Here is a 61,190-nt window from a genome sequence, read left to right on the forward strand (position 1 = left end):
GAGCTTCTTGTCTCCATCTACCCTTTGACTAGGCCATTCCTGGACATGCCATTTCTTACTTTTCAGCCAATACTTGGTACTTTTAGGTTGCAGGGTCCAGTTCTAGTTCTTTATGCATTTTGTTTTTACACATCTGAAGAGTTCATGCTAGGAGCTGCTGCAGTAATGCGTCCTCAGACCATGACACTTCCCCCTCCGTGCTTCACAGTTAAAAATTAGGTTCTTTTCACGAGAATATTGTACTTTTAGATTTCTGTCCAAACACTGTTAGTCCTGACATCCTGCGGTCTTTGTTGATGTTTCCTTAAATTGAACTGAATTGAACGTCCCTCCCTGGTCGGCACCTTTCCATACAAGGAAATGGCTGCTTTCAAAATCTTCCAAGGCTAATTTAAATCACTCTTCTGATTTATACGTTGCTACTGTCTTCTTCCTGGAGGCCTTGGCAGGCTCTTTGTATCCCACCATGGTGTTCCCTCTCACTTCAACACTCAGAAGGCTTAAACTGATCAAACCTGCTTCAGAATGCTGAGTGTTTGTGATCTATTCATGTGCTCCTTATGTGAGACATCTGTGTTTATCTGTAGAGTAAAAGCAGCGTTCTAATTTATTCTTCAGAGCCACCAAAGCAGCAAAATGACACTTAGAAATGGAGAGAACTTTTATCCGACTCTGTATTTTTATCATCTGCCTGTGTTGTCGGAGCGGCTAGGTGTGCTGCTGTTTCTCCTGCAGGGCCTATTAATAGTCTCCATCTCCGCTGGGTTTGTCGTCGTGCCTTTGCCGTGACTCAGGGCTGTCGGCCCGATTCAGGAAGTCCGTTTGGAGAGTCGGAGCGTCGACACCTCGGACAGACAGACAGGCAGGAAGAGAGCAGCTGGTGAGACAGGTCCAGAGAGGAAAAGGTCCAGTCTGAGGAGGTCTGAGTCCAGGATGGAAACGGTTCCACGAGGAGACGCATTTAACACAAAATAAGGAATTAGTTTGTTTTGCAGGTGACAGAAGGACGCTTTGTTTTACACACGGCGGACAGCAGAGAAGACAACTTGGAGATTAAACGGGGGGAGTATCTGCCTTGGGAACATCTCGGACCTCAGGATTATGGTGGTGCGTGCTCCTACTGAGGATCTGAAGGACGATGAAAATGTTGAAATGTAAAGCTGGAAGTTTCTCCTGCTGCCTGGGGTTCACCTCGCTGCTGCTGCTGCTCCAGGTCAGTCTGCCCAATCCAAGCCGGCGTTCGCCACATTTCATCCACTTTTTTATGCTTATTTAGGCGAAAACATTATGTTTTTTTGTTTACAAGACAGTCTAACGTAGAACCGTTTTTCATGGTGAACAATTGTTGCCTGTAAGGTGTGAAATACATCAGTCATAATGTCTTCTGAGGCTCTTTAGGCTGCATTGAAAGTTAGAGAGAAAACCTTTTTCTCAGCTTTATTAAAGTTAAAAACATCATGAAGTGAAATAGTTACTGCTTGATGCCTCCTTTATATCTCAGCTGCAGAAACTCAATATTCAGAAAGTGAGAGAAATAATTTCTCTAGCTGTAAATTTCAGGACTAAAAACACAAAGAGAAAGAAGAACGCCATCAAACAGCTGGTTTGGAAACTTTGTTTGAAACGAGGTTGTTTTTGTTCTTTTCTTCCTAAATGTTTATTCTGGGTCATGAAAACTAAGTTATGCTCTAAAGGAGACCCTTTTTTATTAAAATGAGCAAATAAAGATCTGCAGGGAGAAGGTGCTAAACTTTAAATGCTCTTCAGACCATGGAAAATAAAAAAAGCTGAAATTAACTTTTAAACATTTTTAAAAAAATGTGTTAAATAATCCCGCAAAAACCTAAATCTGTGTTTGAGGTAAAAATAATTTTTTGGTTAATTCTTTTTTTGTTCCACATCTAAAGTAAAATGTAATTAATTTATAGATGGCAAAAAATGAGGAAGATAGGAAAAACGAAGCAGAAACAAAACCGCATGAAATCCTCAAAGTGTAGAAGAGAAACAGAAAATCAAGTTTTATTTGGATTGAAAGGATGAATCTATTGAAATGTTTGTCTGTCGGAGTCGGCTGCGTATTTAATAGAGCTGCCGGTTTATTTTGAAGACGCAAGCAGGTCATCATTTTCTTTTTAATTACATTTTTTATTAATTTAGGACCTGAAGATATTAGTAAAGATGCTAATCAAGATTCTTTGGAGGTTTCTGCAGCTCCATGCTGTTCTTTTCCTTCAGGTTTTTCCTCCTCGTGACGCTCTGAACGTTTTTAAATCAGCCAAATATGAATTGCAGACAGGCCTGTCAAGGACACCCTCTGCACCTGAGCTACTAACGAGGCTTAAAAAGCGACGTAGGCGTCCTGTGCATCATCAGCCCTGCAGACTGGGGGTCCTCTCATCCCATCACAGACACCAGGATTTCTCTCTGCTCTTCCTCTGAGCTTGTTTCCACGAAACCCGGTCATGTTCGTCTGGCCCTGTGGTTCTGAATTCTCGAGCTGCCTGTTGTAGGCAGGTGTTTACCTGCAGCAACACACCTGTCTTGATTGAATGGCTGATTAACAGGCGTATGCAGCCCTTTGTGGGACCCTGAGGAGGTTCATCAGGTGTGCTGGAGCAGAGAAACATCCTGAACACAAAGCCCAGGACTGAAAACCGCTGGTCTGGACCCGGCTTGGTTTGGAGAACCTGAGGTGGAACCGTTATGCACAAGGTCACAGATCAGAAGATCTCCGACTAGAACCTCCTCCTCTCATCTGGAACGTTGACGGTGTGAAGATTGGTCCTCCGACATGACAAAAACTCTAAAGACTGAAAACTAATCTTGTTAGGAGGATGGAGCCGACCAGCCTTCTGTCGACGGTGCTAAAGAATCCCCTTTTTTATCTCGTTTGACCTGCAGGTCCGTTAACTTTAGGCTAATTAAATGTTTTTGTTTGTGAGTTCCCCCTCGCTGCAGAAGAGATGAAACAAAAAAGTATTTACAACTTCTTTGCAGTTCCACAAACGGCTCAAACACAAAAATCTGCTCTTAAAAAAAACTTGATCGGGTTCTTCAAGACGGTGGTGACATGAATGTGATTTTTATGTAATTTAATCCTGGTCTGCACAGACAAGCGGTATATTTAGATGTATTTGTATTAATTGATGCTCTGATGGAAGCAGCAGTGTGAGAAAAATAGTAAAACAAACAATCCTGTCAATCATTAAGACGGTTAATTGGTGCTTAACGATAACGGGTCAGCGGGGCGGTGAATGAACGTTATGTCTCGGATTTAAAATCCTGTTTGGTTCACGACAAACACAGTTACTGCAAAGAAACTGTAACGGTGTAATTTTACTCTGCATAGAGGAGCTGAAATTAGTTGCTCTTGATTCTGCAGACTTAAAGCAGATTGTTGAGCTTCCCTCATCGTCCACCAGCAGTACGGCTAATATTTTGTTTTCCAGTTTGATTTTCCCCTGGATCGCTTCCTGCTCTTCCCGTCTCTGTCATCTCTGAACTCCCTGAACTTCATTTTCTGCTCCGCTTCCCGGTTTTCAGCTCAAAGCGGCCGCCACCGACGGCGTTACCGCACACACACCAAGAGGACCCGAAACGTGACGGCCGTCTTTAAATGGCGGCGGCTGATTATCTGTCACAGCAGCCGCCTGATGCTGCTGCTGTGTCTCTTTATAGAAAACTAGTCAGGAAACGTTTAATTTGTCCTAATTTACACATCAGCTTTGGCTTTTTATACTGAATGAAAAATATCAGCTGACATGTTTTCCCCCCCAATGTAAGTCAGAGATGTCACTTTGGACAAATATTCCTAAAGCTTCATGTTTTCCCTATTTCTGTGTGTCAGACTGAGCAGGAAATTCGACTAAAATTTCTCCTTTCAGAGGATTTACTCCTGATTTGGCGGCGGGAGGAGCGGCCGTCTCCTCACGGCTCGGTTTTCTCAGAGCCAGAACATCTGAGGTGTTGCAAAATGAGAAAACTTCACCAAAGTGTCACAGTGGTTGGTTGGATATTAAGAAGTGCAAAAAATTACGTCATGAAGTGAAACCGGAGCAGACGTTCTGATAGCAACTTCTGGATTGGGTTTTAAGCTCAGAAATTGTGATGATGTGTTCTAATGGTTACATATTTAAATAGTTTTTCCCTCTTTTATGCTTATAAAGATAAGGCATAACATTATGACCACCTGCCAAACAGTGGGTTGGACCTCCATGGGCTAAACTGATGCAGAGATGTTAGCAGCGGGTCTATAAAGTGCAGAGCATTTTGCATTCAGCTGAAAGTGTAACAGAAAAGTGCTTTACAGTAAAAAACTAAGTAAAAAAAAAAGAAAACACAAGAAAAAATATTATAAAGACTTAAAAACAGAAGTAAAGCCAGAGATATAGCTAAAAAGAAAAGATAATAAAAAGTGGAATTAGGAAATGCAAAGATTAAACATTTGTCATAAAACCCAGAAAAAGTCAAGTGCAATAAAAGCTAATTACCAGCTAAATTATCTGTTGACTAAAATACAAAACAAAAATCAGTAATGCATTATGGAATGGTAAAAAGAAAAGAAAAAAACAGTTAAGTAATTAAGATGTTTTTATAGATACTGACCTCTGGGGAAACTTAGCAGAACGCAGGTTTGAGGCTTTTAAAAGTTTAAGACGCCTGACTTAAGTTGCACTTAAGTCGCAAAAGTAAAATATTTCAGACTTTATTTAGACTGGAGGTCTAAATAAAGTCTTTTTATCAGTTTTTATCTCCTGTAATAAAGAGTGAAGGAAAGCCCGTCTGTGAGCTACAGGCTGCAGCTGCTCGTGTTTTACTGAGAAAGGATGAGCTTCACTGTTATCCAGCAACATTGGTGAATTATTATAGGATGTTAAGGACTCATAATAATCTGTTTTCATGTAGATTCATAAATAACTTTATCTTGATGCTACATTACACTTCCTGCTGAGAATATCAAAATAGAAGCACTTCTTGTTCCCTTTTTTTCACAAGCTGAGCTTATTTACTTCCTGCACTTTCTTGTTTGTCGTGTTTTAATTTATTTATACCTTTGGTCCTAATTCTTAACGGTAGAGAATTTCAGATCTAAGGTTTTAAATGAGGATTTTTTTTCTTCTAAAACTTCTGCAACTCAGAGCGAGGAGAAGAAAACTCTCCAAACCAGATTTAGTCTAATGAAGGACAATAGGACGATGGGGACAAACAGTTTTAAGTTAATTATTATAGAGATATAAAAGCAGAAATTCAACATTAAAACCTTAAAGGTGGTTTCTTTTATTTCTTAGAGCATAAATGTCTATTTGCAGTTCTAATTGTGTAAATTTTACCATTTATCCATTGTAAAATTATATAAATCATCCTCTTAGCAGATTTTTAGATGGAGAATTAAATTTAAATGATTAAAAGACAAGATTTTAATGCATACTAAGAGATTTAAAGAAAATTATTAGATGTTCATATAATAATTGAGGCCTGAGGACATAACAGTTGAGGTTTGGAGTCTAAGCCTACAGCGGCCCAGATGTTTGATTTGATGAGAAAATATTTGTTTTGTTCAATAGGAGACTTGATATTTGACTTAACATCTCTGGCTTGAGAACAAAATGTTAAATTAAAATTTCTTATGTGTCCCACCTACCATGAGTCGTCTTAACGAAGAGATGATTAGTGTTATTCACTTTCCCTGTGGTGGTCATAATATTCTGCCTCGTCATGAATCAGATATTTAGATGAGGTTAACGTCTGGTAAGAAAGAGGAAGAATGTGGCCTTCGGTTTAAGTTTTTATCGGCCTCCTAAACGTTTCTCAGAACAATAGCATCAAAGCTGCTCTCCAGCCTCGGACTTGTTTTCCAGACTTGGACACCTGTCCCCTGCAGACATGAAAGCCGGCTGTAAAAGTTTGCTTTTTCCTGCTTCTCAGACAGGTTCCTATAAGTTTCCTGCAGCTACATGTCTTTAGAAATTTCTCTGCTTTCTCTCTTTCTTTTCTCTCACCCCGTTAAATCCATCTTGTGTTTCGTGTTTACAAGTTTAAAAGCAAAAGCATTAAATTCATTTCAAATAAAACAGCTGCTGCTTGAAGAAAAACACTGTAATCTGAAGACTTTGAAGCTTTGCAGCTTTAGTTTCTAAATAGAAATGAGCAGAAACTGATGTTTGTTGATGACCTGGAGGAGCTTATTGTTACTCATCCACACTTTCCCCCTAAAGCTGGACACAAATTTAGGAACACCTGAACACCATTTTGTCATTTTAAGTGTTAAAAACTTGTAATAGGCCGAGATTTCTCGTACTGGGTCTTAAATTTGTTCGTTTGTCAATGTGTTATTTATCTATGCAGTAAAAACTAAACACTTGATGCACCACATGAAAAGACAACGGTTTTTTTTCTCAGTGTCTGACATTAAATTAGACTCAGTTTCATCTGGTTAAGGTAATTAAGGTTTGTCAAAATTGTGTTTATTTGCTTAATGACAGCTTTCTCCAACTTCAATCTTCAAACAGTGATGTCATGACTTCACTGCAAAAAGGGAACTAAAAGTAAGTAAAAGCTTCTTGAAATAAGTGCATTTTTCCTTGATTTGAGCAGGTAAATAACATTATCGGCCCAAGGAATGAATATTTTTACCCCTAAAATAAGATATTTAGATAAACTGCACTTGAAATACGATGATGGAGAGGAGTTGAGATCAAAAATCTTATTCCTTTGGTTGATCATTTAACCTTGACGGCTCATATCAAGGACAAATACACTCATTTCATGAAAATTTTACTTTACTTTTTAGTTCCCTTTTTGCAGTGTGCTGAAGCTCATAAGAAATGGTCAATAAGATCAACCGTGAAACAATTTCTTTAGTGACCGAACCTGAAAGGCCGCTCGGCGAGGAAGAAGCCATTACTTCAAAAGCAAAAGACAAATATGTTAATTTTTGGAGACATGTTCTGTGGGACAAGCGTTTGGTCAGGACCACCGTCGTTACAGCTGTAGAACAAAAATGTGAAAGTTGAAGACGGACGTCTATGAAAAGTAAAACGTCTGCGGACGTGTGAAGTTCACCCGAGGGTGGCAGCATCATCCTGTGGGGGTGTTCCGCTGGAGGAGCGACTTCATTAGCAAAAGAACTTGATGTAGAAAAACTGAAGCAGTTGGAGACACAACCAGGAAGTTATAGCTTGGGGACAAAAGGCTCTTCTAGTGGGATAATGTGAGAAGCTGGTGGAAGGAAACCTAAATCACACAGAAACGTGTGTAACATGTTAATAATGTTGATAATAATAGGACAACAATGCTATGTTCTGAATATATGGTCCTTAAACCGACTTTCTGGCTTAAAACTGTTTATTATATTAAGTTTTCTTTCAGGAATGTAATTGGTTTCCTAAATACGAAGCCTGACATATACAGTAAGAGGACACTGGAAGTCAGCCGACGGTGTTTAAAAGTCGTATTTACCTCTTGTTCATGTTAGATTTTATGTAGGTCTAAAATGCAAATCATATTTTTTTCCTGAAAATATCTTAGATGTGATCCTAAACTGAGCTTACCGACACTTTGATGAGGCTCTCTGTCTCTATCCTGCCGTCAGGTTGTGAGCAGTGCAGCTCCCCCAGAGGATCCCTGCAGCATCTCTGTGTCTGGATCAGAGTCCAGCCTGAGCTCCGTCTCTCTGACCGTGAGCACACCTGGACAGAACTGCTCCTTCTCCGTGACGTCGCCGGACGCCGGAGCCGACGCCTCCGACTGTCGAAGGACCCCAGAACGGGAACGGCGGAGGAATGAGACCGTAGGGGGACAGGAAGCGGACCGAGCGACAGAGCCACCGCGTGTCGAAGGCGAGGAGGGAGGAAACGGCAGCAGGTCGGAGGTTTTCACCTGCGTGTTGGATCACCTGGAAGCCGGAGCCGCCTATCAGCTGCAGGTTTGGTCGCAGACGGACGACGAGTCGGCAAACGTCACCGTGCACACCAGTAAGCTCTCTTCATGTTCCCATCAGATCTCTGAATAAATCAGAACCATGGCTGAGATCAGGGGTGTCAAACTGATTTTAGTTGAGGAGCCGCATTCAGCTTAGTCTGATCTCAAGAGGGCCACACGAGTAAACTCATTGCAAGATTAAATAGAACTAATAAATGTGGACTTGTTGTTGATTTTTATATTAAAAGCATTTCACTTTTACACAATATATTATGAATAACATCAGCGTTTTTAAGAAAAGTATGTGCAATTTCAACAATACTTTTACTCAGTTAAACATTTACTTGTGCATTATGCATAATAACTGATCACAGTGATTGTACAATGCTGAAAAACATTTATTCACATTTTATGGAACTTAAAAACACTGTCCTGCATGACAAAATACATCAAACAGATAAAAATTAAGAAATTATTTAAAATCTATTTTCCACATCTGAAGCTCAGTGCTACCATCTGCTGATTAAAACACAGCGCCCCTCGTGGACAATATAGGAACTGCAGATTTTCAATTGAACGAAGTACGTTTTTTTCAATAATTGTTTTATTATTCTCTTCCTTTTATCTCCTCTTTCTTTCACCTTTTTCTTTTTTTTCTTCTTGTTCTTCCTTTCCTCTCCTACTTTCCCATTGTAGTGTCCATATCATTTGAGATATTCCCCGCATGAATTATAATAAAACTATTCACATTCATAAATCAAGCGGAGCACTATGGCAAAAGCAGTACTGCTCCACTTGTGAAAGTCAAATCTGATGAGCTCTTTTTGGCATTAAGACAACAATTATTATTGCCACGTTACCAGACAGGACACTGGGAAAAGAAAAAAAACTAACCGGCCCGCGGGCCGTATGTTTGACACCCCTGGCTTAAATGAATCCTCAGTCTTCATGTCAACCTGAGAGATTTGGAGCTAATTGGAAATTTCTTTTTTTAAATATTTTCTGCCGATTATTTCATTCTTGTGGGTCTTTTAGTTTTTGGCTCCACCTTATCCTCTGAGACACAAAAAAGCTCTTTTAAACATATTTAGTCTTCTTTTTCTTGTGTTATGAATTCCTAAGTTGCAGTATATTAAAAATATATTTACCTAGACAAACGAACAATTAAATTTGAGGTTGTAGCAGGATTTTTAGCAGACAATTTAATTGGAAAATAAATAGTTGTACATTATTTAAAATAATATTTTGAATGAAATAAAATGGCACAAGAAGGCAGTTTTTTTTCTTAGTTTAAAAGCCATATAAAAAGCATAAAAATGTAAAATTAATGACAAAACACTTGTTCTGGACACATTTCTCTCCGTTTGCATCAACACGGTGAAATCTTGAGAAAATGTAACATTAAAAAAATGTCTGTGGAGGTTTAACCATCGTTGAGTTTGTTTGAAGCACGCCTCAAACTCCCACACTGCTAAAAGGGAACTAAAAGTAGGTAAAATGCTCTTGAATTCAGAGTATTTTTCATTGATTTGAGCAGGTAAATAAAACTATTTGCCAATGGAATAAGATTTTCGCACTTAAATAAGAAGAATTTATCTCCATCATCTTATTTCAAGTGCAGGATTTCTAATTATCTTATTTTAGGGGTAGACATTCTCTTTCCATTGGCAAATAATCTTATTTAGGTTTTCAAATCAAGGAAAAATAAACGAATTTCAAGAAAATTTCACTTACTTTTAGTTCCCTTTTTACAGTGCAGAACTCGTTTTGCTCTCGGTTATTCTGCTGTTTTCGACTTTATGTGAACACATCCCCGTCTACAGATGCTGTTTACTCTTCCGTTCCTCTGCGTATTTAAGCTGTTGACTTCCAGCAAAGACGCATTTCCTTCACTTTGACGTCATTCATAATGCTGACAGCCACTTAGGCTACCTGTCTGACTACATATCCGTTGTCAAAAGGTCGCTGTGTCCCCTTCGCACACTTCCATGATTTATACATTTAACTACTTCGGCTCCCAGAGGGAAAGACCCGATTTGGTCTGGATTGGGTCCAGTGAAGGGGCTGAAGATGATTGACGAGTGGCAGATCAATGAGCATCTGCTGGTCGGCAGACGTAAAATCTGCCTCGTAGAGCCATAAGACGGCATAATTAGCACTTTGAGTTTGATGAAGGTCACCTTAGAGGCTGGAGGGGTTGTGTCGGCCTATTGAAACAGAGCACGGCACCTTTGGTGGTTTGCAGAGAAGGCATGAGAGAAGGATGAAGGATGCAGCTACTATTATCCTGCTGAACCTGCGTTTAGAGCTCCTAGATGGTAGCTTGGCCAAAGCTAGGATTTAATTTTTTCATTTCACCAAAATTTCAGCGCCTCCAGCCTCACATTTTAACAGATTAACTGCAGTAAATTAAAAACACAGTTTTCAAAAAATAGAAAATGATTGCAGAACAATAATAAAAAGCTTTATTAATACAGGAAGATGTTCCTACTAAACGGTATGTCCATGCAGTTTCCTGTATCCCGACTCAGTAGCGGGTCCATGAATTCCTGCATCAATGCGGCGTGGCATGGAGACCAGCCTGTGGTTCTGCTGAGATGTTCTGGCTGCCTGGCCTCGTGAGACCATCCTGATCTCGCGAGCTTTCAAGGTTTCACTCGCAGATCAGTCTGGCTACTCTCCGTTAAAGAAAATTTGGAGCAGTTCACCAAACGAACGTCCAATCAGCGTTGGCTTTGAGGCGGGTTGAGGTGTGACGCAACAAGAAGCGCGACAGTTCAGTCTAAAGAACATGGCGGCTTCAGCCGATGAAACTAGCGTTAGCGTGGCTATCGAGGAAGTTTTATCGGAATTACAGAGTATTTCTTCACTGAAAGAAGAGCAAAACACTGCTCTGGAGATTTTTCTCAGAGGAAAAGATGTTTTTGCTCTTCTTCCGACTGGTTTCTCCAAGAGCTTGTGGTTGTGTTTTCGTCGTCGCTGTTAGTACGTCATATGCTTCGTTGATCTGATTGATTTATTTGGCCCGTCTATCACCAACATAGGCCAATCAGCTAACCAGTATTTTAGCCCCTTCCCAAAATTACTTCAACGGAAGGTTTCCAGATGGATATGCAGAGCAAATCCATCTGGCGGAGTCAGGTTACTGGCTGCCCAGATTGCTTTGACAGCTGCCTTCAGGTCATCTGCATCATTCTGGTGTCTCATCTTCCTCTAGACAATACTCCAAAGATCCTCTACGGCACATATGTCAAATTCAAGGTCTGCAGGCCGAATCCGGCCCGTCAAGGCAGTTTATCTGAGCCAAAAAAGGCATATCATGTCATAAAGTAGAGGCATATAACCTTTTAAAATTTATAAAGTGGTTAAAACTGTGCCTCCTGTTGCAAATGTTGATTATTTTTTTTTAACTGTGTAATAACATCGTCCTGCCACTAGATGTCAGTTTTTCCACAACACATTAAAACAACCCAGAAACGTCCAAAAAGAGAAAAGTGATGCACAATGATGAACTGATGACAAACTGTGTAAAGGTGCTACTTTTATGTTACTGCACATTTTTTTTATATTTCTATGTGAACTGGAATGAAATTATGAAATCATGGCCCTTTAATGGTCCGTTTTAGCTGCGGCTCTTTCTACCACATTTTTTCCTTCCACTCAACTTTCTGTCAACATGCTTGTATGCTGCACTCTATAAACAGCTAGCTTCTTTAGCAACGACTTAGCGGATCCTTTTTGGAGGGTGTCAGTGACCAGTCAGCTGTCTGTCCGATGATCTTGTGGGACATTTTATTTTGTCTTGTCTACCATATTTTTCGGACTATAAGGCGCACTTAAAATCCTTAAATTGTCTCAAAAATATGTTCAAATGTGTAAGTACGTCTTTAGTTAGCGATGAAGCCGCTCCGTTCAATGGATTTTAGGAGCATTACGGTAGGCTGCGTCACTACCTGATAGGACCCCTGGGCTGTCTACAAGACTGCCTGACTGTAATGTCTGTTCTAGAAGACCATTCATGTAAGGCAGCCTGGAGTACGCGCTAGCAACAATAAACCTAATAAGTTAATTCAATATAAAAGTTACGTTTATTTTGGCCTTATGTTAGAAACAGGGCAGTGTAGTCCAGCTACTCTGTCCTCCCTACAGAGACGGATAGAGAGCTGTGGACGTGGAGGAGTGATATTACACACTTGGGGAGAATATTTAATGCGTCTTATGGTCCGAAAAATACATTTAAAACACCATTTGGATGATAGCTATTACAGTCCAAGTTTTCTTTTCCTTCTTGCGCTGTACAGGGACCCATTTCATGACTTCTTAACCTCTATACATTGTTTTTAAATGTAAAGACTAATCATACTTCAGTTCAATTCAATTTTATTTATATAGCGCCAAATCATGAAACATGTCATCTCAAGGCGCTTTACAAAGTCATGTTCAATCATATTACACAGATTGGTCAAAAATGTCCTGTATAAGGAAACCAGTTGATTGCATCAAAGTTTCGACAAGCAGCATTCATTTCCTGTTGAATTAAAGAAATAAAGGGATTTTTTCCAAGATGTTTTTAAATAACTGGAACATAGAGTGAGCAAACCTTAATTATCAGCCTGTTTGGTGATGTTAGGCGGCTCTCCAACACCTTTACCTGTGTGCTCTCCCTCTCTGCTTGCATTGTCCTCCATCTCCTCTGACCTCTGGCTGTTTGAAGTGAACAAACATACCCCCCCCCCCCACACACACACCCCCTCTGTGTCTCAGAGTTAATGTCATGAAGCTTCCCCTCTCTGCCGCTCTGTGATTAGCTACAGGAACCGCAGCCCTGCTGAGGCGCAGCGATAGGGCCGCGGCGGTGCGCGTTAGAAATGCGTGTGTGCGTCGCGTCCCCACGCTGGCGGGCGTCCAGAACAGAAGTTGGACTCTCGGTGTGCATTTCCATGGTGGGCAGAGCTCTGGTTCGGCCATTTCCTGCCTCCATTGTTTCTTTGTTCTGTGGGAAAGGGTGTGAGGGTGCGTGTGTGCTGCGTTCCAAGGAAACGGGGCGTTGCTGCGCCGGGCCGAGTCCCGACGGTAACCTTCGCAGCCATTGCTGTCCAGTCGGAGCGTTCTTATCTCTGGAGGCTCCGCTGACCTTTACGCACTTTTGTTTAAGTTTTCTTAACTCTTGAAGCGGCAAAAAGTGGGCGCCGGGTTGAGCCGCGTGTTGACTGATGCTGCTGTTAGGAGATGTTCACCTCAGATACAGTGATGTGAAAATATTATGGACTCCCCTTTCACCTTTTCCATCAGAATGAATGTTTACTTAACGGTGTTTTAATTGCACTGAAAGACAAATAGTTAACCTTCTTTCTCTGAACAGAAAAAAAAAAAACGGTTCCTGTCACTCAGGGGTGTCAAACTGATTTTAGTTGAGGGGCCGCATTCAACTTAATCTGATCTCAAGAGGACCACACGAGTAAACTCATTGCAAGATTAAATAGAACTAATAAATGTGGACTTGTTGATGATTTTTATATTAAATTAATTTCACTTTTACAAAACATATTATGAATAACCTCAGTGTTTTTAAGAAAAGTATTTCAACAATACTTTTACTCAGTTAAACATTTACTTGTGCATTATGCATAAGAACTGATCACAGTGATCGTACAATGTTGAAAAACATTTATTCACATTTTTTGGAACTTAAAATCACTGTCCTGCATGACAAAATACATCAAACAGATAAAAATTAAGAAATTATTTAAAGTCAATTTTCCACATCTGAAGCTCAGTGCTACCATCTGCTGATTAAAACACGGCGCCCCTCGTGGACAATATATGAACTGCAGATTTTCAATTAAACGAAGTACATGTTTTTTTCAATAATTGTTTTATCATTCTTTTCCTTTTAGCTCCTCTTTCTTCCACCTTTTCTTTTTTTCTTCTTGTTCTTCCTTTCCTCTCCTACTAAATAAATAAGTAAATTATTAAATTAAAGTGCTGGGTATTGTGGTAAAATATGTTTACAATACAAATAAGTTGAGTGGAACTCAACTTTCTATAACTTTTTCACAATATTCTACTTTTCTGAGAGACAGCATTCTGGGTTTTTATCTGTAATCATCAAATGTACAAATATTTTACTAATGAAACTAGATAATGAGTTTCACTTTCTGAAATGAGTGACAAAAACTACAAGTCTGGCTCAGAAAAGGTGAATATTTGGATGAAGTTCAACATTCCTGAGAACCAACAGACGGCTTTGAAAGGTTTGTGGATAAACCTCCACAAAGGTTTATCCACAAAGGTTTTTGGACCCTGAACTAGTCATGGTAATTTTTTTCCTGCCACCTTATTAAATATTTCATGGAGTGTTTTATTTTTTAGGAAGTTTACAGCTTACTTACTGACATATTGTCTAGGTTTATAGATAATCTTTGCTTTTAATTCTTATAAGATTGAGCAAGAAACCTGGAAATTTGAGACTGGAAATTGGAACAGGGATTTCAAAACAACATTTTAAGAGATATTTCTCTGAAAATCTGCGAAAACGGCCAGAAACCCTTAAAACCTACTGATCAAGATAAGTAAGAGTGTGCAAAGATTTTGCTGTTACTAACTAATGTTGCTGTAAATCTGTCTCTCGTCATTTTATGCCAGACTTTCTCATGTTGTAGTCAGAAATATTTGTTTCTTGACCCTTAACATGTTTCTCTTGATGGTTGAAGTTCAGGATTATAAAGAGCCACATTGGTTTTATAGAACCTTTTCTAGAACAGGTCAGTTCTGTTGTTTTTGAATCCCAGGCTTCCCCTCGTGCTGATAAAGTGGACCACTGTGGGTCAAGGATGTTCTGAACCAGTTTTAGCACAAACACGTCGTAAAGAGACTTCCTTTTATATTATCTGTTTTGAACTGAAAGTCCAGGAAGATTTCTGCAGGAAGAGCATATTTCACCTCATAGTGTGAGCATGCTGGGACACTAATAATCTGCTCATGTCTTCGACCCGTTTTAGAGTCCCGCTCCGTTTTTCCCACCGGTTCTCTCTCTGAGGATTGACAGGCGTTTGTGTTATCGCTGCCACTTCAGACAGAGGACAAAGAATCTTATCAGGATGAAACATCTCTGCTTCAGGAGCTCAACAAGGACAAAAAAAAAACTAAAAAATGTCCTCCTGTGGTCCAGCAAGGACACTTTAAAGGGAGCAAAGGGAGAGTAGCAGTTCTAGTGTAGGTGACATTTCAAGTTTGAGGTCATTGTTAGGACTAAAAGCCAATAAAAGGTGATTTAGACTCAGACTTAGACAAACTTTATTGTCATTTTGTATGTACAGAGTGCATACAAACCAAATTTCATTGCATACAGCTTACGACAACGTAATGAGACTGCAATTGAAATAAAATAACATTACAATACAAAGTGCAGCAGAGATAAGTGTGCACAAGAATGTTCCACCATGTTTATAGTGCAAAAATAATGGTGCAAAAAAGGCATTCATTTGAAATGTTCAATGTTGGCAGTGCAAAATAATATTGGTGCAAAAATGTGTTTCTTGACAGTTTCGGTATATTTTCTGTTGCATCAGGGCCTTCAGCGGTGGTCGGCCTGGCGGTGACCTCCAGAACTAGCAGCAGCCTGGGCCTTTCCTGGCAGGCCGGCCCAGGCAGGACGCAGCGCTTCAGGCTGCAGCTGCGGGAACATGCAAAGGGTTCAAATCAGTCTGGTACGTAGGAGCGTCGCAAATGTGAGAGTTTATTATCCTTGAAGCTTGACTCGCAGAACCTTCTGGTAGCCACAAAATGTTTTGTGTTGGAGTTATGACAGCTTAAACTCGGCCTTTTATTCCAATTTCTAATGGAAAATTATTAAAATGGTTTGAATAAACTAGAAGTTTGGCGTTGCACAACCTGCACCATGTGGGATTTGATTGTAGAAAATAGAAATCAAAACTGACATGTGATGGTCAGGCATATAAGAAAACTGGAAATTGTGATTGGCTACGGAAAGTTTGATGGTGCATCTCTACCAGAATCTAATAATTTTTAAGAAACAAGATGCTTCAAGGGGTGAAACCTTTTTTTTTTATCTTTTCAAATCCAGTTCTGCTGAAGAACGAGACGTTGGGAAGCACGACGACGCAACACACAATCAGTGACCTGACGCCAGGGCGGCTGTACGACATTACGGTGGTGACGGAGGCCGGCGGGTTGCAGAACAGCAGGACGATCGAGGCTCGCACAGGTAGAGGCCAAGAGCAGAAGGAAAGGAAAGAATGAGGGATGAAGTGAGGGGAGGAGTGAAGAGCATGAAGGAAAAGCAAAAGATGCTAAAGAGGACAGATGGTAGGGTAGGAAAGGAGGGAAAAGGACAGGCAGAGAAGGAAATAAGGAGTAGAAACGGAGAAGGAAGAAGAACCTTGGAGGTAAAAAAAAAAAGAGTGACGTAAAAGCGACATGAAGATGAAAGAAGAGAAGGAGAAAAAGAAGGCAAAAATAAAGTTTTAACACTTTATTTCCTCCCTAGTGCCCCCTGCGGTCTCCAACATCACCTCGGAGAGCAACGCCACCAGCCTTCGTTTGTCATGGCAAAGGCCCGAAGGCGACGTGGACGCTGTCGTCGTCACCTTTTCCTGCAACGACACGTTCAACCCGCCGACGACTCAACCTGGAGACGTCACCGACGTCGCCGCCTACCAGCTCACCCCCGGCACGGCCTACCAGGTCGAAGTGATGTCCGTCAGTGGCACCCTGACGAACCAATCAAAAACCACCGTCTGGACAGGTGACACGACAAGACAAAACTCTTTTCTCTTCTCCCTTTTTCTTTTTCCTATCCTGTTTCTGTTCGGTTCGCAGCTCCGGCGCCAGCTTCGCGCCTCTACTTGTCTCCTTCTCCTTCCGGCGGGCTTCTACTTACTTGGGCGCCCCCCGCTGGTCACTGGGAGAGCTACAGGGTTTTCCTGTTTGACGGCTTGCAGCAGCTGGTCAGTACCGTCCTGGACCGTGATGCCGTGAACTTCAGCTTTCCGGGGACAGAACTGACACCTGGAAGACGGTACCGAGCCGTGCTGAGGGTTGAGAGCGGCGGACTGACGGCCAACAGCAGCTGTGACGGATTAACGGGTCAGAAAGCAAAGTTACAGGTTTTCACATACAGGAGAAATGCAAGACAGGTTAAAACAAAAATGTTAGAAAACATGTAAAATACATGCAAAGTTAATAAATTACCAAATAAATGAGTAATAAATGACTGAAATGTATTGAATCGCCTCTAAAATCCAAATTTGGATGAACTCATTCCAGATGTTTAGGATTTAAAAAAAACGCAAAACATCTTAATGTGCCTATTTTGGTTTATTATTTTTTTCCTGCGGTGGGAGGCGTCGTTGGACATCAGTTATTGTCACAGTGACCTCTGATGTTTTAAAACGTTAATGTGTGTTTGTGTAATTTGGCCAAGACGCCGTTGTAACTTAAATTTTTGAGTTTTCACTAGGTGTTTTGTGGCTAAATAAATAAACTTGACTCACACATTATTAATGCTCTAATTACAACAAATGTGGGTCAGGAGATAAAAAAATAAAACTCATCTGTGTAAAATATGTCTCTGAAGCTCCCGCTCCAGTGGTGGATCTTCACATTCGCCACTCTGAGGAGACCTTGCTCAGCGCCATGTGGAACCACGCCCCTACCGGGTCACGTGACGGCTACTTCCTCACCATTCGCCATGGTAACGCCAAATCCCAACCAGAAAGTGCATGAAAAATTTACAGCTTGGAAGTTCTTGTAATCCCCGCAGCTCCAGAGCTGCTTGTGGCTCATTACACCTTCAGCTTTGGCTCTTAAAAACTTAGACCAAAAATGCAGGAGGGTCTAAATGTAAAGGTCATTTAAAATTGCTAGCTTTAGGATGCATTTAGTTCTGCAATATATTCAATTCAATTCAATTTTATTTATATAGCGCCAATTCATGAAACATGTCATCTCAAGGCACTTTACAAAGTCAAGTTCAATCATATTATACAGATTGGTCAAAAATTTCCTTTATAAGGGAACCAGTTGATTGTATCAAAGTCCCGACAAGCAGCATTCACTCCTGGGGAAGCGTAGAGCCACAGGAAGAGTCATCTGCATTGTACATGGCTTTGCTGCAATCCCTCATACTGAGCAAGCATGAAGCAACAGTGGGAAGAACTCCCCATTAACAGGAAGGAAAACCTCCGGCAGAACCAGAACCAGTATGAACGGTCATCTGCCTCGACCGACTGGGGGTTACAGAAGACAGAGCAGAGACACAACAAGAGAGACAAAAAAGCACAGAAGCACACATTGATCCATATATGCATAACATTTCCAGAAAGAAAGAAACTAATGGTGTATAGAATATTTTACTATAGATAAATGAAGTATCTTTTTGTCAATAAGTTGCTTTTTCATCATTTTGATGCCATTTGCTATAAAAATCAAATGTCCAATTGAAGAAAATGCATTAAACATAAAAATACTGTTAGTTAAATAATAAAAATGGTTGATCTTAAATTAAAAATTGTAAACAATTTTCCTATAGAATACTATAAAAACAAGCTCTTGTTTCAGAGAGATGTGTAACTTTTGTGGCTCTAAGCCAAATTTGTTTAGCTGGACTGAGGGCAGAAATGGCTCTGTGGGTCGTAAAGGTTGCTGACTCCTGTCCTAGGTGACGCCACAGTGGACACACGAGAGGTGGAGCCGAACATGAGGGAGTGCACGTTTAATGTGCTCACACCTGGAAGACACTACATCATCACTGTGACAACAAGGAGTGGGAACCTGAACACATCTGTGTCTGTGGAGGGGAGGACAGGTGGGTCAACCAATCCTATCATAAAGTGCTTGCATTTTTTCCTTTATTGTTGAGATGATGATCTAATCATGGTTGGAGCTTTGCTAACATAAATGTTCTTGTGTTAATGGTGTTTCAGTTCCCATGGCACTGGATAGGATCAGCCTGAGTGAATCTGGAGTCAACGGCCTTCGGGCGACGTGGGAGAAACCGCCAGGAGACGTGGACTCATACAACCTGACTCTGCTGCAAAACAGGTGATTATAGGAAGATACGTGTGTCACATGACCACACAGACATTTATCTCTATAGTGCCTTACTAAAGCATTCAAACCCCTTCAGGTTTTTCACATTTTTCATGCTGCAACAACAAACTACTGCTTATTTTTATTGGGATATATTCTGAGAGACTAAAAACACACATAATTGTGAAGTGAAGGGGAGATTATGAATGGTTTTCAACACAGTTGTGGCATGCGTTTTTATTCTGCCCCTCTACACTGATGCCCCTAAATAAATCCAGTGTTGCTCCCAGAAGTGACCTAATCAGTGGACAGTCCACCTTTGCATGATTTAATCTGGGTAGGAAGGAAGTTCTGCCATTAGGACCATGGTTACTCTAGAGGAGCTACAGAGATCCACGGCTCAGGATGGAGACTCTGCTGAATGGGACAACAATTAGCCGTTCAATCCACAAACCCTTCTTCTATGAAAGAGTTGAATGCAAGCCTCAATTGCTCTGAAAACGCAATACTGGCAGCATCATGCTGAGGGGACGGGAAGATGGATGGATCTACATCCAGGACAGTCCTGGAAGAAAACTTGTTAGATATAGAAGATTTGAGGATGGAGGTTCACCTCCCAGCAAGACAACCACCCTAAATGTACAACCATAGAAACAATGGGAGGGTTTAGATTGAAGCATATTTATGCTTTGGCCTAGTCAAAGTCCAGGCCTAATTAAAATCAAGAATCTGTGGCAAGATTTGAAATGTGATGTCCACAAACACCGTATTTTAATCCTGTCTTGGTGTGCCTGATCTATTTTGCTAAGAAAATGCTTCAGTTTAAGGCTACATATGTCCAAACCTGGCAGAGACACAGCTATGATTAAATGTCTCTATAAATCGTTAGTAGGCTTAATACAACTTTAAACCAAACTTTTCTCATCTTTTTAAAAAATAATTGAAAACCATATTAGTATTTTAATCCAGTATTACCAGTATAAACCTTTATCTGTCGACCCCAAATAAAATACGTAGTTATATTGCTTAGAAGTTTCATAGGCTTCATAGGCTCTAGAAAGAAGACCAGTTGTTTTGCTCATTTGTGTTTTCCAGCAAACTTAACTCCTCTTGCTCTCCCCAGTGTTGTTGTTCAGAACCACAATGTACCAGTTGGTTCTACTTCTCTGGTTCTGACTGGTTTGACACCCGGCACGCTCTACAGGCTGCAGGCTGCCACCGTCAGTGGGGAGCTGCAGTCCAAATATACCATTCTGGAGCCTCGAACCGGTAAGGCCTCTCTTCGGTGGGTCTGAATTAAGAAAACTGAGGCTGTTTTTTGCAGTTTGCATGGGGAAACGTATTGTTCAGGAGAGCTAATGACAAACAAACACAAACTCGCTTATGTAACCGGGTTTGATTGCCGGTCAGTTGGGATCTTATTGTGTAGTAACAATATTCCCATCCAGCCTTTTCCCAACGAACACAATCAACGGTCAAAACAGGAAACCGCAGCGAGCTTTTCGACCAAACAATCAACAGATCAGGAATGTTCAAACTTTACATTTCGAAATGTCCCAATATGACCGAAGGCAACACTGTTAGAAAAAAAGAGTTACTCGTGGTCCACGAGTAACTCTTTTTTTTTTTTTTTTTACTTTAGTTTTGAATGTCTTCTGGACTATTTTTCTGACTTAAAACAGTTTTGTTGTAATGTTGAATGGTGTGTTGAATCACAATGTTAAAGACTTCAAATGTTGCCTTACCAAACCCATCTGTGGTATTTATAGCTGGAACTCCAACTCTGTGTTATCATCCAGATAATTTGTTAATTAAAATTACGCTTTCTTTAACGTAGTGATTAATCTTGTCCTTATCTTGGTAGAAACATTTTAAAAAGCTGTTAAAAGTACAGGATTGTGTTTTTAGTGGGTTTATTAATTTGACGTCAAGCATTTATGATTTGTGTGTTGGGTCACAGTTCGCACAAAGAATGTGATAACATCGTTCAAAACAATGTCCGACGTGCCGAAAAAAGAAAGCCTGGAATGTTCCACAAGAACAAAGACACTCCCAGGACTCAAAGCTTTCTAACACACACACACATTTTCTCATCTTGCTAGATGTAGTGAGGACCATGTGTTGACTCCCATTGATTTTTAGTTGTTTTAGTAATTTTGAACCCTTTCTATGCCCTAACCCTGACAATAACCCTAAACCTAACCATTACCAGTACATGCCTAACCGTAACCTTAACTTAACTCACCTTCGTTGTACACCTTACATACAAAGTGTGATCCAGCAAAATGTCCTCACTTTGGTAGTGAAATCGGAAAATGGTCCTCACTCTGATACCTAAACAGAAGCCTACACACACACACGCACACGCACGCACACACACGCACGCACACACACACACAACACACACACACGCACGCACGCACGCACGCACACACACACACACACACACACAATGTGTTGACAATATCCGGAACATTTTGTGGCTATATAATACACTTTCTGAGCAGGAAATTGGTGTGTGTGTGTGTACTTGTATACCTGCATTGTGAGGAGCCATGATTCTTCTAACTTCAATGAGGACATTTGTTAAACGTGGGGAAACATTGCAAAATAGTCTTTAACACATTCAGACTTGGTTGAGGGCTTGAGGTCAATGATCCTCGGTACATTGTATTTTATTTGAAGGTCTGAGTGCTCCATAAGTAAAGTTTGATTGATTGATTGATTCTGCTTAAATTAGTACTTGTATAAGTCAGGTTATGGTCTTCACAAAGGTATATGCACAAACAAATGTGCATGTGAGAAACCCTAACCTAAACCTAATTGACATCTTAGTGCAAAACCTAACCTCTAGCCCAGAAAAATGTGAGGACCAAATTAAGGTCCTCACTTTACATCAAAGTCCTCACTTTACCAATAAAATTAGCAAAACATGTTCTTGCTCTGTTGCAAGTAAAATAAATTACACACATGGAAAGAGAACAATTATACAGTATTTATCAGTGTGTTTCTCTTGACTGTTATGAATATAGTTATTATAAGTGGGGAAAAAAATCTTTCTAAAACCCTAAACTAGTTTTGCATCAACAATTCACTTTTGGTGGCTACTTTAAACAGTTAATTTTACTTTCATTTAAAATTTTATTCTTAAATTAATCTGATTTTACAGAGGAAATTGACAAAGATTATCATGACAAGCTTAGTTTTCCTAAGAAACATTCATGAATAGGAATTTATCAAAACCAAAAATCCTCAGTCTGCCATATTTCTACATATTATTTTATATTCCCAAACTTTAACATTGCTGTTAGGAGTAAGTCATTTTTTGGGACATTAGGACAGACTTAATAGGCTGGAAATCAGATCATTTTGCATCTTTGTTGCTTTTGCACTTATTATTCTTCATGCTTTAAAGTTTTAAAAAAAGTTTTGCTTCAGTAGTGGAATACCTAAATTTGAAATGATGCATTGCTACAATATTTAACATAGGGCTGGATAATATATAAAAAAAGCATATTGATAAAATAGAAATCATATTGATTGGTATCGATAATTATCAACAAATTCAAAACTTATATTTTAAGTGCAGCCCTGGTCATTTTATGTTGTTACTTAGCGACCTATTTTTATATACAGAACACACGAACACTAAATTCAAACTCAACCCTTTATTCAACCAACTTTTTACCAAAGCTGCAAGTTTTTAAAAAAGAAAAAAGAATGCGTGCTCTCTGAACTCTTTGAAGGGGAGGAAGCATTCCTGGGTCTGTTTGTGATTGGTTGGGAGGAAGTAATGACTGTAATATTAACCTACATGAATGCATACGGAAGGAAAACTGTTATTCTATTGAACTTTTTACTGACCCTTTTTTCTATCATCGATATACGTCTATTGATCTATATATATTGTTATTGAATTATCGTCCAGCCCTAATTTAACAGTAAAAAATTCCATAGGTTTATAGATTCCTTCAGTTTTTCTGCTTTTTTGTAATTATTTGGAGATTTTAATAAATATTTTCTATTCTTTTAATAAAGAAATATGTTATTTATATGATATTAAAAATTTTCTGTGAAATAAAGTTCTGGGTTTTGGATTGGTTGGACACAATATCATTTGAAGGACCAAAAGTCACACTCAAAATATGTTACTCCCTGTATAATATGTTTAAGTCTCAGTGTTTGAATGTAAGAACTAAAATAAGTGAAGCTTTTAATGATATTCTGATTTATTAAGTTACAAAGGGAATGGATCCATGGATTGTAAGACCCTACAGATGATTTTTTTTGTTTGTTTTTTGCAGCCCCAGCAGCTGTCTCTAAGGTGAGTGTCGTCAACGGCGGCAGGTCAGATGCTCTTTACGTCTCGTGGCTTCCTGCAGAGGGCGTGGTGGACAGCTACCTGGTCCACCTAGAGTACGGGAAGCAGACCGTCCACATGTTGGCAGTGTCCAGTTCCTCTCCGCCCGAGTGCTCCTTCAGTTCCCTGGAGGCTGGACGTCTGTATTCAGTCATCATTACAACAAGGACCAGCGGACAGGAGAGCTCCGCTGTGGTTCAGGCTCGAACCCGTAAGAGTTTTCCTGATGTCCTTGTTTGTGTATTTTTTTAATTTTTTTTGGTTCTTTTTATTGAACCAATCTGTTTCGGGTCTTCTTGTCTTACAGAGCCGGCAACAGTGGGAAACCCAAGCGCTGTTCACGCTGGAAGAGACGACTACCTCAAGGTGGGTAAAGAAAACCACTTGGAGTAATTTTCAAATAGTTATGCATAGATAGTTGACCTTAAAGTCCTTATGGTAAAGTAGGAGCGTCGGAATATCCGGTCTGTAGGGTAATAGATATTTTCTTCTCTTTTTACTCATCAGTTAGATTTTATGCTTTATTTGTATCTAGGTTGTGTATTAGTTTTTTTGAATGTTTTTTTTAATCGTCCTTTAGCAGCATCTCAAAATTAAAGCTATAGTTGGTAATCGTGTTCAGAAACACTTTTGTTAAATGGTCTTTTTTTAAATTGGAGGTTAAAGTATTAGACCCCTGACAAATCCTTGCCATTTGGACAGAATGACAGGTGTTTGGTCAGAGTTTTGGTCCTATTCTCACCCCCTTCTGTCCCTCGAGTTCTGGGGGTATCACTTTATCTATTGGTTGTCCAACATTTTTAAGAAAATAAGTTATGTTGTTCTGGACATACGGATGGATCCCTCTAAGCCAGGGGTGTCAAACTAATTTTGGTTTAGGGGCACATTCAGCTTAATCTGATCTCAAGAGGGCCACACGAGTAAACTCATTGCAAGATTAAATAGAACTAATAAAAGTGGACTTGTTGTTGATTTTTATATTAAATGAATTTCACTTTTACACAATATATTATGAATAACCTCAGCGTTTTTAAGAAAAGTATTTGCAATTTCAACAATACTTTTACCCAGTTAAACATTTACTTGTGCATTATGCATAGGAACTGATCACAGTGATTGTACAATGTTGAAAAACATTTATTCACATTTTTTTGGAACTTAAAAATAAAATACATCAAACGGATAAAAGTTAAGAAATGATTTAAAATCAATTTTCCACATCTGAAGCTCAGTGCTCCAATCTGCTGATTAAAACACAGCGCTACAATATAGGAACTGCAGATTTTCAATTAAACGAAGTACATGATTTTTTTCAATAATTGTTGTATCATTCTTTTTCTTTTTTTCTTGTTCTTCCTTTCCTCTCCTACTTTCCCATTGTAGTGTCCATATCATTTGAGATATTCCCAGCATGAATCATAATTAAACTATTCACATTCATAAATCAAGCGGAGCACTATGGCAAAAGCAGTACTGCTCCACTTGTGAAAGTCAAATCTGATGAGCTCTTTTTGGCATTAAGACAATTATTATTGCCACATTGCCAGACAGGACACTGGGGGGGAAAAAAAAAAAAAAATTTTTTTTTTTTTTTTTGTTGAATAATGCATTTAGCCACCGGGCCGGACTAAATTGCTGGGCAGGCCGGAACAGGCCCGTGGGCCGTATGTTTGACACCCCTGCTCTAAGCAGAACAGCCATGTTAACCCCTAAGGCGTGTCTTCAGGTGTACTGGCATCACGCAGCGGGGGATCTGGATCGCTACGTGGTTCTGATCAGTTACAACCACACCATCCTGCGGAACCAGAGTGTCCCCACCGGACTCAACGAGTGCGCCTTCTCGTCTCTGACGCCGGGGCGACTGTACACCGTCAACGTGGAAACCTGGAGCGGCAGCTACGTCAGCAGCGTCTCTACACACGGCCGAACCCGTGAGTCAAGATTAGAGTTAAGGAGCCTGTTGTTTTTATTTATTTATTTTTTTTGTGACGACGGTTCGTTTTCCAGTTCCTGCAGCTGTGAGGAATCTGTCGGTGAGGAACGCAGGAACATCTGACCTGAACGTTACCTGGAGCCCCGCCCTTGGAGACGTGGACCATTATGAGGTAAATTCAGTCTTTTAAACGTTAGAGTAGTGAATATGTTTTCCCAAATTTTCCCAACAATTTACTGTATTATTCGGACCATATGATGCACTCGATTATAAGGCGCACTAAATATTCTTCCCAAGTTTGTAATATCACTCCACCCCTTCATGTCCTCAACTCTCTGTTGGGAGGACAGAGTAGCTGGACTACACTGCCCTATTTCTAACATAAGGCCAAAATAAACTTCACTTTTATTTTGTATTGACTTACTAGGTTTAGGGTTGCTAGTGCATAGTCTGGGTGAGGGCTGACTTACATGAATGCACTTCTAGTTTAGACTAGGGCTAGACGATACAGTAAAAAAAGCATATCAATAAAATAGAAATCGATAATTATTAACAAATTCAAAACATATATTTTAAGTGCAGCCCTGACGATTTTATGCTGTTGCTTAGTGACTTATTTTTAGATACAGAACACACAAACACTGAATTTGAACTCAACCCTTTATTCAACCAACTTTTTACCACAACTGCAAGTTTTTAAAAAAAGAAAAAAGAACGCGTGCCCTCTGAACTCTTTCAAAGGGGGCGGAGCTAGGTTCCTTGGTCTGCATTGTGATTGGTTGGGAGGATGCAATGACTGTAATATGAACCTACATGGCTAGAATGCCAAAGAAGGAAAACTGTTATTTTATTAAACTTTTTATGAAATATATATATATATATATATATATATATATATATATATATATATAGTTTTGGAATTATCGTCCAGCCCTAGTTTAGACATTACAGTCAGGCAGTCTTGTAGACAGCTCAGGGGTCCTCAGGTAGTGACAGTGTACCGTAATGCTCCAAATATCCATTGATCAGAGCTACTTTGTTGCAAACCAAAGTCGTACTTACACATTTTAACAGATTTCTGAGCGCATTGTACCATATAAAGATCGGTCAGTAAGCACAGCTTGAATTGTATATAAACCGCACCTGATTATAAGGTGCACCGTCAAATTTTTAGAACATTTAAGGATTTTAAGTGTGTCGGAAAAATACGCTAACTTATTTATTCAGCGGCAATTCATCACAAAGATCCTCAGTTTTTTTTTTTCATTGTTGTTTAATGTGTTCGCTTTCAGGTCACTGTGCTCTTTAACGACACCCGGGTCTTCCCCCCCGTCGTGCTGGGCAGCGACGCGCGTCATCACCTGCTCACCTCTTTGACTCCCGGGCGCCTCTATAAGATAATGGTGTCAACATTCAGCGGGCCTCTTCAGATCGCTCAGGTGATGGAAGGACGGACAGGTAGGACAGCACTCTGGATTTCCTCTGATAAAATTACTCTAGAGTCCGGTATCGTAAAGGCAGATTCTGTTTTTCAGTTCCCAGTGCTGCAAGGAACTTGCGAATGATTCCCCAACCCGGCCGCACGGACTCTGTTGGCGGGCTGTTGCTGTCATGGATGCCTGGACAAGGAGACCTGGACTTTTACAAAGTGACCCTGTCGACCACGGTGAGACAGATTTACAGTTTTCTAGAAGTCTTCAACCCTAACAAATAAGCTGCATGGGTGCATCTCAATAAATCAGAGAAGAATTAAAAAGTAAATGTATTTGATTGAGTCAGTACAACACGCGTCACTAGTGGAGATTGTATTGATTCGCTTAACACGCTGAAATGTTTCCAGTTTTATTGTTTTGCTGATTTTGGTTACAACATATGGATAATGAAAACCAGGGAATCAGGTTTTTTTTTTTTTCAAAAACAGCAGGGATGTAAACACCGAGTTAGGAGCAGCGATGGTCATAAAGTCTAACAGTTGCTGGGAAGAAGGATCTGCGATAATGCTGCTTAGTGCATCCAGGATGCAGCACGCTGTCACTGCACTGCAAAAACGGATCTAAAAATAAGTAAAATGTTCTTAAAGTTAGTGCATATGTCCTTGATTTGAGCAGGCAAATAAGATTATCTGCCAATGGAATTAGTATTTTGACCCCTAGAATAAGATAATTAGATATCCTGGTTGTGGTCCGCTCCTGACTGCGACAGCTTGTTCTAGCTAAATTTAAATGTAATCTTAATAATATCATGTATATATCTGACATGTCAAATGTCCAGCAGACGCTCACTGACATTTTTGTTTCTACATTCTATCCCTACTTGCTTTTATTCCTATATTTTAATCATGTAAAGCACTTTGCATTGTCTCTGTACTGAATTGTGCTGTAGAAATAAATTTGCCTTGCCTTGCCTTGCCTAGAGGGTATGCCGCCAAATATTGTTGCTCAAGCTGCCTGTATCCATGCAAAACAATGCAAAGTTGAGTGGAAGGAAAATGTGGTTGAAAAAGGTGCAAAAGTATAATTGTAGCCTTTTGAAAATTGTGAATTTAAGCTCATTTAGGAGTTTTATTTGATTGATTGGATTCACAAGGCGTGGACTGCAGCAGGAGTGAATAGGGGTCATCCACTGCTGTTGATTAATGCACTTCTTCCACAGTAGTAAACGCATAAAATATATCACTGTGTGTAGTTCCTCTGTACAATATATGTTCGACTTGAAGTTTTAAAGTGAATTACCTTTTCAATTCTGTTCTTTTTTTTAGTCTTTTTCTACTTGTCCTGTCATAACCTTTAAGGTTTGACACGCTAACTGAGCGTGTGAGACTTGATGCTACAGATGAAAAATGCTAAAATGTTCCTCGCTTGTCTTTCAGGATGGAGTTTCTATCGATACTCGTCCCGTCCCCAAACACGTTTCTTCCCTCGACTATTTAGATTTGAATCCAGGCCAGGCGTACGCCGTCACCATCCAATCACACAGCGGCGCTCTGACCAATAGCAACGCAGCCTCCGGCAGAACGGGTAGGACTTGCGGCTGTTTGTAATGTCGTCGGTCAACCTCGGAGCCTTCTTCTCATCGGTTGTTTTCCTCCCGCAGCTCCAGCCTCAGTCACCGCCCTGCAGGCTGATAACGGACACACCACCCACAGCCTCACTGTCAGCTGGGAGCGTCCGGTCGGCGAGTTCGACGGTTACAGCCTGCAGTTACTGGACGAAGCTGGAAGCCTTTTGAGGAATCAGTCTGTGGTGGTGGGCAGCCAGAGCGAGCGGCTGGAGGGTCTGACCTCAGGGAAGTGGTACCGGGTGAAGGTGGTGACGCTGAGCGGCGGCGTACCATCGCTGGATGCAGCCACAGCAGCAGGGCAAACACGTAAGTCACCGCTAAAAAAAAATTTAATAGAGGAAATTTCCTTTCAGAGTACATTTAGGATCTTTATTTTCAGTCTCGTATGTTTTTCTGCTGTCCTTCAAAACTATGGTTCTCCAATCAGATTCCAAGTCCCTTATGCACAAATTTTCTCTCCCCCCCCATGTGCATACCGATTATGGCTGAGTATCGTCTAGGATGAGCCAATTTGATTCTCGATACATCGCTCACGATACGTTACGTTTCTTGATATAGCTCTGCTTGATTTGATTTGACTCCAATATCAATATTTATTACTTTCAAACTAATGCTCAATCATTTAATCAACAAAACTAGCCAAATATGATATTTATGTTCTATTTATTGAACACTGATATATTAACAGGAATATAAAGTGCATTTGGATCAATGCATTTATCACAGAAACCAAAAATGTGCCCAAACAACTGATTTTAGGGACAAAGGCGCTTCTAAAATCCTGTTGGCCGTTCCACAAACTCGTCTCACTTGCTCTTCCTCGCACTGAACAGTAATGGCGCGCTGTAACAACGCAAATAAACAAACAAATATTGATACTGAAAGTCAGAATATTAAATCGTTTTTAAAAACATCGATATTAACCGTTGTATAGATTTTTATGCATATTATGCCTAATACCGATTGTCAGCCATGGGTTGGAGACAGTGCCCTCTACAGGCAAGTGTGAAAAACTACAGCAATCAAGTAATTCATCTTTTATCTGTAAAGATGTGTTTTCAGATTTTTAAACAAAATATTAATACAAATACTAATTAAATAAATGCTAAAAAAAAAGACCTGAGTGAACAGGTTTAACCTGTGCAGGGAAAACGTTTGAGAACAAGAACGAGGAGAGAAAATTTGTGCAAGAGGAATTTAATTTAATTTGAGTGGAGAAACTTAGAAAAATAGTTTTGAGGAAGAGCAGAGCAAATTTGTCCGCATGCAGGACAGTTCTTAGCGGGAGCAGTCCGAAAGGTTACATTTCAAATAAGGAATCCTGCTCCTAATGTTTTAAAATGCGCTCCTAAAATGTCAAGGAATATAATTTATTAATATTTGATACTTAAAGGTGTTGGAGCAGGTGTTAAAGTGGACTTGTTCTTCCCTTCAGGTCCTGCTGCTGTTCAAAACCTGACAGTCGTCTCGGTGAACACCACTTCGCTGAGCTTCTCCTGGCGTCCCTCAGACGGCCATGTTGACAACTACAACCTGTCGCTCTACAGCGTCTCCGAGGCGATGACCAATCACAGAGCAGCGGGCGGCGAGAAGGAGCATCAGCAGGTGTGGTGATGTTTCAGGTGTGTAGAGCCGTTTCTGCTGATCGGAGCCTCATGTTGTTCTGTGTTCAGCCTGCAGGGGAGCTGGTGGACCAGCAGAAGGTCGGTCCAGCTGCGGACGGCTGCGTGTTCCCAGATCTGCGAGCAGGAAGTCTTTATCGCCTCCGGGTGGTGAGCTGGAGCCGGGACATGAGCAGTGACTCCTCTGTTCTCGCCAGAACTGGTCAGTCAGCTCAAACATCATGGATCTCCTCATTCTGTCTTTTATTTTCTGCCGTTTTGTAACACACCTCGTCTCTTGTCTCCTGCAGTCCCGTCTCCAGTGTCGTCTCTGCAGGTCCAGAGTTCAGGACGGACCAACAGACTGACGGTCAGCTGGCAGCCAGGAGAGGGAAGCTGGAACGGCTACCAGGTAAACAGATTTTTATTCTCAGTACAGTTTTAAAAAAACAAAACTAATTTAGATTAGCAGAACATTTTTATCCCTAAAAAGACTAATACAAAGGATTTTAAGACAAAAAGGTATGTCTGAGTACTGTTCAGTATGTGAACAGTTAATTAGTTTTAACATCGTAAAGCAGAAAAAACCCAGAATGAACTCAGGCATCTGTATTGAAAACATGTTTTTTCTCTTCTTGATATAAGAGCCCAGACCCGGTACTGAGATACCTGGTCTGGGCTCCTTTTGCATGAATTACTGCATCAGTGCGTCGTGGCATGGAGGTGATCGGCCTGAGGTTCTGCTGAGGCGTTCAGGAAGTCCATATGTTGCTTTAGTAGTGACCTTCAGGTCGTCTGCATTGTTGGTTATGGAGTCTCTCATCTTCCTTTGGATTATAATCCATAGATTATCTATTGGGTTTTTGTCAATCCGGATTACCAATAAAAAAGTGCCGACATGTTTTTTCCCCCTTACATTTTTTATAAATTTTTTTCCTTCCACCCAACTTTCCATTTCTGTTTCTCAAGAGCGAGCAGCCCTAAGATGTGTGTCAGAAAATTATATTTTATATCAGTTTAATCTGTTTTGGATGTCCTAATTTTCTTCCTGCTGTGTTAATTTGAGTCTAAAATGATTTTGAGTAAAACCGCCCTTTTTTGTACACATTTAACTCTTTTGGATGTTGTGTGGTTAAGAGAAGCTTGGATAATCATACTTTTTTACAAAAATCTTCATATTGTTGCTTCTGTTAAATAAAAGATGTATAAAATTAATGTAATTATTTATTTTAGCGTTGAAATATTTTCATCTTAGAGTTTTTTTGTTTGAAATCAGAATTAAAAATTTTAACTAGATTTAAGCATATACCACTAACATGTTTTTAAATTTAAGCAAATATTTTTGAATGCTTGTATTCTTTACTGTTTCAAAAAAAAAGAGATTTAATTTAATAAATTTATCAGATTAAAGTAACATCAGTGTAATCGAAGCAGATGGATACATTTTTGCACGTGAAGGGAACAAACTGCAGAAAATAAACATTTTTCCAAGTGGAAGCAGCAGATCTTATTGGTCGTTTTTGATTTTGATTTTAGCTGGTGCTGTACGACGTGTCGGGATCCACTCTGGCGACTGAAACCCTCGGGGCGGAGCATAGGAGCCACACGTTCCCGGGACTGACCCCTGGCCGGCTGTACCAGGCGAAGGTCATCACACACAGCGGGGATCTGACCAATAGCGTCGCAGAGTTCGGACGAACCTGTAAGTCAGATAAAGACTACAAGCATTATATAATTTGTAGTTTTAAAATAACTTCTGTTTCTCTTTCCTTTCAGCTCCAGAACCTCCCACCCATCTGTCGGTCAGAAAAGGCCCGACCAACACCTCCGTGGAGCTGCTGTGGTCTGGCCCCGCCTCCGGAGACTACGACAACTTCAGCCTGCGCTGGGCGCCCGACGACCCGCTGTCCGTCACGCAGACCCACCTGACCAGCCGCATCGTCAGCGGGATGTTTCCTGGGAGGAAGTACAACTTCACCGTGACGACCGTCAGTGGGGGCGGAGCCAAAGGCGATCCTACAGTCAGGAGCCAGCCAATCCAGACGAGCGTCAGGACAAGTAGGCGGAGCTAGGAATTATGACAAATGCAAAAATACAAGTTTATATAATTGATAATTGATGATAAATCATCATGAATGGAAAAAAAAATCTAATACTGAAAAAAGTATTTTTTAGCAAATTTTATCCATTGATACATTTGATTCAAAACATTTAAACAAATTACTATTTTATCATATTTGCCCTTTCAGTCTTTCTGATTAGATGGATAAACTGACTATAAAGTAAATTTATGCATTTAATTACAATGAGGGGGAAATTGTTGTCACAGTAATGCGTTTAAAAGTACAGAACTGTTTAAAACAGTCTGTGAATGGTAAAGACATTTCCAAATAAAAATACCATAATGAAATAGTTTTATTCTATAAAGCAATATTAAAACTAATAGGGATGTTACGGCCCGCTTTAGTCCAAATGTCATAAAATGGAAACAAACATCCTGTTGGCCACCAGGTGGCAGTAGAAGAGAAGCTGTTCTAGTTGATTTTTCTGTCGCATCCATTTTTAATCACATCCTGTGAAGTTTTGGCTGCAGAGATGAAGCTGGCCGCCACAAGGAATGAAAAATATTAATAATCCAGGACACATTTGTAGTATTTATAAATCTGACCCAGTTTTTTTCCCCCTGTTTACTTCAGTCGAGGTCGTGTTACAAAAGCAGATTTATGTCACGCTTCTGAACGTCAACATGTCGTGTGGAGCTGCTGAAAGAAAGTTTTTGTTCTTTTCTCTCTGGTCTGCTCCAAGCCTCAACAATACAAACAGATCCTCTCCCCCTGAGTTTTTAATCTGCAGCCAAACGTCCCGCTGCAGGCCCCGTTATAAGAACGAGTTTATTTCTCAGAACAAGGTCACAGAGGAGCTCAGACTGACTCGGCATCATCCCTCCTGCAGGTCCGGCTCCTCTCAGGTCCATCCACTGCTTCCCTCTGTCCTCCTCCTCCCTCTCCTGCTCCTGGACGCCGCCGCGCGCTGACTTCGACTCGTATAAGGTCGAGTGCCGTCGCCACGAAGACGGGGAGCTGACTTCGGCCACGGAGCTGGCTGGGGGCGTCACCGCGGTTACGCTGGACCACCTGGACGCGTTCAGGAAGTACTCCGTGACGATCAGAGTGTCGTCGGCCGGACAGACGAGTCCGCCGGCGACTCAGACCGTCATCACCATGATTGACCGTGAGTTTTTATAACCGGGTTTTAACCTGAACCCTCCCAGTCTGGAGGCCCCAAACACAGTCTGTCTGTTTTTTAATTAAGAGCTGAATGGAAATGGGTCTGCTCACCTGGGAGACGGGCTGGGCACAGACGGCAGAGCCAGATTAATCTCCACACGGCTGTGGCGTATCATAGAGTTTGAGACTGCAGCAGAGAAACAGTCTGAACTTGATCTACAATAAGCTTCGCCTGATCCACCAAATTCTGTCCTTTAAACTGATCTTCTGGACTCTTGCTGCTTATTTTCCTAACTTGGCTCAACTTTGGTCCTTGTACAAGACCCTTAAAGGGGATATATAATCTACATTTTGTTGTGAACCTGGAGTCTCTTGGAGTGTAGAACAGATTAATGTACTCTCTCCAGGAGCTGCATAGATATATTTATATTCTTTTTGGGTTGCAGTATTTGCTGCGGAGCTGCTAAACAACGTCACGGAGGTCCGGCTTACCAGTCTTGTGAATCTTATTTTTCTGAGTTATTTTTGTAGACCAAGCTGATGGGTCTAAATGTTCGGTTTCTCATCAGCATCGTACAAAAACGGCAGAAAAAATTGCTCTGTGACCTGGAGGTGGGCAGGGCATGAACGGGCTCCTTTAGATTTAAAGGGACGGCATCAAAATGAGTTGCTATCAGGGTAAAAAGGAGTTAAATGAACAAGGATTTCAGACAAAATCATTGCAGCCCCTTTATATAGACCACAACTGGATAATTTTAATGTGAAAATGAGGAACTGAGAAGCATATGTCCCCTTTTAAAGGTTAGACGCACCAGTTATTCAGCTACAGATCGAAGTCGCCATCAGTCGAGATCAGCATGTCCGTTTTTGTTTGATTTTAACATTCATGCATCAAAACTAAGGTCTCCAGCATAATAATAATTTGGACACCAAACAGAGGCTCATCACTGATGCTGAACGGATTCCTCATTTTCTGAAGCTTTTTAGCTCCCAGCAGTATTCCAGGCACTACTTCCTGTTCAGTTATCACGCAATTGGTTAATTACCTGGTAGCAAAGGTTTTGGACGTTTCTCTGGAGGTTGTTAAATAACTGCGTTGTGCTGAGCTCTTAATCTCCGATGAGTCACTTTATTTCTTCTCTTTGACCTTTCGGAGATGAAGTCACTGTGACCCAAAACGGAGTCTCTCCTCTTTTACAACCTTTTCTTCCTTCTTTGTTCTTCTTCTCTCCGCGCGCGTTTCATCATAAATCATCCTGACACGAGGACACCGGGAAGAAAAAGACGTCGGTGGAAAGAAGAGATGATGGCGGAAGTTTGCAACCTTCAGAGCCTCTGTGGAAAGATTAGTTTTTTTAAATTAGTTTGGCTCTGTGTTTGATGAGAAGTTCGGATAACGGGAAAGTAATTTTTTTGGATCCATCCAGTGAATCCTGACTTTCCTCTCAGGTCCTCCGGTCCCGCCTCCCAGCGTTCACGTCAGCGAGAAGTCGTCCAAAATGACGTCTTCCTCCATTTTGTTCCGCTTCAACTGTTCCTGGTTCAGCGACGCCAACGGAGCCATCAGATACTTCGCTGTGATCGTGGCCGAGTCGGACGGTAGGAAAAGCCCCAACGGCACACTGTTTTAATGCTTTGAACCGCACAGTTAAATCTTTATTAGGGATAAAAAAAAAAAAAACGGTTTAAAGTACTTCTTGATTCTGAGATCATACAAGTTGCTAAGTGTTAGAAAGTTCACGTATTATTATGACCTGAGGAAATTAATGCTGAAATTAATGCTGTGGTTTGTGCTAAATGTACACCTTTTTTTTTATGTGCTGTTTTGGCGGATTTCAGACGTCATAAACCGCGATTATGAGCACCGATTCCAATTATACATTAGCAAACCATTCCGTTTATTCTCCTAAAATGTTTTTCTCAGACTTACCCGAGTCGTAACAGACGCTTGCGCTGTCTTTCGTGTTAAAATCATCACTTTGTGAATCGCCATCTGAACTTCTCGTGGTGTACTTCATTGAACTCTCTGTAGCGTAGCCTGGGCAACGCCCACAAACCACGTCATCGACCCATATTGTGGATTTTAAGTACTTAAAAAACTTTTAACGACGCAATCACGATCTTAATGCTACATTTTTTTGATAATATGGTCACTAATGCATGTATTTCCGAGTTGGTCGATCTCAGAATCAAGAAGGAAACAGGAAAAAAGTCAATTTAACAGAGATAAAATCATCCTTTATCTCAACAGCCAGTGAAATTCTGCAGCCAGAACAGCGCCACCCGCTGCCCTCGTACCGCGATTACATCAACAACTCCTCCGTCAGAGCGTACCAAACGGCGTACTTCCAGAGTCGATGTCCTCAGGACACGGACGGCTCCTCTGGACAGGTAACAGCTAATCCATCATGAATTCACGGCGCCGCCATCAGGAGAACTGGGACGTACCGAACAGGGAAAATTAGCCAGTTTGTAATAATTATTGTTTAACGACCGATCAGGTGGTGGAGGTGAACCTGGGAGCAGGTGGGGACCGGCTGGGCGGAGCCTGTGATCACTACCATGACGATGACCTGTACAACGGTTACGGCAGCTTCTGCGACGGACCGCTGAAACCTAGAACATCCTACAGGTGAGCAGAACTGGAGACGGGTAAAGCCCAAGCAGCAGGAAACCACCTGTGGGATAACCAGGTGTGTGTGTGTGTTTGCAGGCTGAGCGTGCGAGCCTTCACCAAGCTGTTTGATGAAAACCGCAGAGAGGTCGCTGAGCCGCTCTTCTCAGACTCTTACCTGTCCTCGCCGCTCAGGACGCACGCAGGTGAGAAACGTTGCAAATCAAGACCACTTGAATACTTCAAAATAAAACAAAAATGTCTCGAGTCCAACCTGGAAGTGTTCACCTGTCGCTGTTCACGCCGTTTCCGTCAGAGCCTCTAGGTGGCGTGGTGGAGGGCCTGAGCGCAGGAATGTTCCTCATTGGGATGATGGTGGCCGTCGTTTCCCTGCTGGCCTACAGGCAGAGGCTGCGCAAAGTGTGAGTAGAAAACAGGTCAACACATGAAAAACACTGCTGTTTATGGAGAAACAAGCATCTGTAGACCAAAACAAGATGTATGACAAGCCGCGCCTCTGATTTGGCCGCTTCCTTTCTCTCGAGTCGCCTTCTGTGAGCATCACCTGTCAGAGGACCATTTCAAGCGAAGAACTCATAACTTTATAATGTTAGCAAGAGAACATTTTGTTCTGCTGGTGTCTTCTCCACCATGTTGCCATGATGGAGGTATTTTAGGGCAGGGAGGGGCTGAGCCCTGAGTAGCAGCTGTTCACGTACACGTACGGTCCGGCTATGTAAACGAGAGACTGGAGAATAACGCAGAGAGAAGCAGTGTGACGTCACACCTAGAGTCCATCTGAAATATTACCTTTAGCTCTATGCATCATTTTTTTTTTTAGTTCTTCCATCTAAAGTATTTAAATTTTGCTCCTTTTTAAAGGACGTTTTCACACCTTATAGTTTGTTTCCTGGACTGTTTCCAGTGGTTCGGTTTCTTTACACACAGAGAAAACTTCAAATTCACAAAACTGACACTTTTTTTTTTTACTTTGTAATCTGCTGCTTATATTTATACCCAACAACCATTCTTGAAACTTGCATGGAAGTTTAGTCTTTAAGCAAAAAGACACACACAGCTATTGTTTAGTTTTTATCCTACTGCATACCACAATGCAATGCAAAGCTGGGAAGGCAGTTTGGCTGGAGTTAGTTTGGACCAACCAAACACCTCAGGTGTGAAAACACCCTAAGAGACGGGAGAACTTCAGGGATGGTTGGATTTTTTTTCTATTCTCCTGATTCTCACTTGCACCGGTGCTGCTTAAAATTATTCAGTGAAGTTCTGATGGTTCTGTGTCTGCAGGGCCGTGCAGGAGAACCCGGTGGTGAGGATGAGCATGTGGAAAGAAGTTCCAGCTTCAGGACTGTATATGGGAGTGAGGAGGTGAGTTTGCAACTATAAATATTCTGCAGCAGAGCGAGAGAGACACACATTAGTTTCCAGTGTCTCCCACGTCCAATATGTGAGGGTGTGAAGCATTAGTTTCCAATAAAGAGCCCGATGAGCTCATCAGTCACCAACAGAACCTCGGACTCCGTATAATCGCCCCGAGTTTAATAAGAAACAAAACGTTTCCAGCCAACAGGAAAACGTAATGACAATGATTTATTTTCAGCAGTTCCATGATTTCACTAGGATATAATGGGAAAGGTAAAAATGGAAGATTTGTTCCTGTCAGCTTTTTAAAAAATTAACCTGAAATTGTGAACTGTTAACATAATTTAAAATGTTCAGGTCTAATGGTATATAGAATAAAAACACAAGTCATTTATCTTGTTTTCTAAGTATTAAACCTTTTCTATGGCTCATTAGACTCTTGCATCTGATTGGCTGACCGACCAATAGCCTTGTCTAAAAATTAGGCTGAGAAATTAAATAAATTCATTATGCTCTGCAACCCAGGATACTGAAATAACATGCATAGAAGCCCATAAAATGGAGGATTACAAAGTATTTTAAAAGTAAAACATTCCAAGTATTGCAAGTTACCAGAGAGAAAAAACTGTTGAAACTACTATATCTTCGTAAAAAGGAGCATTAACCAATCAGTTGTTTGTTTCCCTGCAGTAATCGTCGGGTCGCCAGGTGAGTTTGGCTCCTCTGAAACTGTAAATCTCAGACCGAACCAGCGGATGAAGGACGGCTTGTTCATAAGTTTTTTTTCTCCTTCCTGAACAGTCCTGTGAAAGCGTGCCACTTTGAGTCCCATCTGAGCAAACTGCAGGCCGACTCCAACTACCTGCTGTCCGAGGAATTCGAGGTAATTTCATGTGAATTAAATCACTCACCTGTCAAACGTTTTCCAGCCGTCGTCCTCCGCTTCCTGTTAACCTCTGTCCCTTATAGTGCCACACCTACGGAAATCAGAGTACCATTTAAAAAGTCAGTTTATTTCATTAGTTTGTCATTTCCATTATAAAAAAAACACTTTCAGTGGGGAGAAAACTCTAAATATTTCCACACCCACCCCATCACAGCGACTATGACCAGGATGTTTTCTACTAACATATTTTATACCACGGTCTGTGTGAATGGTTGATTCTGATTGGCTGCAGGGTGTCCGACAAACAATTTAGCTGGTAACGGCCAGACATTTGATGGTGGTTACACATTAAATAATTTCCCCAGCCGCTTCTTGTAAAAAAACAGTATTAATAATTGATTTAATATTTATGTCCTTCATAAGTGACAAAGGTTTAAATGTGATAATGCCCAACGAGGAGTCCCTCATAATTAGCTTTGCGGATGGTTCACACCTGAATGTTGTCCAATAATTCCACAGAACGTTGCTTTGAGAGTGAATCTTGTGTTTCTGCAGGATCTAAAGGATGTGGGCCGCAATCAGACGATGGACGTCGCCAGACTGCCGGAGAACCGAGGGAAGAACCGCTACAACAACATCCTGCCATGTAGGCATCCTTTAATACTGAATATCTGCTGCTGCACTGCCTTAGAGATCCATGTAGAAACACTAAACGATGATCTGGAGATTATTGTTCAGTCTTATTTCATGTTATCTATATAGTATTTATTACAAATCAGCTCATTTAAAAATACATCGCCCTGAAATTATGTAATTTAAATGAAATAATTATTTTTCCACTTGTTTACTTGGAGCTATGGGAAGATTATGGTTAGGTTGGGTTTTATTTAGTCACGTGTTGAAGCTTACAGCACCACTTAATTGATACATTGACCCTGTAACAGAGGTACAACATGTATCTACTGCAAATGGGGCTTTAGAAATAGATTTAATTTTATTAGAGCTAAACATTGTCCCCTGCAGGCCACCAACATCAACAAATAAAATATATTTTTTATTAGCTTTCTGATGCCAAACGCAGTTCATACATCAGATAACGGGATTTTTTTTTTGAACAGTTCATTGGGGAAGTGTGTGAATTGTTGCAGGAATTTCACAATAACTATGTTTACATGGACAAAAGTAATCGGAATAAACAGCCGATCAGAATAAAAAAAGTGTCATGTAAACACGGCAATCGGAATATGATGATCGGATTAAGATCAATCGGAATGAAATTATAATCCGATCAACGTTCACAAACGCTTGTCAAGTTATTCCAAATGCGCCCAACGTGACGTATTTCCGCAATGGTGGGTGGCGGAAATACGTCAAGAAGTAAAACTGTCGGGGCTCCTGCTACAACCTATTAAAAAAAGAGCTGAAAATTGTGTAGTAACATTTAAACCGTAACTAGAACATGGTGCAAGTCCAGCCTGGGTGCGTCTTTGTGGTTTAGCAAAGTTCTTCTTCTTCTGTGGTTCTATTCTGAATAAAGCCAGGTACATATAAATGCACATTATTATTGGATTAATTGATTGTGTGACCATATAAATGGTGCAATCCGATTATTTAATCTGATTGTGAAAGTTTGTGCATCTAAACGTAGCTACTTGCTGCATTGCTTTGGCGTGGAGAGCTTTCTGTAACTTAACACCACGCGATTAAAAATACAGGCACTGAGTAAACTCTGTTAGGAGATTAATCTAGAATAGGGCTGAATGATTTTGGAAAATAATCTAATTGCAATTTTTTTCAGTCTAATTTATCATGTCTTTTTAAAAATATACAAACAACAAATCAATTTGTTTCCTCGCTGTGCAGATTAGTTGCTAAAAGACCCACAGCATCTAAACTCAGAGCAGAAATGATTGCGGTCTGCCTACAATATATTTCAACCAAAATTGCAATTTTGACTTTTCTCTGCATTAACCACAAGCAACAAAAATGGCCTCTAAATAAATATGTTTGTAAACAAGGACTATTTAAAACAAGAACTTTTAATGTTTCTATTAATCAGAATATTGTTCAAGAGAACAGCTTTTAATTGATTTGGACATCAATCATTGTTGAACATAAAGTGCAACCAACAAGCAAGTCTATGTATTAAACTGATTGACCTGTACTTAATGCTATGTATGATTATATAAACTCTAAACAACGTAATAAAGTTAGATTATCTCACTGCTGCAACTGTCTTCCCTTCCATGTGAAGGCAAACCCACTTTAAACATTTTACAGACATCTAAATGTCTGATTCTCTAATTGTCACATAGCCAAAAATTGCAGATTTCTGTGATTTGGAAATTGTTTTTTTTTATTGCGATTATATTGAAAATGCGATAAATTGTGAAGCCCTAATCTAGACTAGAAGAAAAACCAAAATACTTATGACTGCAGCCCATCATCAGCATCTATGGAAACACAAACTATTTGAATTTTTCCATAGGACCAGGAAGCGAGAAGTGGATTCGTCTAACGTTTGTTTTTTGTTTCCAGACGACTCGACCAGGGTGAAGCTGTCCTACCTGGAGGACGACCCCTGCTCCGACTACATCAACGCCAGCTACATACCTGTACGAACACACGCCTCACACACGCAGACCCACACGCCCTCACCCCCCCTCCCTCCACAGGGGAACAACTACCGCAGGGAGTACATCGCCACCCAGGGCCCGCTGCCGGGCACAAAAGACGACTTCTGGAGGATGGTGTGGGAGCACGGCGTGCACAACGTCGTCATGGTGACACAGTGTGTGGAGAAGGGACGGGTAAGAACAGGCCGTCTATTATTAACCAGCCGGCACATTAAAGCGTTTCTGTCAGTAAAGACCGACTTATCCACAATCTGATGTAACCAGAACGTCTGAGACTAGTTAGCTTCATCACGTCTTTGGCCTCACAAAGTGGATTAAAAGGTTTATTTCAGTAATGCATCTCAGATGGTTTTATATTTTAGTAGAAGTACAATCAGTTCTATAAATGGGTTTTAGTATGCATCGGTGCAATAAGCCTTTGGTTCTTCTGAGGTGTTTATATAAGCTGCTTTAATAGCAGCTTTACACTGCAAAAACTGATCTAAAAATAAGTAAAATGTTCTTAAAGTTAGTGTATTTGTCCTTGATTTGAGCAGGTAAATAAGATTATTTGCCAATGGAATGAGTATTTTGACCCCTAAAATAAGATAATTAGACATCCTGCACTTGAAATAAGACGATGGAGATGAGTTGTTCCATTGGCAAATCATCTTATTTACCTGCTTAAATCAAGGACAAATACACAAATTTTAAGAACATTTTACTTATTTTAAGTTCCGTTTTTGCAGTGTAGGCTGGTCTGTATTGTTGTTCCTGTGTCTCTCCTCCTGACAAGACTCCATAGTTTGCTGATCAGTTTTTCAGTTTCAAGCTTTTTACTTCCACTCAACTTTCTATTAATGTGCTTGAGTACAGCCCTCTGTATACAAGTACATTATGCCTTATATTCTTCATATGGGGGCTAAAGCACTGAAGCTAACGGATAAATAATCTGGCTGTTAGCAGAGGGCTGTATTCAATAGATTAATGAAATGTTTGGTGGAAAAATGAGAGACACCCCAAAGCCACCATCAAAGAAACCTGGGCTGGACACTTTAGAAGAACTGCAGGACCTAAAACAAAAGGAACCCCAACATAGTACTGTGTGTAGAGACTGTTCTAGAGTTATAGGACTGACTGGGTCTATAATTTTCATTAGCTGTAAGCCATAAATGTCTCACTATCTAATGAACCTGTTTACTGCTGTATTAATCTGGAACAAACGGTTAAAAAAATGCTGTTTGTCCATCTCTATTTTTCATTAACCTACTGAAATTAACTTTTTTTTAAAGCTTTTCTTTGATGTTTTCATCATGCACTGCAAAAACAGAACTAAAAGTAAGTGAAATCTTCTTGAAATCATTGTATTTTTCCTTGATTAGAGCAGGTAAATAAGACTATTTGCAAATAGTCTTAAGATTTTTGCACTTAAAATAGGAACAATTCATCTCCATCGTCTTATTTCAAGTGCATTGTGTCTAATTATGTTATTTTAGAGATGAATTGTTCCTGTTTTAAGTACAAAAATCTCATTCTATTGGCAAATAGTCTTATCTACCTGCTCAAATCAAGGAAAAATACTTTTTACTTATTTTTAGTTCCATTTTTGCAGTGTGTAAAGCAGCTTAAATGGTCCGTCACAAATAAACTTGCCTTGGATGAATGTTTGCAGGTGAAGTGTGATCAATACTGGCCTGCAGACAAGGAGCCGCTGTACTACGGTGACCTGGTCATTCAGATGATGTCTGAGTCCGTCCTGCCAGAGTGGACCATCAGGGAGTTCAAGATCACCTCGGTACCCGCTCCTCAGCAGCTTTCCTGCACTTCAAATGTTTAAAGTCACAATTAATCACAGCCTAAAGCAGAAACAATAACTTCCTTTCTGGTTTTGAAGGAGAACAGATGCAGTTATCCCCGTATGCTGCGTCACTTCCACTACACCGTGTGGCCCGACCACGGCGTTCCCGAGAGCACCCAGTCCCTGATCCAGTTCGTCCGGACGGTCCGGGACTACGTCGACCGATCCCCGAGTACCGGCGCCACCGTGGTGCACTGCAGGTGGGACGCTGCTCAGACCTGCAGGCTGTCAGACAGTCGGCGGCTCCGTTTTCCTGGATCGTTAACTGGATTCTGTTGTTTGTGTCAGTGCTGGAGTTGGGCGCACAGGGACCTTCATCGCCTTGGACCGGGTTCTGCAGCAGCTGGACTCCAAAGGAACCATCGACCTGTACGGCTGCGTGTTCGACCTGCGGCTGCACCGACAGCACATGGTCCAGACTGAGGTAGGGAATGTTGTGGAAAATATAGTAAGTTGTTATATTAATCATGCATTTGTATGGAGAATAATAAAAGGTACTCCTGGCCTCTAAACTGTGTCTCCCCTCTGAGGCAGAAAGCTCACAGGATGTTTTGAGAGCTATTTTATGGTTTGTCGAGGTGATTTGGCTTGACCCCTTATAGGACATTTTGGGTACTAAATCAGTTTTACTGGATGAAGACCTTGAGGAGAAGAGCCTCTTTGTTTTGAGAACAGATAGAACCTGGAGACACAGTGTCTGGGCCCACAACCTAATCAGGAGGGGTTAGTGTGATAAAAGGATGTCTTTGTGAACCTTTGATTAGACAAAAAAAAAAAAAACGTACAAGCTTAGTTTGTTCACTGCAAAAAGATACATTTTCTTGAAATTAATGTATTTGCCCTTGGTTTAAGCAGGTAAATAAGATTATTTGCCAATGGAATGAGTATTTTTACCCCTAAAATAAGATAATTAGATATACTGCACTTGAAATAAGATGATGGAGATGAATTGTTCCTATTTGAAGTGCAAAAACCTTATTCCATTGGCAAATAATCTTATTTACCTGCTCAAATATAGGAAAAATACTCTAATTTTTAGTTATATTTTTGCAGTTTTTTTGTCTCTTGGAATTCCAAATGAATTAAACATGCATATTTTAAAAGTTTGCCTCTGATAATTGTTTCTCCTTTGCTGCCAAATCTTAAACCGGGGTAAGAGGGGCCTTCAGAGATGAGCAGGAGCAGGCCCTTATTAATCTCAACAGGAACCTACTCCAGTCAACGCTGAGCGAACAGCATTATGATCCGACGTGTGTCTTTCAGTGTCAGTACGCCTTCCTGCATCAGTGTGTGAGGGACGTCCTGAGAGCCAGAAAGCATCGCAGCGAACAGGAGAATCCTCTGTACCCCATCTATGAAAACTTCAACCCAGAATACTGCCGTGGTGAGTCCGCATCTCCTTTGTAAGCCCTGCAGGGAAAACATCATCAGCCCTCGACTCTTTGCTGTACACCCCCGTTTGATTTTTTTACAAACTTTAGTGACACAATAAAACTTAAAATCAAACAAAAAAACCTACCTGTATTTTTTTATTCATTGTCAAACCCACAAATATGTTAAATTAGTGAAATGTAGATTTAGCAAACAGCACACCCATCCCTTCTCTATGCGTTCACCGAGAGAAAGTATACAGCCACTACGCTGGTATCTGCAGCTCAGCGCTTAATCTGACGGACCAATGCTCCTCTATCCTGTGGGATGCCACAGGGTTCCACTCTTGGTTCCCTCCATTTTTTGGCTACCACTTATCTCTGCATCGCCTGTTTTCCAACTGATTTGCAGGCGACACCCTGAGAATCTCCCCTCAATCAATAGTTCTGTTTAAATCCAAACTTAACACCTATTATTCAGGAAGGCGTTTACTACTCATCAATGTGCTGTTTTATTTGTTTTGAAAGATTTTTTTTTTTATTGTTTTTTACTTTTTTGGATCACTTTGGATGTTGCTGGTGAAGATTCTCAGTCATCCAGGTCATGGTCATTCCAAAAATAGGTAAAAAACAAAGCAACTGGACTTATTTTCCGTAGTTGAAGACGTTTCGCTTCCTCTCCAGGAAGCTTTCTCAATTCAAAAAGTCTGGAGTAATGTGGAGTAACAAGCTTTATACCATTGCCACACAAAGGCCTTGTAATGGCTTAGATAACATGCAAATTCAGAATACAGAAACAGGTCCACCACCCCCACCTGTTTCGGTTGAATCTGCATGTTATCTAAGCCATTACAAGGCCTTTGTGTGGCAATGGTATAAAGCTTGTTACTCCACATTACTCCAGACTTAAATGAATCAAGAAAGACCCCAGGATTCAAACCTTCTTGGTGCAAGGCAGCCAAACACTTATTTACATTAAAATGGAGTTGACTTCAATTCTATTTATATAGTGCCAATTCAATCATTTTATACAGATTGGTCAAAAATGTCCTATACAAGGGAACCAGTTGATTGCATCAAAGTCCCGACAAGCAGCATTCACTTCTGGAGAAGCGTAGAGCCACAGGGAGAGTCGTCTGCATTGTTGATGGCTTTGCAGCAATCCCTCATACTGAGCATGCATGAGGCGACAGTGGAGAGGAAAACTCCCCATTAACGGGGGGGAAAACCGCCAGCAGAGCCAAAACCAGGCTCAGCTCATCTGCCTCGACCCACTGAACCTCCCATTCATTTATTTCTACAACACAACACTAATTATTTGTAACATTTCGGCAGAGACGGCCCTGAAACAGCCATAGTGTGTCATACTGGTTTTGTCCACTAGGAGACAGCGTTCAAACTTTTGCATTTCAACCTGCCTTTGGTGGCTTTTAGTTACGGTATTTATTTTTTTTACAGTTTCTTAATAATTCAAGTACAATAATATTCTGGAAAAAATAATTGTGTGAATGATTTATCATAACTCTGTATCTAGAGATTCCATGTCCGGCTGGGTTTTATAGATGTCTTTGGTATTTAAGGGATTGATCCGATTTGAATGTCAGTTTGGTGTTTTGATCCCTCGGCTCACTGCAGTCGATGGAAAAAATTAAGTATTAATGTTTGAGGCTTTCAAATAATGGAAAATGTGAAAACAGCGCTGGGCAGCAATTTATTTAAAAAATTACTTTTTCGACGCATGAAGAGTATTTTCTCAAAATTTCAGGCAGTCATAGGTTGTTTCCTCTGTAATGTTTAATTGAGGACCATATATGCACTAGAAAAACTAACTTAAGGAAGAAAAAAAAAGTAGGAGGCGTTTATTTTGTTATAGAACATGTAACAACAGGATGTCATAATTATGTCTCCTCAGATTTTATCTACAACGGACGTTAAGGAGACGATGACGCTCATCCAATCAGCAGAGAGGAAACACATCTGTACACCATGGAGACGAGCGTGTTTAGCTAGATGTCTTATCTACCCCGACTCACACTGAGCAACACGACGTTAGCAGCGGAAATAAAATCTGTTCCTAACTAATTTCTGTTCATTAAAGCCTAAATATACATGCCTGACAGGTCAAGATCAACATTTAGAGAGTTTTTTTGAGCATCAAAAAGTTTTGTTTTTTTGATAAATCACCATGGAAACTGAGCACATTATCTGCTCTAAAAATTAATTCTGGGTTTCAGGTTAGATATGCTGTAAAAAGCTCCATCCAGTCATTTATGTTTAAAAAGTTCACAGGGTAGATTTGTTCTTTAAACTTCTACAGACCAACACCCAGGAAACTAAAGGGTCAGATTTTATTTAACTACAGCTGGCTACCTGAGCAGAAAGCCTGACTAATTATTAATCTAATATCAGAGCAGAAAGCATAACAAACTGCTACGAATGTCATCGGGTGTTTAGCCTACATTTCTGCTCAATGTACTGGGATAAAAAATGTTAGCTATTAATTTAAAGCAATACGATCCTCGAAATCTCTGTGGTAAAACTCTGAGACGGTGGTATTTTTACTCAAATAGAACAGCTTAGATCTGCAGATAAGCATTTGGAGAGTATATACCTAATGTTTAATGAAAGATATCAGTAATTTTTAATTAATTTGTACCGATATCAGGCATTAGTGGTCATTACTATCCAGGAAACAACCAGTGAGCTGCTGGAGCTTCTTACATATGTTTTAATCTGAACAGGAACCAACCCAGAAAAGAGGGCGGAGCCTGCAGCATGACATCATAGCTAACCTAGCGGTTAGCGCTCTCTGGTTCCTTAATGCAGACTTGATTTATACTAGTTGTTAGAGAATCAGCCTGAGTGTTTGACATGTTAAAAGGCCCATCTTTGCAGAACCGTCCCATGAGAACGTTTTGTAACCATGCTGATCTAACCGGGTCAAAAAGAAAGCCGCCTTTGCACCAAAACAAAGTCGTCATCTCAACACAGCTGGGATAAGATGGCGACCTCGCAGGACGTCCAACACCATGAACACCAATAAAGCAAAAGTGTTTCACGTCTGCAGCATCTGAACCTCAATCCGTTCCGTTCTGACCCGTAAACTCATCGCACACCCAAAACTGAACCCTAAAATGGTCAATGGCCAGTACCGATCTATTCTTTGAAGCCCAAAACAACCTCAGATTTTCACAAATTAACCAAAGAAACTGGATTTTTTTAATGAAAACGTTTCATTACAAATTGTTCTGAAGTTGTTGGAGGAAATAAATGACCTATTTTTCTACCTTCTGTATGTTCTCACTGCTCCGTATAAGCTGTTTATTTAAAGAAAACCTCACACACAATGCTGTATGTAAATATTGATGTAATACTGGTTTTCCATTTCGTGTTTTCATGCTGTGTAACGTTTAAATTTCTGCTTCGGACTTTAACGTTCTGCCTTTTTTTGCGGTTTCACCTAGAAATAATTGCTTTTAAATATAGCTGCAGTATTTTAAACTGAACTGCTGAAAACAGACAGGCCAAATGTTTAATTTAAAATAAATCAGGGTATGGGTGAAATGTTTGTATTATAAAAAAAAAAAAATCATGTTGCTGTTTTTAACTGACTGTTCAACAGTAAAGTTATAAAAACTCCAGTTTAATGTAGGTTTAATTAATCTCTAAGCATAAAAAAAAATCTATTTTTATTTAATTTTGTAAACAGGATTTCAGGCATCTATTTTTAATATAAAAAATTGCAACTGATCCCTCAGCCACGACAGAATGTACTTTACTGTTTTCTAACCTGCTGCCAGATTCATGTAAACCTGATCATAAAATGCTTATTAAAATTAGCGACCACCCAATGTTTCTGTCTTTATTGTCCGGTCAGCCGGCGTTTCTAGCGATCCGCTACGATGGTCCTGATTGACGGTTCTCCAGTTTTTCTGAACATCTTTGCTCGACGTTTTACTCCATTTCAGTCCAAATTTCCGACCTTTTCCCAGACAAATGTCTCAACTCTGGCCTTCGCATCACTTGGCACCAAGAGGCTTCTGAACTCAACAGATGACAATCGTTGAGGTTCATCAACAAATATGCAGACGACTGACTAATTGTCAGCCTCTTGCAGGACGAGTTCCAGTTTTAGACAAATTTATTTGATGCCGCAACAACTTGTCTAAATACTTCAAAAAACAAAAGTGATGCTGATTGATTTTTGAACAAACCCACTTACGATTGCCCCAACCCTCATTGTTGGCACGATTCTGGACAATCTACTAACTTAAACCAACACTGATGCCGTCTAGAGGCTGTCTTTAATGGGTTTTTTTTTTCATTTTAGTGATTCTGGTTAAACTTTTGTATGGTGTGCTGGTTTTGTTAACCTCAGCATGGCAAATAAAAAGGAGTTGGTGAGCTTGGTCAAGGTCTACAATGATCACTGGCAGAGATTTGGTCTTCAAAATAAGAGTCACTAAGAGGGCAACATTGATCCTTAAAAAGGAGCAATAAGCAACATTTCAATATTTTAGATAGAACTAAAATATAGTACGTGCAACAGCTGTCACTCAAGGTTCAGGCCCTCCCTGCCCTAAAATACCACAGTCAGAGCAGCGCTGCGTTGGAGCAACATGGCGGAGAACAACCCAGCAGATCAAAATGTTCTCTTGCTACCAGCATTATAAAGTTATGAGTTACCGTATTTTTCAGACTATAAGGCACACTTTTTTTCATTTTGGCTGATCCTGCGGCTTATATTAAGGTGCAACTTATGCATTAGTTTTAAATGGTAAATCATACTGACCAACATGAACCAAGTACTAAACATCGCCCTCTATAGCCACAAGAGGGCTCGCTAGGCCTGTGAAAACTACATCCTGCTCCTGTACTACTTAAAAATGTATTTAAACATTAACTATTTAACAACAAAGACTGAACACACTTTTTATGTTCCTTCAGTCTGAATTTACACAGGGGGCGTTGCGTGGTGCAGCTGTGAGAACCTAGACTGAGACAGAACCCTGTTATTGGGCTGTCCATGAAGCTAATTATGGCTAGCGCTAGCTTAGAGGTCTGTTGTCCGGGAGTTTAACAACTTCGCTGATGCACGTGAGTTTTATGTTGCTCTGAAACATCCGTGTTGTACTGTTAGCTTAGTATGTAGCACTGTTACGCTCACCGTCTAATTTAGGTGTAATTTTGACAACTTTCAGCGTAACGGGCCGGTGCGCTAAAGTGCGTTGAGAACTTTCCGAGTTCTAACTGCTAAATAAACGTAACTTATAGTCAGAATAATACAGTACTTCTTCACTAGAAATCTTTCTCCGAAAGGTGATGCTGTTTTTCCTGTTTTTGTCCTTTAAAAATAGAAGCCATAGAAGGCGACGTGTGACAAGAGAAAGGAGGGGCTGGGTTTTGTTAGGGTCCACAGACAATGCTCAAGCACCACCTAGTGGTGAAATATCGCTTATTGGTCCTTTAAAGACTCTCGGCATCCTCAGTTCACTGAGTTCAGGCTTCTACCAACAGAAATGGTAAATGGCTTGTACTTGTATAGCGCTTTAACTAGTCTTGACAACCTCCAAAGCGCTTCACACTACAGTTCAGTCATTCACACATTCACACCCTGACGGTGGTGAGCTATGTTAGTAGCTACAGCTGCCCTGGGGCAGACTGACAGAGGTAAGGCTGCCATGCACCGGCCCTCTGATCTCCACCAGTAGGCAATGCGGGTGAAGTGTCTTGCACAAGGACACAACGACAGAGACAGTCAGTGCCGGGATCGAACCGGCAACCCGCCAATTGCACGAACTCCCATGTGCCATGTCGCCCCCCCACAGAAAGGAGGCCCCACTTAGGGCCAAAGGGTAAGATCGACCTGAGGTCTTTATTTCCTTTAGCTGTTGGGTTTTTAGATTAATCTGGATGAATTGTGCTGCCTGGAGTCCTGTTTTTTTTCTCTGTATTTTGGGTGGTTTTGTCAGTGTTTATTGTTGTGTATAGACTTTATAAAGTATTTCACTTAAAAAATGTCAGGAAATAGGGCCACACCACACAGATTTGCTCATTTTGTTTTAGCACTGGTTACTGTGCAGTTTGCGTCAAACCAACTTAGCATGCAGGAAACTGCAGAGGTTTGAGGGGATCAGCTGCAAAGGAGAGGGTCCAGCGAGCTTTAGAACCTTCTCTGCTGTCTACAGAACAATGTTGCCGCCAGTGCAGAGCTTGCTCAACACTGGCAGCAGGTGTGTGAGAACGTCTGCTGGAGCAGAACGGCAGCAAAGAAGCTGATTTTGTCCAAAACTACCATCAAAGATAGACAGCAGAAGACTGGTATAAGGTTCTTCTGACCTCTTGGGACCTCTGGACAGAAGATGTTAAGAGCCACAAAGAGGGATGTTTGGGGTTGCTTCTTATCCAAGGGAGTAGGTGCCTCTCCAATCCAGATAATCTGTGGATTTTCTAGATTTATGGAGCACCAAGACACAAAGCTAAAGTGACTCAAGAAAGATCTAAACCCAACATGTTAATTTCTCAAAAAGCCGGTGGAGAAAAACAAAATGAGCAACGACAGGAAGACAAGAACGAGTCGGCGTGATACATGTCAGAGAGCCATGGAGCAGAACATCTGTGTCACTAATAAAACATTGAACCCAAATGGTCCAAAACCACAAGAACCTCCTCTAAAGACCACTTCTCTCAAGAGATGATCTGAGAAAGGAAATGTTACAACAATCTCGGTTTCATCATCACAAAGATTTTCTCAGCTGGTTTATGTAATAACGATGAAAACATAACAAATTACACTTTACTGGTATTTCGGTTTACATGAGAAACACTTGAATAAATGTTAATTATTAAGTTTAGCTTATTACAAAATGATAAAAAGGATATCAAAATATTCCGTACAATTTGTAAAGAACAAATTTTGCAATTGGGACACCCTTGAAGCAGTCCATAGCTTATGAATGAGGCCCGGTAACATTTTAAATATAGCATACATATAATTACAAATTCAAACCTACTGTTACCTACCATATCCAACCTAGCCTGTTTCTATTCCTACATGAGACTAAAAGACAGTGTTTACATTTCTTAGATAATTAGTAAGAAATATAAAGACATCAATATGATTAGATGCAGACTTACATGGGCGTTTCAATAGACATAAATAGGCCATCAGCTGGACTCCAATTTTAATTTCTTCTTAAAAATGGGCAAGGATAGGGACTTTTTAATGTATTCGGTAAGTTCATTCCTAATTTGTGGACCCTTGCATGACACCCTAAAACTAGTGCACTTTTACTTCCCATTTTTTCCCATTTAATTTAATGAGTTTCAGAAGCCGATACTCAGTTGGACAGTTATACTTGGCCCAAGAAATGGCTTTTATAGCTTTCTTTTGTAGAATTTGTTATTTTAGAAGGTAACTTGGGCAGGTATTAAACCAATTAATCTTACAATAGTTTAGATTCGGTTCAAATAAGGACCTATAAAAGGTCAGAAGAGCCTCAAGTGGGAGGATTTGCCTCACCTCGAAGAATAGGTCGACATATTTGGATAGTTCCTTTATCAGGTAAATAATATCTTTGCTAAAATGAAAAAAATCATCAATATGGATACGAAGAAATTTGATTGCTTTGACTTGATCAATCACAATATTGTTTTTACTGATCGGAACATTCTCCAGACTTTTGGAAAAGTGGAAAAATGATCAATTTAATTTTGTTAGTATTTAGTGACAATTTATTACAATTGAACCAGGTTTCAACTGTTGGCCACTACTTATTCAAGTAGTCGCAAAATCTTTTATGTACAATCTTTTCCAAAACCTTAGAAAACGTTGGCAGAAGGGAGATGGGACAATAATTTTGTAGATAATTTTTGTCTCTGGATGTAAATATTGGTATGATTTTAGTAATTTTTGGTACCACTCCATTCAGAAATGATAGATTTATGCAATATACTAACTAATGGATCTACGATGTCATTTATTAGGAATTTTAGGATTTTACTGCATATGCCATCCACTCCTGCTGTGTGGCAGCTTTTCATTCTCTCAGTAACTTTGACTACTACTGTAGGATGAAAGAGTTAAGATAATTCCCATTTAAGTACTGTTAGGTGGTGCCACCTTGTGATTTTAAACATCTGATTAAAATAGCCTTTTTTTTTAAATCAGATGCTTAAAATAAATAATTTTTTGAAACTTTTTGTAGCAACTACAGATACAGTTTAAAAAGAGAAAATTGAGAAAAGGTCAATATTTTGTCACTTATTTAGATTCATTACATAAAGGCTTGAAATATTTCACTCCGTTGTAATCTTGACAAGAATGAAAGCTCAAGATTCAGTGTTTGAGGAAAATAGAATATTGTGGAAAAGTTAAATACTTGAAACTGCGTCGGCCTAATCGGTTAAACAATGTCAGGGGTGTCAAACTCATTTTGGTTTAGGGGCCGCATTCAGCTTAATCTGATCTCAAGAGGGCCACATGAGTAAACTCATTGCAAGATTAAATAGAACTAATAAAAGTGGACTTATTGTTGATTTTTATATTAAATTAATTTCACTTTTACACAATATATCATGAATAACCTCAGCGTCTTTAAGAAAAGTATGTGCAATTTCAACAATACTTTTTCTCAGTTAAACATTTACTTGTGCATTATGCATAAGAACTGATCAGTGATTGTACAATGTTGAAAAACATTTATTCACATTTTTTGGAACTTAAAAACACTGTCCTACATGACAAAATACATCAAACAGATAAAAATTAAGAAATGATTTAAAATCATTTTTCCACATCTGAAGCTCAGTGCTACCATCTGCTGATTAAAACACAGCGCCCCTCGTGGACAATATAGGAACTGCAGATTTTCAATTAAACAAAGTACATGTTTTTTTCAATAATTGTTTTATCATTCTCTTCCTTTTATGGCAAAAGCAGTACTGCTCCACTGATGAGCTCTTTTTGGCATTAAGACAAATTCTTAATTTTTATTGCCACATTGCCAGACAGGACATGGGGGGGGGAAATAATTTTTTTTTGTTTTTCTTAATAATGATAATGCATTTAACCACCGGGCCAGACTAAATTATTCGGCGGGCCAGAACCGGCCCGCGGGCCGTATGTTTGACACCCCTGCTCTAAATGATCTCAGTCTGGGTCAGCAGGCGACGCAATCATGGGGAAGATGGCTCACCGGACAGATGTCCACAAGACGGTCATCAACAAGGGGGGGGGAAGACGTTAAAAGTCTTTGCTAAAAAAGCTGGTGGCTCAGAGGGCTGCATCAGAGAAATTTAAGTGGAAGGAAAAAGTGTAACAGATAATACACGAGGAGTGGACCAAGGCTGGAGTCAGGACATGAAGTTGACTCCTACACATGGAGTGTAAGGGTCTTAACTCGGCTGAGGAGGAAAAGAACTGGACGATTGCTCAGAGGTCCAAAGTTCTCTGTCAGATGAAAGAAAATTCTGCATTTCATTTGGAAATGAAGCTCCCGGAGTCTGGAAGAAGGGTAGAGAGGCCCAGCATCTATGTTCCCCCAAGTCCAGTGTGAAGTTTCTACAGTGCTGTGATCTGGGGCACCATCCCATCTGCCGGTTCTGGTTCACTGGGTTTCCTAAAGTTCACAGTCAACACAGCTGTTTACCAGGACTCTTTTAAGCCAAAGCTGGCCCAATGACCATGATGGTACTGTGCTTGACTGGAAAGCAAACTGGCCAGACCAGAACACCGTGGAGAACCAGAACCAACAATGTAGATGACCTGAAGGCCACTATCAAAGCAACCTGGGCTTCCAGAACCTCAGCAGAACCTCAGGCTGATCGGCTCCATGCCACGCCGCACTGATGCAGGAATTCATGCTAAAGGAGCCCAGACCCGGTAAAGAGAGCAGAGAAATGGACGTGGTTTTCCAAAGCCTGAGAGTTCTGTTTAAAATATCACTTTTTTTAATTGATCTGACATTATATTCTAATTTGAGAGATTGAACTTTGGTTAAAAAAAATCACCTGTAAACCAGAACCAGCAACATTACAATAAATAAAGGCTTGAAATATTTCACTATGTGTAATAAAGCAGAATCGGCAGGTTTATGAACGACAACAAATGTACAGATTGTTGTGTTCACAGACTGAAAAAAAGTGGGAGTTTCCAGTTGTGATGCATTGAATAAACAGGAAATACCCAAACTTAGCTGTAGAGACCAAAACTAAGAGTCTGTGATCCTTTAGTTGCTGATTAAAGCTTCGGTCATCACATGCCGACAAGACCAGGCCAAGTTCTCCGCCCCCTCCCCGAACTTCAGCATTACGGTTTAAAAGCTGCAGAATCCAAATGGACACGTCCTACATTTTGTTTTCCACTGAAGTAGAAAACTTTGTCAAAGACCAAAACCGAACAACACAGTTGCAGCAGTTTGCATCAGCGAAGATGAATCCTAAAACTTGTGATTTCCATATCGATCTGGGCCACTCTGAGGCCGGAGCAGAACTGGGTGACCCAGTTAGAGAGCCTGACGGCGGCTCACAGAGAGGCGAGGAGCCCTGAATCCAGAGGGGCTTTCCCTCACAGCCAAAATATCCAACAACATGCGGCTCCTTTTATAAACTCAACAATGACAACTGAAGATATTCTACATTTCTGATCTTTGACAGCCGATAAATGAAGATCTGCTGGAAAACATCAGCAGATGCTTTTTGTTGATAGAGAAATCTTCAGACGTTACTGATTAGCCCTCAAAAAATCTCATAATTTCACAAAGAAATTAAAAAGACTATTCAGGCTTGAAAAACATCAAATTTACTGGGTCACTTTTTGAGTCAAAAGTAAAAACTTTATGACCTATAATTATCGGAACCTCTGGTAACAAATCTCATCAGTAGTCTCCAGAGAACATGCCATTTAATTAAAGCAGAAGGCTTCTCATCTAAACATGCTCATATTTATATTCAGAGTAAGAAATAAAAAAGTGAAACCACTTGAACTGTGAAATCAGGCCGGATGAGGATCCACATTTTTTCTTGATACTGCACAAAGTGAGTGGGTTGGTAGGAAAAGGTCCAGCGCTCCTTGTTTGGGGGTCTCCATAAAAAAAAAACATTAGATGCCATCTAAAGATCAGGTGGTGTTTGGGTGCTTTCTGTCCCATGTAGTGGATATTAATAATTATCAATTATCTCATGAAAACAAATGATGCATCCTTTGTTTGTAAGTTATTTAATTCAAAGGCATGAGCGTTTGAATGTCTCTGTCCCCCAACGCAGTCAGGAAACAGCAACGACAAAACGAACACTCTAAACTTTTAGAAGTTCTGGGTTAACAAAGAAGGTGGGAGTAATCTTCAGAGGAGTGCAGCCACTGGTACGATTCAGTTCTTATCTAACTCAACTCTCTGTGTCCTTGGATGTGGAAACAATAGTACATCTGTGAGCATGAGAGCTTCTTTCACACGGGAAAGTTATGCAGGTGCATCCAGAGAAAAGATATGATCAGAGTTACAGACATCAGAATGTGTTAAAAGCCAAATAATAAAATAGTGTCTTAAGGCAAGTCTAAATAGTTGACAATAAAGTGTCACATCTAATATGTAACGGCAAAGCGTTCCATAACTAAAAGTCTCCTCTGAGCTTAAGTTTAGATCTCGGTACCTCCAGGAGTTCTGCTGACCTGAGGCAACAAACAGGAGAGTATGGGTGAAGCAGCTCAGAGAGGTAAGACGGGGAAAAACCATGTAAACTTTTAAAAACACATACAATTAACTCAAAAATGCATAGAGAGCCAGTGGAGGGAAGCCATTATAGGGGTGATGTGCTCCCAACTCCAGTTAAAAGACGAGCAGCAGCGTTTTCAAATGTTGTTTTAAGAGAATCGTCTTTATCTTTGCCAGCTGCCTAAGTTGATAAAAACTGGACTTGAAAACTGCTCCTACCTGGCGATCTAGTTTAAGATCACCGTCTATTTTAAAACCCAGGTTAGAAACGGTCAGCTTTAATCAACAGGAGCTGCTGGGACAAAACACCATCACCTCTGTTTTCTTCTCATTTAAGGGTAAAATGTTTAAATCTATCCACACATTAAAGACACAATAGTAGGGGTTTGATTGAAAAAAACTCCTTTTTGTGGCATGTATATCTGACTGTTGTCAGCATAAAAATTAAAGGAAGTATTGAACCCAAAGGTTCAAATAAAAGACAAAAAAAGCAGGGGACCAAGGACTGTGCCTAGAGGAACACCATAATGTAAAAGAGTGGATGAGGGTTCAAAAATCAGACATGGTTCTGTCTGACAAATAAGACTTAAACCATTTTAATACAGTACCACTAAACTTGGGTCTGTAAACGAGATAATAAAATATTGTGATCCACTGTATCAAAAGCAGCGGTTAGGTAACGCAAAACAAGAACAACATATTCATCCGAATCATTTGCCTTGAATATGCCATCAAAAACTCAAACTGAAACAGACTCTGTACTATGCTGAGTTGTAAAACTCATGAGATGACATGTTTCATGATTTGGCGCTATATAAATAAAATTGAATTGAATTGAATTAAAACCTGACTGAAAAACCTCTGAATCTTCAGAGGTTTGTCTGATCATCAGAAAGTGAGAGCACCTCGGTAGAAGGCAGGAAGTTGGACATTTTCCTGCTCTGGGACATGCAGGTGTGATTTACCTAAACGCCAGGGCAGAAAGACACCAGCAACGACCTTAATAACGCTACTGTTGCTGTTTATTAATCTGTGGAGGGCTGTAAGCCAATTCTCAGCAAATTGACGTGTGCAATTCTCAGAAAAATGACAGCAAACTAGAAGTGCTCCATTGACACCCTACGTAGGGAAAGGAATCTGTGAAATTAAATTTCTTGGTAGAAAACATTGAGGAACCCTTAGTCAGAAGGTCCCTACAGGTCTCAGCTTCATTGGTAAATGTTAAAGTAGCACGAATTAGTTTGCAAAGATATATCTAAATAAAACATAAGCTTCCTGGAACCACTTTCCTTAGGCAGATAACACCTAACTAAAGATGTTTGGTGAAGTGCACAGAACCATGTTTGGCGAAAACTAAACAGGATATCAGCACAAACACCTCGTGTCGAGCACACGGTGGTTGAGGGATTTTGTATTGCAACCAAAGGACCTGGGCACTTTGGAGTCGACAAACTCCTCTGTAGACCAGTATGGTCACCTGTGAGTCCATCTATCCAACAGCTGAAGCTTGGCCCAAACCGGTTCATAAGCAGGCCAATGATCTCAAACACAGCAGCAGATCTACAGCATAAAATAATCAATGGCCTAGTCAAAGCCCAGACCTCAGGCTGACTGAAATACTGGGATTGGACCCCAAGAGAGCTGCAACTGTCATCACCTCTCCATGAACATTGCCAAAGTGTAAAAACAAGGGAGAACGCGGCGTCTCGTTTCATGAAAAGAGTATTGATTCCTAGTTTTTCCCATTGCTGCACAAAAACAAACAAAAAACATTCATCAGCAGGGGATCCTTCATCACGTCTCGATCAGAGCTGCAGCTCTGCAACACGTTTCCATAACAGGGGAGAACTCTTCAGCTTTTAAGTCAGGAAACTGATTTTCTTTCCATCCTGGCACTAGATCAAACCCCGGAGAGTGGACGAGTCCCACCTTTCAGTCTGGTACAGAATAGCTCAGAGCTGACCTTTCTCAGCCTGCAGTAACTGAGACGATGACATTTTACATCTCTTCATTAAAACAAAACCAGAGATGAGAAGAGACAAGGAGGACCAAAATGGTTTTAGCTCTCTAAATATAATCAGAACCATTCCTCTCCTCAGATGAATTAGAGATAAAACCTTCAGCAGTAGAGAAAAGTATGAAAAAAGCTGATGTTATTAGAAGGATGATGACGTTCATAATAAAGTTGCCAAAAGAATCAACATTTAGACTAAACTGACATGTTCACCTTTGCCCAAGCTGTGGCGCTTCTTCTGAAAGCAGTGCTGCGTTAACAGCCTCATCTCAACAAAACCTCCAGCTGGAAGTTAAAACTCTGCTAACACGTCGACTTCAGAGGGAAAAACACAAGAGACCCTCTTTGTGGACAAGATAAACAAAAACACTGTTCAGAGGAACTTTCCCTATAAGACAGACGAAGAAGAAAAAATTAACCAGCCCGGTGGCTAAATGCATTATCATTATTCAAAAAAAAAAAAAAAAAAAAAAAAAAAAAAAAGCTCATCAGATTTGACTTTCACAAGTCAAATCTGCCATAGTGCTCTGCTTGATTTATTAATGTGAATAGTTTTATTATGATTCAGGCAGGGACACTACAATGGGAAAGTAGGAGAGGAAAGGAAGAACAACAATAACAAAGAAAAGGTGAAAGAAAGACAACATTGTGCTGCACTTTTCATTGATTTATCAAAAGCGTTCAACACTGTCAACCACAATTTACTTGAAGAGAGATTGACCAAAGTTGGACTCTCTAAACAAGCAGTTGGATGGTTCAGTAATTATCTGACTGATCGATCTCAATGTGTCAAATCAGATAAAATTTGTTCTTATTCATTGTCACTAACTAAAGGAGTGCCCCAAGGCTCCGTTTTGGGGCCTCTACTATTTACTATCTATGTGAACAATGTTGGTCAGGATCTTATAGACACCAACTACCATTTTTATGCTGATGACATGATTTTTTACAGTTTTGGAAAAAACCCTAGTGCGTGTGTCTTTACGTTACAAATCGCTTTTAATTTGGTTCAGTACAGGCTTTTAAAATTAGATCTTCTTTTAAATTCAAATAAAAGTAAAATGATGCTATTTTCAAGAAAAAAGACAAAATTGCAAAATAGCTATCTTCTTATCACTTTGCATGGGTCAGAAATAGAAAGGGTTCAATCTTTTAAATATTTAGGAATTTTAATTGATGAATATCTAAATTTTAAACCTCATGTTGAATAATTGATTAAAAAACTCAGACTGAAAATTGGCTTCTTCTTCAGGAATAGGCTTTGTTTCTCTTTTAAGTCGAAGAAGAGACTGGTAGCTGCAATGTTTTTACCCATTCTGGACTATGGTGACCTAATCTATATTAATGCCCCAGATCAAGGTTTAAAAATGTTAGACTCAATTTACCATGCCTCTCTACGATTTATCACAAATTGTAAGCCTCGCACACACCACTGTGAACTTTATATACGTGTGGGCTGGCCAGCATTAGAGACACGTAGACTCACTCACTGGTATATGATCATTTATAAGGGTATTCTGCGTCTGCTCCCCTCATACCTCTGTGAGTTCATTCAACAAAGAGCGGCTGGACTGTATTCTCTACGTTCTCAAGAGTCTCTGCTTCTGTCTGTACCTAGTATCCGCACTGAAGCTGGAAAGACAGCTTTTCAGTACTCTGCCCCCCACAGCATGGAACAATCTTCAGAAAGACTGGAAGTTGAAGGATTTGATTCCGATTGGACATTTTAAACGATTGCTCAAAGGTTTGGAAATGAGATCTATGGTTTGTAACTGTTTTATGAAATTCTAATTTAGATAGATGTTATTGTAAACTGTAATGTAAATTGTAATGTAATCTTTTGCCGCTATCTTGGCCAGGACTCCCTTGAAAAAGAGATTGTTAATCTCAATGGGACTTTTCCTGGTTAAATAAAGGAATAATAATAATAATAATAATAATAATAATAATAATAATAATAATAATAAGAGGAGATAAAAGGAAGAAAATGATAAAAAAAATTTAGAAAAAAACATGTACTTCGTTTAATTGAAAATCTGCAGTTCCTATATTGCGCTGTGTTTTAATCAGCAGATGGTAGCACTGAGCTTCAGATTTGGAAAATTGATTTTAAATAATTTCTTAATTTTTATCTGTTTGATGTATTTTGTCATGCAGGACAGTGTTTTTAAGTTCCAAAAAATGTGAATAAATGTTTTTCAACATTGTACAATCACTGTGATCAGTTCTTATGCATAATGCACAAGTAAATGATTAACTGAGTAAAAGTATTGTGGAAATTACACATACTTTTCTTAAAAACGCTGAGGTTATTCATAATATATTGTGTAAAAGTGAAATTCATTTAATATAAAAAAAAAAAAAAAAAAAAAATCAACAAGTCCACTTTTATTAGTTCTATTTAATCTTGCAATGAGTTAACTCGTGTGGCCCTCTTGAGATCAGATTAAGCTGTAACTTATGCGGCCCCTAAACTAAAACGAGTTTGACAACCCTGCTCTAAGTTAATATTACAACACTGACGTTTGAGAGCACCTTAAAAGGATTCGTAGAGCTCCTGTATCTGCAACGGTGTTGTAGTAAACCTCCCAGATAACATAAGCTAACACTATCTGTAGATATGTTAGCATCTCGGACGGCACTCTGTCGGTTGCAGCTCCCCTGCAGAGACGACCTGTTGCTCCGTTCTGTGGTACGAATCACCACGAATAAATGTTAATAAGCTGACGGCTCAATCGGCTGATAAATAGCGAAGCAACGCAACAAGCCAACGCATGCCCAACGCAAGAAAACATGAGGCAAAGTTACCAGAAAGTTGTACAGGGAATATATTAGCATGGACCAGATCCTCGTTTACACTTTAAGAATGCATATTTATAAGTTATATTGTTTTGAAACACGGTTATTTTTGTCAAGAATGATTCTTTGTTTGTCCCTCAGTAGTAAAATTTAATAGTATCAACAGCAAAATAGATTAACGAAAGCACACAGTGGCACATAAAAGATGAGCAATTATAATAAAACAATTACATGACTACAGTTACAGGGAAGTGAAACTTAAATTATGTCTTTCTCTAAAACATGGGATGAACCGTCTGCTTTTTTTGGTTTTGCCATCATTAAGGGAGTTAAAGTTAAGTTTGTCATATTGTAATTAATCATACTTTTTTACTCTTAATCAGAAATAACTCAAAATTGGTATGAAGTTTGACGTTTTTTATCATGACACCAGAATATGTGATCTGCTCATCAACTTAAAAGCTAGATATGTTATCTGTAGAGCAGAAAGTGATTCATATCAGGGAAGTTAACTATTTTTTTTTACTCTCATTAGTACTTACAGATGTTTGAGCTCAGGAGAGGAAATGTAACCAGATCTCATTAGGATGAAGAGAAAATCCCGTTATAAAATGCTCACCTCCTGATGGCTTTGTTCTTCAGGTGTGGGTTTGGGTTCTGCTGCCATGAGGCGGTGGGTTTGTTCTGATGAGATGGAGGCGAGGCAGACCAGGAGGTGACCGCCACAGAGGATCAAGAGTCTGCACGTTTGTAATTGACCTCAACACCACAGCAGCTGATGGATCCATCT

At 40.1% G+C, this 61,190-nt stretch overlaps 1 protein-coding gene across 1 annotated transcript; it reads left to right on the plus strand.

The window, feature by feature from the left end:
• Positions 1 to 848: 848 nt before the first annotated feature.
• On the plus strand, positions 849 to 47,727 carry ptprb (protein tyrosine phosphatase receptor type b). Its single transcript, XM_012868655.3, has 40 exons — positions 849 to 1,213; positions 7,592 to 7,973; positions 15,492 to 15,629; positions 16,007 to 16,147; positions 16,430 to 16,687; positions 16,762 to 17,028; positions 17,519 to 17,635; positions 18,602 to 18,748; positions 18,867 to 18,984; positions 20,096 to 20,241; positions 23,277 to 23,543; positions 23,640 to 23,698; positions 25,059 to 25,263; positions 25,340 to 25,437; positions 26,558 to 26,723; positions 26,801 to 26,931; positions 28,135 to 28,282; positions 28,359 to 28,631; positions 29,761 to 29,930; positions 29,999 to 30,149; positions 30,238 to 30,338; positions 31,463 to 31,628; positions 31,703 to 31,984; positions 32,879 to 33,157; positions 34,603 to 34,752; positions 35,405 to 35,544; positions 35,655 to 35,785; positions 35,867 to 35,973; positions 36,084 to 36,189; positions 37,073 to 37,153; positions 37,838 to 37,855; positions 37,949 to 38,030; positions 38,589 to 38,679; positions 40,572 to 40,648; positions 40,709 to 40,843; positions 42,321 to 42,443; positions 42,543 to 42,706; positions 42,795 to 42,930; positions 43,770 to 43,890; positions 45,789 to 47,727. The coding sequence occupies exons 1-40, from the start codon at positions 1,139 to 1,141 to the stop codon at positions 45,809 to 45,811; spliced, it is 5,970 nt and encodes a 1,989-aa protein (XP_012724109.2). The 5' UTR covers positions 849 to 1,138; the 3' UTR covers positions 45,812 to 47,727.
• Positions 47,728 to 61,190: the final 13,463 nt, after the last annotated feature.

This window comes from Fundulus heteroclitus, chromosome 17, assembly GCF_011125445.2.
Source record: "Fundulus heteroclitus isolate FHET01 chromosome 17, MU-UCD_Fhet_4.1, whole genome shotgun sequence".
Lineage (NCBI taxonomy): Eukaryota > Metazoa > Chordata > Actinopteri > Cyprinodontiformes > Fundulidae > Fundulus > Fundulus heteroclitus.

Bases quoted from the DNA above. Each gene is read 5' to 3' on its own strand.
- ptprb (XM_012868655.3), top strand. From the start codon at position 1,139: ATGAAAATGTTGAAATGTAAAGCTGGAAGTTTCTCCTGCTGCCTGGGG. The intron at 26,932-28,134 runs GTGAGACAGATT...CTTGTCTTTCAG, and splicing joins AAGTGACCCTGTCGACCACG to GATGGAGTTTCTATCGATAC. The intron at 40,649-40,708 runs GTACGAACACAC...CTCCCTCCACAG, and splicing joins TCAACGCCAGCTACATACCT to GGGAACAACTACCGCAGGGA.